Source organism: Pleurodeles waltl, chromosome 10, assembly GCF_031143425.1.
Source record: "Pleurodeles waltl isolate 20211129_DDA chromosome 10, aPleWal1.hap1.20221129, whole genome shotgun sequence".
Lineage (NCBI taxonomy): Eukaryota > Metazoa > Chordata > Amphibia > Caudata > Salamandridae > Pleurodeles > Pleurodeles waltl.
Genome location: NC_090449.1, coordinates 87,711,962 through 87,784,050, shown reverse-complemented (window position 1 = coordinate 87,784,050; position 72,089 = coordinate 87,711,962).

Here is a 72,089-nt window from a genome sequence, read left to right as displayed (position 1 = left end):
TTATAGGAGTTGGTGGTATTGATTGAGGGCTGCCTTGAAGGTGACTCTGCCTACGAGATTCTTGCTTGTTGCTTGCAGTTGCATTTTGTGGTTCTTAGTTCCATGGTGTATTAAATGGCATGTTTGGTGGATCTCTTGAGTTTGGTGGTTTTGATGGGGTGATTCTTTTGGTGCAGTTGGTGATCCAAATGTAGAAGTTCTTGCAGCCTGTCCAAGGTTGGTTGCTGTGTCAACGTGGGAGGTGTTGAGGGTGTTGGTCTACTGCTCTCTGGCACTTTGTTCCAGCTATGGTGGGAGATGCAGGGAGGCTCGGGAGGGGGGTCCTGTAATGGTAAATTGGATGATGCTGTGGTTTGTCAAGGTGATCGGACCGAACTTGAATCTGTCACTGGCCATGAAAATGGGATCCAGCTTGTGTGTAGGTCTGGTGACTAGTTGGGTAAGGCCAATGGTTTTTGATGCTTTTGAGGAGGTTGGCGGTATAGGTGGCATTGCGGTCGTCTAGGTGGAAATTGAGGTCTCCAAGGAAGATGTTGTTTTGGAATCAATGGCAAGCGCGGCCATGAAGTTCAGAATTATGTTGTAGAAACTGGGGCGTTGGTGTGGAGTTGGAAATTGAGGTGTTCCATGATCGGGTGGTGTCATCTGCAGTAGTGTGCAGTGGATGTGTTGTTTGTGGATAATGATGATTCCACTTCTGCATAGGTTGATGTGGTCCTGTGTTCTATCTTGTAGCTGTCAGGAGTTGCTGAGGCAATGTGGGGAGCAGATGTGTGGTTGAACCAGGTCTGTGTCAGGAAGATGGCATCAAAAGTGAGAGTAGTGATGGCGTCCCAAATTTCGGTGGGGTGCTTGCAGAGTGATGATGGTTGAGCAGGAGGCAGTTGAGCTGTTCTGAGGCAGTTGTGGTTGGTTTGGAGGTGGTCGCGCTTGCAGGTGCTTTGGTGTTGCAGGAGAAGAGACAGTGCCAGCAGGTAAAAGGTCCTACCATAGAGGGAAGCGAGGTATGGCAGCAGTTATTGTTGCAGAGTCTGGGGTCCAGGGCTCAGAGCTCAGTGGCAGTGTATCTTTGTGTGCAATAGAGCAAGGTTTCCTGGTGCTGGGTGAGGTCCAGGTGCAGACGGGCACAAACAGACTTACCTTTGATGTGCCTTTTCATGTGTCTGCATTGCGGCCTCCATTAAGTAGGACCTGGGAGAAGGGACGTGCGCTGGGTGGCGGATGGCAGGGCTAGCATGAGGAGGGAAGTGGGAGGGACTACGGCGGCATACAAAAAGGTGAGAAAAATTAAGCAGTATGGCAACTATAGTTATGAAATTAAAATTACACTAAACAGTGATGTGCAATAAGTAGACTAAGACAGTGGACTAAACCGTGGGCACATCAGTACAAAATTAAATAATCAGACAGTAAATGAAATAGTAGAGGACTACAACAGTGGGATAACACTACAATTTAATCAAAATAAGCAAGTTAACAGTTAAAGAAAGTAAAACAAGCAAGGTAGAAGCAGCAAGGGGCAGCTGTCACGAGGTGAAGAACTAAAGAGGTATTTTAAAGATACAAGCTTTGACCATGCTTATTATGACCACAGTGGTAGGCATTTATTAAGGAGCCCTTTAACGGTATTCCAAGCAAAAAGCAAAACAAGCTTTACCCCAGAAAGGCCCATGACTTGAACCCCTACCGATCTGCACCTCGGGTAATGTCATATTTGCCCCATAAACTTCACCTAGTCACCTCTCTGGATTTTGCATCTCCCTTAGATGAGGGATGTCACGTGTGACTCTGGATCCTCCAATCCCCCTGCCTTCTCAAAGACAGCCACCATTGCTCCTCAGCTGCCATCTCCCCTTACCTCACAACAGCAAACTGGGTGAGCAAGACACCAGCATTCCCCATGGAAACATTGATTATGAGAGATGAAAACAGACGATGAGGAGGGAAACATAGACGTTGAAGTTGGGAAACATAGACACTTGGACATTGTGGTATCAACAGTGGGACAGGTACATATTGGCAGGACACCAGAAATGGCAACAAGGGGTAGGATGCCAAGCACAATGGGGCATGGAGACATGGAAAAAGATGTTGAGCAGAAACATATTGACACAGACCCTATGACAGGGACAGCCCAGCATTGATACACTATGACAGGGATATTCCAACTTTGATACTGGGCAGTCAGCTGCTCAAGTGCACAGTAGAACAGAGAGACACTAATATGCACACTGCTACTAGGAGACATGAGCAGGCACACAAAGACTTGGACATATTGACATCAACACAGGGACATGGCACAGGGCACAGGGACACAGGGGCCTGCAGGGATATGGAAGCACTGACGACAGGGCAAAGAAACCGAGATGCAGGAACAGGGAAACATAGACAATGGACCAAGGACACCTCGACTCATGTACAGGGAGGTACTGATGCTTAACATGTGACTCAGCACTAGATGGGGATGCACAGATATAAACAATGGGCAGAGAGAGAGTAGCATGCTTACCCAGACAGGAGGACAAAAAAACAATGGGTAGATAACCTGTACACAAGTTATTTTTCAAAACAAAAGATTATGAATTTCACTTCCATATTTGTTGAAATGTTTTACAATGCCTCACACAGAGTTTATTTCCCATTACTGGATGGCTGGATCCAGTGCTGTAGAAAGCTATTTTCAAAGGAATGCTTGTGTGTCAGCATGCTTTGCTGAAGGTAAATATGCCAGCATGGAAAAGGCAGTGGCAGTGTGAGAAGTTCTGGTGTGATTTCAGTCTAAAAGTGCGCTGAAGCAGATGTGCTGGAACTTGCTCTGCTGTTCCCTCAGGGTCCCACTAAGAGAATCTAAGGATCTTAAGTGCCCCAACCATGTTCCGACTCATAACCAAATACATTAATGATTTGAATGGAGGCTGGTGAAGTGAAATGGTCCTCTGCGCTGAATCAAAATATGAATGACCTTTTCTTGATAAAATGGCTTAAGGGGTGACTGATCCAAGCAAGGTAATGGCTGAACGAGTACAATCTTTTACTAAAAGAGAAAGGTGCAATAGACTGCCTCCTCAAATTAACTTTCTATTTAATTGTAAATTCATTTAAATATCTGAATTATTCTTTCATATATTTGTTGAACAATAATTTAAAATTAAAGTCACCCACCTTCACTAACATTTGTTTATTTACTTTGTAACAAACTTTGTTATGTTATATTCTTAATTCAGTGACTTGTGCATTTTTTTAGACTAAGTTAAAATTTTTATTTATTTTTTTAATTTTAAATGTGTTGTTAAAAGTAAAAAAACAGTATATAGCATTAATTATATTTACGTTTTTCCACTTAAAAGATTTATCTCTAGTTTATTTTTCTTTTTAGAATTATTTTAACATATTTACATTGTTTCCCATAGGTTGCCAGTACTAAAGTCTGAATCAATTTGTTTATATGGGATTGTGTTGCAGTACCAGTGGTTTGTCACGTGTGGTGCTTGGCTTCATGCAAAGTTTGGTTTGAGGTCATTTAAGTTGTCTTTGTCACTATTTGGTCTGTAGCATAGTTTGAAGTATATTTTGTGAATGGCAATTTGTCTTACTCTGTGTTTTGCATTAGTCGATCCCTCTCAAAATCCCTCCTTAAACTTCCCTCAAATGCACATATTTTTTCGCAATTATTCCCTATTTTCACACCACCTCCCCTTGGCCCTTCTGCATTTTCTACAGGGATGTTGTTCCAGATCCTGGGGAATAGATGGACAAATCCTGCTGTCTTGTTTTCTACTTTTCCAAACTTCTTAGTCTGCAGTTCAATGAAGTTCTGGCTGCAGATGTCCCATAAAATGACCAGAGATGGTGAGTTTTTCTGCAAGATAAGAAAGGGAGCTGATCAAGATGACTTAAAAAATGATGCCGCTGGTTTTGAAGGTGGTGTGGGCTTACATGGGGAGCCAATGGAGTTCCATAAGGATGGGGGTGATGTGATCATATGTCTTCAAGCCATAAATAAGACATTCCACTACATGTTGGACCTTCTTATTAGGTGCAAGTGTGGAGCCTGGTAGTAGTTCTAATTTTTCTACTCTAAAATGCCCTCTGTGAATTAGACCCACGGCGAAGAAGGAGGATGTAGCAGACCAGCAGTGACTATATAAAAGATAGTTGTAGGTGAAAACTGGCAGGTGAAATAGACATGAAGATTAAAATAGGGGGGAGGGTTGGAGGTAAGGGAAAAGTGAGGCACAGAGCTAACAAAAATACATATGGATAATGGTGGGATCAAGATAAGGTGAAGAGAATAATTGGTAGAAGAATTAAGATAAAAGGATGGAAAGAGGATGAATGGGGAAATCCTTGGGAGAAGGGGGGAGAGGATAGATACATGATTAGGCAACCTGGTGAGGTGATGTCCCATTCACATGGATTTCATCCCTTAGTTGAGCAGTTCTCACTGGTCAGCCCTTAGCCTCATTCTAAAAAACTCACAGGGTGCACAACTATGAGAAATCGGCTACCCAACCTGTATCTTCCAGGAACAAATGAGAAAAACAAATTGGTAGCGCTTGCAAATGTACCGAAAGAGTTTCTGTGGCAGTGTGGAGTTCTTTACAAAAGAGCTGTGTTACATAAAATGCATCCACCAATCACAGCGTTCAACTGACTGAAAAATGAATTTATTGGGCAGAATTGTTTCTTGTTCCATAAAAAGGTGTGAAATGTTCTGTATAAAAACAAGAAACGTGAACATTGCATCTTATTACTGAGCACAAAGAATCATAGAGGAAGGAACCTGTAGAATAAACTCAGATACTATAAAAACTATTAATCCCTCGGGTGTCCTGGATGTAATGGTTACATCCTGGGCAGCACCGCTCGGGGGCCCAGGACATAACTGTTACGCTGCCCAAAACGTAGCCGTTACATCCAGATAGGGGCCCTCGGGGGAAGCGCTAGTGCTCCCCTGTGGGCCTAGCACCCCGCTCACCTGGGCAGAGATGGAAGGGGAATCACTTCCCCTTCCATTCCCCCCCCTGACCATACCCTGTTGTCTGATGACATCAGCGCGCAACCTCATCAGAGGCCTTCCCCCGAGCTTCCAGCGCAGATTGGAGGAGAAATGCAAAAGCATTTCTCCTTTGATCCCATGGAGGGGCCGAGAGAGGCATCAAAAGAAAGGAAAGGATGACTCTCAGCATCGCTATGCGATCGGGCAGCAGAAATGCCCACTAGACACCAGGTAGTTTTGGGTTTTTCTTGGAATTGAATAAGGGGAGTGGCCCTTTGGGCAAGGCCCGCTCCCCAAGGGGCAAAATATTTTTAGGCCTTTTCTGCCCTCCTTGGGTGCTGATCGGCCTATTATAATTAGGCATATCTGCCTCCTTGGGGTCAGAAACCCCTGGACACTGGGGATATATATTTTTTTATGTTTAATTTTTTTTTAATCTATAGGGAGCGACCCCTTAGGCAAAGGTCGCTCACCTGGGGGCCAAATTGTATTTAGGCCATTACTGCCCCCCTTGGGGGCAGATCGACCTATTTTTGCCAGGCCAATCTGCCCCCAAGGGGGGCAGAAACCAATAGACATAGGGATTTTAATTTGTTTGCGTCAATTTCACGTAAGGGGAGCAACCCCTTAGGCAGTGGTCGCTCCCCTGGGGGGGCCAAATTTATTTTAGGCCATTTCTGCTCCCGTTGTGGGCAGATCGCCCTATTCCTATTAGGCTGATCTGCCCCCAGGGGGGCAGAAAACACTTAGGCACCAAGAATTGGTGTGTGTGTTTTGTTTGGGGGGCAGCCCCTTGGATAAGGGTCTCTCCCATGGAGGCACATTACTGTTGGCCATATCTGCCCATCTTGGGGGCAGATCGGCCTACTTTTGGAAGCCAAATCTGCCCCAAGATGGGCAGAAAGCCCACCAGAGACCAGGGAAGTTGTTCAGCCCACCAGTGGGCAGCTGGGGCAATTACCCCCGATCCACACCCTAGAGGGTCAGAAAGTCTACTAGATGCCAGGGAATTAAAAAAAAAATAATGGTGTGGTGGCTACCAACCACCATGGGCCTGGTTATGCCCCCACCCCAACTGAAAGGGTTAACAGCCTTTCAGCTCTCCCACCACACACTAAAACATATTATCCAGTGGAAAGCAAGAGGAGATTTGATTATTTTGGGTTTTGGTTTTACATTTGGGCCATGAGAGCTTGGCTAGCTCTCAAAATCATCACACTTGGAATGGTGAGGGCTGCACTTTTTGGACTTTGCCATGTAGAAAAATCCACAAGACCTAGACACATCTGGGTGATTCCAGGGTGGTGTGCTTCACATGCACCCCGTACCATTTTCTTACCTACAATGCCCTGAAAACCTCCAACTTTGCTGGAAATCCTACATTTTCCCCACATTTTTGTGATGGACCTTCTGGAATCTGCAGGAATTCACAAACATTCCCACCAACCAGCATTGTCTCATCTATACCGATAAAAATTCTGTGGCACTTGTCAGCCTAAAAATGTTTCTTTTCAAACTGCCCTTTTGGACCCGCTTTGGTTCCCCCTCAATTCCGACAAGTTTTTGGCTCTTCCTTGTCAGAGGCACTTGGCCCACCTACACAAGTGAGGTATCATTTTTATCGGGAGACTGAGGGAAACGTTGGGTGATAGGAAATATGTCCCGGTGTGGTGATCCCACACAGAGATGTGGGAAAAATGAGATTTTTTAGCTAAATTTGAGGTTTGCTGAGGATTCTGGGTAAGAAAACCTTGGTGGATCCATGCAAGTCACACCTCCCTGAATTCCCTCGGGTGTCTAGTTTTCAGAAATGTTTCGGTTTGGTGGGTTTCCCTATATGGCTGTTGAGCCTAGGACCAAAAACACAGGTCCCCACCCCCTGCAAAAACAGATAGTTCAGTATTTGATAATTATGATATATCCACATAGTGTTTTGGGGTATTTCCTTTGGCGGGCACTAGGCCTACCCACACAAGTGAGGTACCATTTTTATCAGGGGACCTGGGGGAACGCTTGGTGGAAGGAAATTTGTGTCTCCTCTCCGATTTCAGAACTTTCTGTCACCGTAATGTGAAGAAAAAGTGTTTTTTGGCCTAATTTTGAGGTTTGTAAAAGGTTCTGGGTAACAGCACCCGATGAGGGCCCCACAAGTCACTCCATCCTGGATTCCCCTAGGTGTATAGTTTTAAAAAATGCACAGGTTTGGCAGGATTCCCTAGTTTCCGGCTGAACTAGAGGCCAAAATCCACAGCTGGGCACTTTGCAAAAAAACAGCTCTGTTTTCTTTGGGAAAATGTGATGTATCCATGTTGTCTTTTGGGGCATTTCCTGTCATGGGCGTTAGGCCTACCCGCATAAGTGAGGTACCATTTTTATCGGAAGACTTGGGGGAACGCTGGGTGGAAGGATATTTGTGGCTCCTCTCGGATTCCTGAACTTTCTGTCACCTAAATATGAGGAAAAAGTGTTTTTTGCCCAAATTTTGAGGTTTGCAAAGGATTCTGGGTAACAGAACCTGATTACAGCCCCACAAGTCACTCCACCCTGGATTCCCCTAGGTGTCTAGTTTTTAAAAAAGCACAGGTTTGGTAGGTTTCCCTAGTTGCCGGCTGAGTTAGAGGCCAAAATCCACAGCTAGGCACTTTGCAAAAAACAGCTCTTTTCTTTGGGAAAATGTGATGTGTCCATGTTGTGTTTTGGGGCACTTCCTGTCACGGGTGCTAGGCCTACCCACACAAGTGAGGTACCATTTCTATTGAGGGACTTGGGGGAACACTGGGTGTAGGGAAATTTGTGGCTCCTCTCAGATTCCAGAACTTTCTTTCACCAAAATGTGAGGACAAAGTCTTTTTTTTGGCCAAATATTGAGGTTTGCAAAGGATTCTGGGTAACAGAACCTGATCAGAGCCCCACAAGTCACTCCATCCTAGATTCCCCTAGGTATCTAGTTTTAAAAAATGCACAGGTTTGGTAGGTGTCCCTAGTTGCTGGCTGAGCTAGAGGCCAAAATCCACAGTTTGGCACTTTGCAGAACACAGCTCTGTTTTCTTTGGGAAAATGTGATGTGCCCATGTTGTGTTTTGGGTCATTTCCTGTTGCGCGCTCTAGGCCTACCCACACAAGTGAGGTACCATTTTTTATCGAGAGACTTGGGGGAACGCTGGGTGGAAAGACATTTGTGGCTCCTCTCAGATTCCCGAACTTTCAGTCACCGAAATGTGAGGTAAAAGTGTTTGTTGGCCAGATTTTGAGGTTTGCAAAGGATTCTGGGTAACAGAACCGGGTAACAGCCCCACAAGGCACCCCATCCTAGATTCCCCTGGGTGTCTAGTTTTCAGAAATGCACAGGTTTGGTAGGTTTTCCTAGGTGCCGGCTGAGCTAGAGGCCAAACTCAACAGCTAGGCACTTTCCAAAAACATGTCAGTTTTCTTTGGGAAAATGTGAAGTGTCCATGTTGCTTTTCCTGCAGTGGGCATTAGGACTAACCATGCAAGTGCGGTACTATTTGTATCGGGAGACTTGGGGGAACACAGAATAGCAGAACAAGTGTTATTGCCCCTTGTGTTTCTCTACATTTTTTCCTTCGAAATGTAAAACAGTGTGTAAAAAATACATCTATTTGAGATATGCCCTGTAATTCACATGCTAGTAAGGGGATCCCAGAATTCAGAGATGTGCAAATAACCACAGCTTCTAAACACTTTATCTTGTGCCCATTTCTTGAGACCTATTTTTCACTCTATATATTTCACCAAATGAATTGCTGTATACCAGGTATAGAATGAAAACCCATTGCAAGGTGCAGCTCATTTATTGGCTCTGGGTACCTAGTGTTCCTAATAAACCTACAAGCCCTATAAATCCTCACAACCACAAGAGTCCAGCAGACGTAATGGTATATTGCTTTAAAAAATCTGACATCGCAGTAAAAAGTTACAGATTAAAACGTGAAGAAAATTTGCTGTTTTTTTCAACTCAATTTCATTTTTTTTTATTTCAGCTGTTATTTTCTGTAGGAAAACCTTTTAGGATCTACACAAATGACCCCTTGCTGAATTCAAAATTATATCTACTTGTCAGAAATGTTTAGCGTTCTGGGATCCAGCATTGGTTTCACACCCATTTCTGTCACTAACTGGAAGGAGGCTAAAAGCACAAAAATAGTCAAAATGGGATATGTCCAGTAAAATGCCAAACTTGTGTTAAAAAAAATTGATTTTCTGATTCAAGTCTGCCTGTTCCTGAAAGGTGGGAAGCTGGTGATTTTAGCAACACAAACCCTTTGTTGATGCCATTTTCAGGGAAAAAACCACAAGCCTTCTTTTGCAGCCCTTTTTTCCCATTTAGTTTTTTTAATGAAATTGTTGCTGTATTTTAGCTAATTTCTTGGTCTCTTTTAGGGGAACCCACAAACTCTGCAACCCTCTAGAATCCCTAAAATGTTGGGAAAACAAGGACACAAATTTGGCGTGGGTAGCTTATGTGGACAAAAAGTTATGAGGGCCTAAGCGCGAACTGCCCCATATAGCCCAAAAATGGCCTGGCACCTGAGAGAGGAAAGGCCTGGCAGGGAAGGGGTTAAATCATTCAGTATTAGGTCCATTACAAAAATACCAAGATGAAAGGGGTAGACTATCCTGACTTATATGTTCTGCAGGTACTTTATTCCATGAAGATGGAGCACAACTTGGAATTTGAAAAACAAGGGTTGGCAACCCCAAAATGCTAGATTGTGAGTTCAGTGGAAGTGCTTCTTTAGTGATTGACATATTTGTTTGCTATGTTGAGCAGATTGTTGAGTGGCTGAATGCGAAATGGACTAAAGGTTGATGACTGAATGCAAATGTGATTCAGTGCATATAAGAATGGGTAGTTGGTACATGGATATTATGTTGATTTTTATAGTGTAATAATCACCCAAGAGGGTATCCAAGCACTTGGGCAGGTGTGTAGTTGTGTGGTCCCCAAGGTGCTTATATGAATGGCCAGGTCTTAAGCTTTTTGCAGAACTCAAGACGTGAGGAGGAGCTCTGATGTGTTATGGAAGGTTGTTCCATGTCTTGGTTGCAATGTAGGAGAATGAGCAGTTCTGGATGGATGGATGAGTGACCATATTACCAGATGACTGATTGAAAAGAAGAATGCATGGATGCGGTAATGGTAACACAATTGTGCATGCATACATGGCAGCACTCATGTTTGTGTCTAAAGGCTAATCAATCCCTAAGCTGCTTTGACCTCCCTTGGGCACTCACTAGTAATCAATGTGCAGAGTGACTTACCCATTCAACCATACATTCATCCAATCACATTCCTCTGCGATTGGTGACACACCTGTTCATTCAATTCCTCATAAATACATATGTGTTTATCAATTGCCCATCATTTGTAAGCTTTGCTAATGTGTGTTTTTGTTAATGTACATGACGTAAAAAGGACTTGTGAAGAAACAAATACAAGCAAGCCTTTACTGCTCCGAGAGAAGACATTGTTCACAAAAAATGAACTGCTTTACTGCATACCAAACGTAACCTCTGCAGCATAGTCCCAATGTGCGAATGGTTATTGGTGTGTGATCAAAACCAACATCTCCACCACAATGATACTAACCTGCACATGATCTGTGGTTTTGTCTAATATTATATTTTTTCTCCCTTCTTTATTCCCTTTTCCCATGGTAGTCTCCCTGCAATTTTTCTTTTCCTCCCTCATTCCATTCAGTGTGCCTACTCCTCTGTTAACAATCCATTTCACTTTGCATTTACCAGATAGCCTCGCCATTAACCTCCACCTGGACTGTGGCATTCCGTCATATTTCCGATTCTGTTCTGTATCCAGGGGCGACTCCTCCACTATGTTTATTATGTTTTTCCTGCAAAAGGGGGGGGGCCACGGGTGTGACAGGGACTGTGCGCATGTATGTTTGGCCGGCTGTCTCGGGCCAGCCAAACATACATGAGCAGTAGGCTCTGTCCAACCCGGCAACGCAGTGCCGGATTGTGAAGAGCAGGCAGAGGCTCCCACTCTGCCTTGGAGTATCCAGCCAGGGTGCTCCATCCAATCATACTGCTGCCCTTGTGCTGCCAGCCTCATGAAAGCAGCTGTAGGATTGGAGGCAGGGCAGGCTGGGAGCATGAGCCGATCCCTGCAGATAAGGAGCGGTTCGGAGGTGACGCAGCAAAACAGGTAAAAAAAAATAAAAAAAATATTTTTTGGGGGGTCGCACTCCCCCACACCCCACGCCCGCGCCACGATGCGCACACTTTCTCCCTCCCGAGAGCCGCGACTGTCTGTGTCACCAGTGTATTATTGGTCACCCTCCTGCCCATATCTTTCTTCTCTTGTTTGTGCTTACACAACCATATAACAATGTTTTATGCCCACCAGCAGTGCTTCCACTTCTTCTCCTCGCCCTCTGTGTGCAGCATAGAAACAGTGAAAAGACGTACTTCCCCGTGAGCAGTGAAAATGTGCAGTGGGGAGTGTGGCTGAAGATCAGGGGCAACCACGCAGTATTGTTAGGTCTTCTGTCTCTACTTCCTCCCTCACCTTGTCCATTCTCGATCAGAAAAAACAGTGGATTTTCACAATGTACTTTTTGATTACTGCAGCATTCAGGTTTCAAACAACAGAAATTGCATTTACTTTTTAAACTGGACCTGTACTCCAAATGAGGTTATTTGTTTTACTCCTAACTTATTTCGTTTAGCTTGCAGTTTGTGTGCTAAAAACTAAAGCACTCAAACCTGAAATAAGTACTGAAGAAATACTCAGTTGATCTCTTGGATCATCTTAGTCTGAATATTGGTTAATATTTCGTGAAATACAATATAAGCACTGCCACTGGAATCATTATGGAACTGCCACATGCACCACATATACCATCAACTGCTGCATAATCTGCAGATTTTAACCAAAAATGTGTTTCTAACTCAAATGGATCAAAAGTTACTGCAAACATGGTGACATGTTCCTGCGCACCAGAAGGCCCTTCAGAAAGGTTGACTGATCATCTTTCAAGTTGCTTATGGCTGTATTTGGCTGTTCATTTAGTACTAATAACGTTGAAATCCTTTCTCCAGACAGTCAGGATGTGTAAAAATGACAAAATAATGAAAGTGCATCACTAAGCCACATAATTTGCCTTTCTTGGTGCATACTTTAGTCAATCCTGATGCATAATTGGGTCCTCCTTGATGCAGAAATCGATTGCCCCTGAATATATGGAGGGTGGGAGCGGGAGAAATATTGGGCCAGATGTATGAAGAAAGCCTTTTGCGATTCGGAAATAGCGATTTTTAAGAAATCACTATTTCTGAATCGCAAAATGCAATGTATCATATTTGTGATTCGGTGATAGCGATTTCTTAAAAATCGCAATTGCTATTACCGAATCGCAAATTGCGATAAAGCCCCCATTTGCATCTATGGGCCTGTCGGCCAATATTTGCGAATATTTTGCATGTCCCAAATTGTGAATTCCTAACTGGAATTCGCAAATTTGGGAAATGCAAAGTCCAGGGTGCTGGGGGCCAGAACATTTTTTAACAACATATAAGGTGCACACATTAAAATTTGCACATGGTTACCACCAAGTTCAACTTGGTGGTAATAGCGATTCCTTAATGCCCAAATCGCATTAAGGAATTGCTTCATACATGCGCATTAGAAATCGCAAATAAGGATTCTTTATTTGCGATTTCTTGTTTAGAGAGTCGCAATTTGCCACTCTCTAAACAGGGTCGCAATTTTAAGGAATCGCTATTTTAGCGATTCCTTAAAATTGCATTCAGAAGGCCTTTGATACATTCTGAAAGGGCTTTTTGCATTCGCAAACGGGCATTCGCACCGTTTGCGAATGGAAAAAGCTTTGATACATCTGGCCCATTATCTCTTGGCTTTATCGTCACATTGCTGTGAACATCTTCTAACATCTTATAAAGTCAGGCGGAGTACTAGGTAATTTACAAAGCAGTGAAACCTGACAGTGAACTACCAGCCCTTTTTGCATTTTCTGATTTGTAAAGTATTTCAGAAAGAGTTAGAATACATTATGAAAAACGTGATATCATCCTGCCTACTGCATGCTACTCATAAAACCATATCTATATATGTGTATGTAGATAGATAGATAGATAGATAGATAGATAGATAGATAGATAGATAGATATTCATACTTTAATGATAGTCCTACTGAACCTTGACAATAGTCAGTATTCATGATATGATATTTAGTAGAACGATATCATTTATCTCGCCATTGTGCCATTCAGCCTCAGAAACACAATATTCTTTTGGGGTTATTTTCTAGATTTCCTTTACTGGAAGGGTTTTCATACTTTACAACAAACGCATTGTTGTCCATGACTTGCCTGAATAATAGGATATTTAAAATGTGTCAACTTTCTTATCCATTACTGATCTTATGTTGATAAGGCTGTTTTTTTTATTTCAGTATATTTTCTGTGACGTTATATTTTCATCAGAGTCTTGGATGTAATAGAAAAAAAAACAGAATAGTATATAGTGGGACATTTTCAACATTCAATATGTTTCTTTTTTGAGATTCGGGGTTTCCGAATGGTACGTGGCACGTGCTTTGATGAAATGCCTTATTTTATTTATAGTTGCTGGAGTCAACATATCATCTTACACCTCTAATATTACAGTCCTGCACCCAAATGATTTCCTCTATTTATGACCAATGGAAAATGGAGGAGTAAATTTCACTTACAGCCATTCTCCAACCCAAGGCGTTCCATTTGTTGCCACTTTCACTGAAAGGTAGGGAATACATCGAGGCATGTGCCAACTCTAGATTAGTAAAGACATCCCCAGGAGAGCCGGATTTGTTAGGACAAACAGTTCTTGTAATGTCAAATATTTGCTCTGCTTCTCTGTGTTGATACATTGTCTTGAAAAATAGGAGCGCAAATAAACCTTTGGAAAAACTCCCAAATGAGTAGCAGCCTGAAGGGCACCAGGCAAAACTCTCTGGCGATTCGGCCATTCACAGCAGCAACATATTGCAGTGGTTGGCAAGGCAACTGGAATGAGGCACAGACGTTCAAACGTGCCAAACTACATCATTTTTTTAGAAATTGACATACTTTGAAGAAGACAAAAATCGCTATGGAATGAAAAGTGTTTACAAACTGCCAGTTTTACACATAAAGGCATCATAGCGCTTGAAATGGAATTAGCTTGGCGTCGAGGCCAGAGGCAACTGTACCAATCACATAATAAAACCCTGTTCGATGCCTTCCAGGTGGGATGGTGACACCCTCATACCTGAACATCTCCCTTAAATGGTAACCATGTTTCTCCTAGATCCGTTCTAGAACGCCACACTTTCAGAGGCCGCTAGAATGCACTCTGTGACATAGAAGAGCTGTGACTACCACTCTATGCACTTTTCAAAGGGGGTCAAGAGACCAACCCTAGCTGTAACGAGTCACATGCTATTGAGTACATATCGCCATAACAGATGTGTTACCCTGTCTCTGTGTAACAGGGATGTTTTTCTTTTCTTATTCCCTACTTAACCCTACTACATTGCTTCCTTCTCCTTTTCTTTTTGCTTCATCAAAATTTCTAATATCACTTTAAGCTTATTTCCATTTACAAAAAGTGTCAGCTATTCAAGCGCAATCTTCACTTGCACTAGAAGTCTAGTTTGATTGTAAAAACTAAAATAACTGACAGATAAATTGTAGATGTATCCAGTGTTGATGAATGTTGAAACCGATAAGAAAAATGATTAAAAAACGTTAAAAGGTAAAAATGTCTGAGTTATGAGCCATAAGGTTTGAAGTTTCGACCATCCATGCAATTTCTCTGCCAAGGAATTGTTATTTTTTTAAAGAAAATTACATCAGCTTGATGTAAATAGGGACGGTACTCCGGCTTGTAATGAAGATAGAACAACTTTATTGATAGACGCGACCTAGCATCCAGCCTCTCCGGAGAAACAGGTTAACTGTCATCTCCGGAATGCTCGGACAGCTCGCGCTAGAGAACGCGCTCAGAATGCAGACACAACATATCCTTTTCCCTTCATATAAATAATGTAACCAAGAAAATAACTGGTATAAAACTAAAGCTAAAACGGAGAAAAACTAAAACTATTACTTTGAAACACAATCCTTCAAATAATAAAACATTTGTGAAACATAATCATTCCAAAATATAGTCTTTAAAATAACTAGGACACTTGCGATTCCTAATCAATTGTCCACGAACCACTCCCTTTGTTTGAGAATTCTCTCTGTCTTGCGTTACACTGGTACTTTGTGATTTGCTCTCTCCAGCCTCAGAAGCAGTACCGTGATTCACACCAGAAGTAGTTCCATCTTCATCGGTAATTCCTTCTTCATCGCTCCTTCCAGCCTCAGAAGCAGTACCGTGACTCACATCAGAAGTGGTTCCTTCTTCAATGCTCATTCCAGCATCAGAAACAATTCTATGATCACTCCAGAAGAGGGAGCAAGAACATTCATCTTCAACTTGACCAGAAACACACTTTCCCCCTTTCTGATACAATGCCACATTTCTCACATTCCACTTCTCTCCTCCTTCAATCTCAACTTGAAATTTTCCCACCTTCTTCACACGAAAAGGACCTCTAAATTTCGAAACACCGCCCTTACCCTACCTGACTTGACTTTGACCCAATCCCCCACCATTAGTCTGTGTTTATGCTCACAAGGCACACCTGTTTTGTCACTACCCCCAGATGCAACCCACTCTTGAAGCCAAGAAGGAATCAATTTCGACCCCATCGGTCTCCCTCTCATCACTCGAAACGGAGTCACACCGGTGGCACTATGAATTGTGGAGCGATATGCTCGTACAACATCAATCATCATTTTCTGCACACTACAATGGTTAGCTAAAGCTAACTGTATAGTTCCCTTGATCAATCTATTTACTCTCTCAACAATTCCATTACCCTGTGGATAGTATAAGGACGTCCTAGTGTGTCGCACTCCACAATTCTTTAAAAACAAGCACATCTCATTTGAAGTCAATTGAGTACCATTGTCCATGATAAGGACCCTGGGTATGCCTTCCTTCATGAAAATATCCTCTAAAACTTTTACAGTTGTGGACGTAGTGACATCACGAACAAACCTAACCACCAACCACCTTGAGTGTACATCCACAACTACAACTGCAAAACGCATCAGAAAAGGAACTTCCCATAACGGACCAATGAAGTCTAAACAAATAGTATGCCAAGGTTTCCCCGGATCTTCAATATGTCCTTCCACCCTTCCAACACCTACCTTCAACCTCTTCTCACTGTCTCTGCATAGTCTACACTGTTCCACCCAACCCTTAACTTGTCCATCCAAACCTGGCCACCAAAAATTCTCTTTCAATCTTCTGCTAGTCATCCCCTGACTTAAATGACCCTCATGAGCTAAGGAAAATAATTTAAACCTCAACCCAACCGGTGGAATAAAACGTTCACCCTGCATCAATACGTTGTCCCCACAACACGACAACTCATCCAACACATCCAAAAAAGGCCTGACAGACAGCGGAAGGGTACTCTCCCTTTGAATCCCTAGAGAGACTAGTCTAAAAACACATTTAAGACAATCATCAACCGCCATCTCATCCTTCCATTCATCCAGTGTAAATGTACCTAAACCCCATTCAACCACATCACAGATAGAAGCCACAGCATCATCAGTATCACAAGACTTTTCCGACTGAGGATCCACCTTCTCCCAGTCAAGGGACAACTTGGACAAGCAGTCAGCCTGAACATTTTTCCAACCCTGAACATACTCAACACGATACAGATACTCCTGCAGCCTTGCAGATAGTCTGGCCAACCTCGCTGACCCCTTCCCCGCACCACCAGCAGATAATATCCTTAACAAGGGTTTGTGATCACTCCTCAAAGTAAACTCCAACCCCCACAAATACGTTCTGAAATATTCTGTGCCCCAGACAGCCGCTAAAGCCTCACGTTCTATAACAGAATATTTTCGCTCCGTTTGTGTCAGTGTACGAGAAGCAAACGCAACTGTCTTCTCTTGTTTTCCATGTACTTGTGATAATACAGCGCCCAACCCGGTGCCACTGGCATCCACAGTCAAAATAGAGCGTAAATTAATATCAAAAGCTGTCAAAATATCTGCAACACAAATCTCATCCTTAATTCGATTAAAACAACTCACTTGTTCATCAGACCAGCAAAACTTACTTCCCTTCCTCAACAACTTCCTTAAGTTCTCAGTCTTGCTTGCAAACTTATTCACGAACTTGGAGCAGTACTCCACCAGTCCTAAAAAAGACCTCAACTGATCTTTGTCAGCTGGTGCAGGTGCGAACTTGATGGCCTCTAAAAGACTCTTCTTCGGTTTAATACTGCCTTTAGCAATAGAATACCCAAGGTAGTCAATTTCCTCAACCAAAAAAATACACTTTTCCTTATTCAAACTTAGACCCGATTCTCCAATGATCTTGAGTACTTTTCTGAGAGTGACATTGTGCTCATCAATTGTTTCACCCATCACAAGTATATCATCTTGAAAAAATAATACATCCTTGAGACTACCAAACATCTGACCCATCAATCGCTGAAACACACTCGCTGCAGAAGCCAGACCAAAAGGCATACGAGTAAATTGGAAAGTACCTTCTGGAGTGACAAATGCAGTAATATGTTTAGAATCAGGATGAAGTTTAATCTGATGGTAAGCACTCCTCAAATCTAATTTGGAGAAAAACCTACCATTTTTAACAGCAGATAGCAACTCATTTATGTTGGGCAAAGGGTAGGTATCAACCACTATGTTCTGATTCACTGACCTCAAGTCTACACACAATCTGACCTTCCCATCTGATTTCCGTGTAATAACAACCGGAGAAATCCATGGGGAGACTTCAATGGGTTCAATGGTTCCCTCAATCAACATGTTATTAATCACTTCCTTGACTTCCTCCCTTACTACAAATGGTATCTTGCGAACTTTATGCTGAACAGGATGAGCATCTTTTCTCAACACTATCCTATGCACATAACCTTTTAAACATCCCAACTCTTTTTTAAATACTCCTCCTGCCCCCTCCAAAATGTCTTCCAAATGTATGTTTCCCACCAACAAAACTTGATTAGGCGCCCTAGGACTGATGACAATATTGAGGTCATATTGATGCATCCAACCTAATATAGGTGGACCCTCAACAGACACATATACTTTCCCAAGAACTTTCCTCGCGCCAAAATGAATTTCCTTCAACATATAACCCAACAAATGAATTCCCCCCCCCTGGTATCCACCCGGGCATATATCTTTCGGTAACAACTATTCCTTTGTCCAAAAACACCTAAAAAGGCTCTCTGGGATTATAGTGTAAAACGAACCAGAGTCCACCATGAGATTTAGTTGAGCTTCCCTTATTAAGAAAGAAGCTGTAGGCCTAGAATATCGACGATTACTCCCTCTCACGCTCAAGACAGCATCTTTTCCCACAACAAGTACTCTGTCCTCACAAGGAGATTCACAGCATTCCTCAACTAAATTTATGCTTGATCTAGATTCTTTAGCACTACTACTACGGTTATTTTCTCTGCACACAGGAATAATGTCCCCTACGGCCACACTGACGACACTCCTTATTGACAGCAAAACATTTCTTAGAGTCTCCCAAGTGCGAAGTACTACCACACCTAAAGCACTCCCTCCCCTTACTGCCAACAAACATGTTTTTTTTTTTTATAACTCCAGTTTCAGGCTGCAAAATCGTAGGATCATTTGATAAAGCCATAACTTCCACAGTTTTCTCCTTCCTTTCCAATTCCTTAATACAGCGTTTTGATTCATCCATCACTTTTGCCAAGTCAATCGCTTCCTGTAGCGTGGGATTCTTTGCCGCCCATAACCTCTCCTGAATCTTTTTATCACGGCACTGTACAATGAGTTGATCCCGTATTAGTTCATCTGTCATAGTGCCAAACTTGCACTTAACCGACAATTCCCTCAACCGCGACACCAAATCATCAATAGACTCATGATGATCTTGAGGTTGGGTATAAAATTTGTACCTGGCTAGAACCAAATTAGGGGGTTATTCTAACTTTGGAGGAGTGTTAATCCGTCCCAAAAGTGACGGTAAAGTGACGGATATACCACCAGCCGTATTACGAGTTCCATAGGATATAATGGACTCGTAATACGTCTGGTGGTAAATCCGTCACTTTACCCCGGTAAGAGCAGGAACAGGGCTAACCTAGGTCGCGTTAAACCACCTTCTCCCACCTTCATCGCCAAAATGATGTAAATAGGGACGGTACTCCGGCTTGTAATGAAGATAGAACAACTTTATTGATAGACGCGACCTAGCATCCAGCCTCTCCGGAGAAACAGGTTAACTGTCATCTCTGGAATGCTCGGACACCTCGCGCTAGAGAACGCGCTCAGAATGCAGACACAACACAGCTAATGCCATATCATATTAATAATGCGTGTGCTCTGTGTTTATAGCAAGAGATATATATATTATTGCTAATGTCAAATAAACCCCACTCATACTGCCATAAGCTGATCGGAGCTGCAAAATGTTCTAATAAGTACGAAGCATCGCCCCTATAGAGAACAGTGCTTTGAAGCAGAACACACCAGTGACAAAAATCAATAACCACTGAGACACAGAAGCAGCGAAAATAAACTTCAGGGCTTAGGTGTGCCTGCATTCACCTGTGAAGAAGCAAGGGTGTTTAGTCGGAGATTGATTACTGAAGAGTATGAAAGCTTCTGGGTGATTGTAAGTGAATGAAGGGTTATGTTTCACGTGTCTAAGGCGCTGGAATCTGAGTTCAGTTCACTTACAGCGCTCAATTCCTGACTAGCAAGATGAGTAACCGCGCCTTCGCAGTGCCCAGATTCTGGGATGGTACATTTCACTTGATTTGCAAAGCTCAATTACATTTATAGAGCTTGCTCTGTCGATTTCCTGCATCCTTCGGTCACGTTACAGACATGCTGAACGATTCAATCTAAATTTAAGCTCGGGTTGAGCTGATGGGGTAGTTTTTTCTTTGTGCCATAAATGCCACGGTGATCATTTTAAAGGTAATTTTAGCCCTAAAAATAAACCTACTGATTGTAATGGGTGTGCACGTGCTGTTCAGTGGCTGTCATTGCAGGAGCTATTCGTGGTGAGGACTGAAGACAGTAACTAATATATTCATCAACCTGACACTCAGTTCTTTAAATTTTCCATGCCGATTTTTTTCGCCACGGTACAGAACTCTTAATAGGAACTTCTGTTTTCAACCATTTTGTTGAAAGGAAATTTCAATTTGCACAATAAAAAAGGCATAACTCATCATATTTGAATTCTGTATGTACCAACAACCCTATGAGCCTTTGAAACAATTCACCCACACGTTCAGAATACGATCACTCACAATCTCCAACCATACCCTGAATGCGTCAAGTTCTCCCTTTCATTGCACTTTTTATGCATCACTTTCCCCCTCTCATTGAGCTATTAACTGCTACCTGGCGCTGTATCTGATCCCTTTAAATAGCTACACTGCTCTCGAACCCAAATGATCATTCCAAGGATTCATGCACCTGTTGCCAAATTTCCACTTTGCTTAACCCAACAAAAGTTTGGAACAAAGTGGGTCATTAACAAACTCTATGAGTATGGTGAAATTAACAATCTCCCTAAAAGTAACAGCATGGAATTGATGCCCACAAACAAATCAAATCAGCTAATTCAGGTATTTATTAGGAGCTCTTTAGCTTCTTGAATGAGGAGCAACTGGTCCTGTTGGCACACCTTGCCCTTGAGCATTTGACAGTCAGTTGGTGCATACGCCTATGTCAGCTCAGACACTGGGTGATGGCATCAGGCACTGGCATAGATTGAAATTTCTTCTTGCCACCTAGGTTCAGAATGTAAGATGGGGTGCATTTCAGGACATCATATAAAGAATCACCCCTGGATCATCCCTTACACCTAATAGATGCAGACCGTAGCAACAAAATACCTTAGCTTGACACCATCAATTTGGTTATTCGCATCTGTTACATGGCACTGACTTCAGTTTCCTGCTTCACAAATGAACCCAATATGTTTTACATTCTATACCTTTCCATGCTTTCATTCACTATTAAAATGCTAGGCTCATCACTTTGTATAATCAGCAGGCCAGAAGAAGAAATACCATTAAATGCAGCAACATGATTGCGAGGACAGGGTGGAAGCCAATGCTGTCAAAGTACCCTTCGTCGCACTTCAAGAAAATTCTTCAGTTGATGAGCACCTCTCTTTGTCCACTCATGGTATTGAAAAGGACCAAGAAAGGAGATTTTGAAAGCAGTGCTTCTGGATTCGGGTGTTAGAGGGTCCAGAAGCTTTGGGTAAGGCTGGCATGATACCAAGTATAAGGGCCAAGTTTTGAGTTTGTTTGCAAATGTGGCAGAGTACTCTGTCTGCTAAACTCATGGTCCACCTGCTCTATTTTGAGTCTGGCAAACCACCATGATTCTGTCAAGGAGACCAGATCCTCGGGGTTTGCGCATGTTCACAACATGTCCATCTCTTGGCAGCTCCAAACTCCACTAGTTATGTAGCACATAGTTAAAGAATGGCCAAGTGGGGGAATGGGTTTTGGGTTGGGAACAGCGGGGAAGGAGACCTGTGGAAGCAAGAGTTAAACAACACAATTGCAAGATTAATCACAATGACTTTCAATAAGTTTTGGTTTCAAATAAACACTTATGTTGAAAACATGAATGGCCTAAGGCCTCAATATAACTAGGCCTCAAGAATCTAGGTACCTGGAAAACAAGAAAGGTTATGCAAGGTTTTCTCATGAACATTCCAGAATTAGCATATTATATTTTGAACAATAAACTCTCTCAAAATACTTCATAGAACAATCTCTGCATTGTAGCAACAATCAAAGAGCACATGTTTTTTTCTCTGCGTCAATGAACTGTACAAATACCATGAATAACACTTCTACGTCACTCTGCGATTAAGAGTTTCAAGACCCAAATGATCAGGGAATATTATGCTCTTTAATCATAACTTCTCATCTAAGTTTCAATTTCTAGGAACGATCGCGCACTCCGCCGATCTGTATTTCAACAGTTAAACACCAGGAAAGAATCTCGCATTCTGATGCTGATTCGAACATCTAGATTTACATGCAATGAAATGATTGTGCACAACGCCAATCTATGATTCAAGAGTTAAATGCAGGGAAAGCATCGCGCACACTGTTGCCGATTCAGAATCCACAAAACAAATGTCATGATATGATCGCGCACAATGCCGATCTGAAGGCCAACAGGTAAATGCCTGGAAGGAATCACGCACACTGTTGCCGATTCGGATTTCACAATGTAAATGCCATGAAATTATCGCGCGCACCGCCGATCTGAATGCCAAGAAGTAAATGCCTGGAAGGAATCGTGCACACTGTTGCCGATTTGGATTTCACAATGTAAATGCCATGAAATGATCGCGCGCACCGCCGATCTGAATGCCAAGAAGTAAATGCCTGGAAGGAATCGTGCACACTGTTGCCGATTCGGATTTCACAATGTAAATGCCATGAAATGATCGCGCGCACTGCCGATCTGAAGGCCAAGAGGTAAATGCCTGGAAGGAATCACGCACACTGTTGCCGATTCAGATTTCACAATGTAAATGCCATGAAATTATCGCGCGCACCGCCGATCTGAATGCCAAGAAGTAAATGCCTGGAAGGAATCGTGCACACTGTTGCCGATTCGGATTTCACAATGTAAATGCCATGAAATGATCGCGCGCACTGCCGATCTGAAGGCCAAGAAGTAAATGCCTGGAATGAATCTCACAAACTGTTGCCGATTCGGAATTCATGATTCAAAGGCCATGAAATGATCGCCAAACTGCCGATCCGAATGCCAAGAAAGAAATGCCTGAAAAGAATCGCGCACACTGTTGCCGATTCGGAATTCACAATGCAAATGCCATGAAATGATCGCGCACACTGCCGATCTGGATGTCAAGAAATAAATGCCTGGAATGAATTGCGCACACTGTTGCCGATTCGGAATTCACGATACAAATTCCATGAACTGATAGCGCACACTGCCAATCTGAATGGCAAGAAGTAAATGCCTGGAAAGAATCGTGCACACTTTTGCCGATTCGGAATTCACAATCTAAATGCCTTAAAATCACGCGCACTGCTGGTCTGAATGCCCAGAAGTAAATGCCTGGAATGAATCGTGCATACAGTTGCCGATTCGGAATTCACAATTCAAATGTCATGAAATGATTGCGCACACTGCCGATCTGAATGCCAAGAAATAGATGCCATAAAAAACAATCCCACACGCAATTTCAAGTTTAGGCCCAAAACTCGAGTGTCACTGTAAAATGGAGTCGGGGGCCTAACCCGACCTCCGCCTTACCGCCCTGCTTGAAGATCACCAAATAAGCAAGTGCAGGCCTGGAAATGGCTGGATAGGCCTCCGGAACAGGAGCTCTGGAAAATGCTGCAGCTCTGCACCGGGACCTCTGAATAGTGAGCACGTGGAGCTGGGCTGGCTCCCTTATATAGAGCCAAGACCCACCCACGAGCCACATCCAACAATGCTGCAAGAAAGGCTTCTAGAAAGTCTTAGAATAAAGGACCACACCCTGTAGTCCTGCAAACAAGCCATGAATTAAAAACAGCATTAATGACTTTTCAAGGTGAAAGCTCTGCAATGCAAAAGGTTAACATACTGCATAGAAACACAATGCATGAAATATGCCTCTGCATAAGGACTGGGTTTTTGCATTTACGTCGCCCATAGAGCGCACACTGTCCTGATGTTGACAGATTCTGACGGTTGTGCCCCCACTGGTGGAAATCCTACATCAAGATAGCCAACTGAGTTGCAGTCATTTGCGTAGGTGCAGCAGACCATCTACTCTATTCATCCTCTCTATTTCAGTTTGGGACTGACAGGAAAACCATGGAAGTCCCGAACTGAAAAAAAATAACAATGCACCCCAAAAAGATTGATCCAGAATGTGGTTGGTTTAAGTATAGAAGAATATTTTGCATGTGAGTTATCCAAGGTTCCCCTGTATTGTATTGTATTGTAATTGTTTTTATATAGCGCTTACTACCCCTGACGAGGCGTCAAAGCGCTTTTCGGTGAGTAGCACGCTACTCTGGAACCCAACAAGAATTAGTGATGGATTAGTATCGGGAAATAATGAGTACAGTTTTAGTATTATTATGAGTTAATTTGAGCCGCGGATATGAGAGTTTGTTAGTTAGATTGACTGGAGTAATGGAGGGGTGGAGGAGGAAAGAAATCCAGAAGTGTTAATTGGGAGTATATCCTTAATTTACTCAACCCAAAGGCTTGGAATGAGTAAAGGGGGGTGGAGGAGGGAAGAGTATGTAGAAGGGTTAGGGAGAGCATAATAGCAGGGTGAGATAAATGTGGGAGAATTTGGTAGGGTTGTGTGGGAGGTCACAGTAGTAGAGTGCGGTTTGGTGAGTTAGATGTGGAAGCGGAGGGAAGAGCTTAGGCAGAGTTATTTAGGAGATGAAAGTAGAAAGGATTTGGGATGAGTCAGAGTGAGAATGGAGGATAGTTTGATAGAGACATGACATATGATGATGGGTAGATAAGTGTGATAAGATGAGAGCAGGAATTCATAGATACCTAGTATAACAACCCACCCAGGAGCCATGCAATGACCCACAAACATGCCAAGCACAGAAACAACATATACACATACATACATACATATATATACGGAAAATGTCACTTACCCAGTGTACATCTGCTTGTGGCCTGAGATGCTGCAGACCCACATGCTGCGCACCATCCCGCCATCCAGTGCCGGGCTCAGAGTGCCACAAGCTGCCCCCCCTCAAAGAAGTTCCCCCGAGCCACGAGACCGAGGGACCCCTCCCCCTGGCCCCAACACGCATGGGCGCCGACCCCATCCCAGACTGCCTTCCCCGCAGCTTATTCCTACTGTGAGCCTATGAGTGGGTGTTCATCTAGGGACAATAATATAAAGTTGTGTATGTGTACTTATTAACAATAGAATCTTGTGTATATATTCTACTGAAAGCCTTGTGTAACTACCAGATCCAAAATCCACTCCTCTTGTATTACAACAGTGCCACCACGGTGACATCATCTGGGGATTCACTTGTTTCCTGAGTCTTCTCCACCTTGCTTGGACTTCAGAGACCCAAGTGAAGGGATGGAATGGCAGATCATGCTTTGGAGTCCACTCGCCCTCAAAAAGTTTCATTTGTTCTTTGCCAACCAAGGCAAGGGATTGTGGTTGGCACTCTGGTGCCACTAGTCGCTGCCTCACTTTTTAGTCACATGTCTGGGAAGGTCTGCGGCTAACAGAAGAATACAATTCATAAAGACAGCAGTTCTTAAACATGCACTGTCAGCAGTGTGTAGACTCTCCATGCTCACCCTTAGTGGGGGAATCATGGCTTTGAGTGTGATGCAATGTGTCGAAGGTTGTGGCGGAGGGAGGCAGACAACCAGCTATTATTGCTTTACATTTTGGTGAGAGAGGGGCGAGATGGTCAGATGGTGTTATGTAGTTGTGAAGGCTGCTCAATCAACGCTTTAACCACGTGTCCAGTCTAGGACCACTCTATCCAGAACCGAGGAAACCAGATATAATTTCAAGCAAAACTGATGCCATTAGGTTTTGATTGACCACCGATGACTTGCATGGTCAAAGTTATTGTTGCAGACTGTGGATTGACAAGTCTGCCAGTATTAATGAGCACTTGAGCTGCTCACAAATTCGTTCTGGCTGAGACTAGGTTGTATTAGTGGGGAATATTTCATTATTTCAGTGATATTTCCACGCTTGGTGGGGTTACTCATAACTGGAAAAAGAAGTAAGGTACGGGTAAATGACAATACCTGCATTTCAATATGCCACGCCCAGCAATGTTTTGACTTCATGAATAGGACAATGTTTATTAGTGTTTAATGGAGATATATTCCATTATATCCACACCCTTCTATGCTTTCTGAAAAAAAATGTGCAACCCAGACGTATGAGCTTGGAAGCGTCCCAGAGGGTAACACACTTTTATTTTGTCTTTATTAATATCATTTATGTATTAATGCTAATTTATGTTGTAGTTATATACATTGTGAACAAGCTTCACATGGTTGACAGATCTTTATAGCAGGACGGTTACAAGACATAGGGGGTTATTCTAACTTTGGAGGAGGTGTTAATCCGTCCCAAAAGTGACGGAAAAGTGACGGATTTACCACCAGCCGTATTACGAGTCCATTATATCCTATGGAACTCGTAATACGGCTGGTGGTATATCCGTCACTTTACCGTCACTTTTGGGACGGATTAACACTCCTCCAAAGTTAGAATAACCCCCATACCCTCTTAGGGTTCATTACATAGCATGTTATTTCCCATAAACTGCAGAAGGAAATTATAATCTAGCATCAGAGGTGGTTTGTGAGATAAATCCTTGAACAAAGAGTAGGTCAAAAACTGTATGGTGGGGGCATCAAGATGTATACGTTCTTGTTTAGAATGTGGCGGACGGAAACACCGTCACAAACGTGATGGATATCCTATCTGCCATATTACAAGTATCATAGGCTAAAATGCACTTGTAATATGGCGGGCATGGCATCCGCCTTGTGTGTGAGGAGAATTCCGTCCAGCAAACTCTAAATAAGGCGGTAGGCTGCCCACACACTGGCAGAAAACTGCTCCATGATGGAGCTGCCACCAGGTCTGTCCAGGCTCACCTCCCTTTCACAGCGAAAGAAATGAAGCTATTCAGTTTCTCAGCTGGTATCCAACGGAGTTGTGTCCCCTACCATAGCATTTCCAAGATAACTCATTAGCAAATATTTCATATGTAGTAGCAGGATCGCCATCAATATTTATGGTTAAATACCAGTCTGAAACTAGAAGTATGCACTGCCGGCTTTAAAAGGAACCCGAGCCACAAGCAACTCATAGCAAATCTGGATCTGCACCCCAAAAACACTTTCCAAATTGTTTGATTAACAAACCGAATCACTCTTAATATAAAAAGTAAAAACATCAAAACACCGAAATAGCATTAGAAGAAAAAAACTCTGCTACAGATATTTAAAAAAAAATACAAAGCTTACAACAGTGCCCATACTAAACTGCATATATGGCACTTATTATTGAAATTGGAAAACCAGGAACCTCTTTACTCTGTATTCTCTATTACTAAGCATTATCAAGCGCAGGATAAACTATTTAAGAGCATGAATGCACAAAATCACTCACCACTCTCATGCTTTGGAAGCCAATGTAAGTAATAATAATGTCAAAACAATCTTAACATGGAAAGCAAAGGAATCAAACTAAATGCATCAGATGTGGTAATTAACAATGTACTTTCTATGCAGAATGAAAGTAAAGAAAGCCATTAGATGTTAAATAGTAGTCAATCCAGATTATAAATACAATTTCAGAAAATCTAAGTATGGGGAAAATATGCATCAAAACCAACCTTCCTGTATACTTAACCGAGACTTAACCGGTGATGGGTGCATTTGATCAGCTCAATAATGCTGAGCATTTTGCCACACGAATGAACATGCTGGAATCAGGCAGCATCGTAATACTTATTGACTTTCCTATACATTTTTGTCATTTATTCTCGTCGGTTCACAATGGATAACAAACTTGATTAGCATCATAAATAGTAAATGACATATCATTTGCTGATGCCATAGCCCAATTATCGCCTCAGTTCTCATTTAGATAATATCCAGCCTGATATCAATAAGTTTTTAAAAAGTTCTTACATAGATTGCCAGCAAGGAAATGAAAGTCACTGGTAACAACTCGTCACATGCACATATTCTAGATGTCGTGCTAAGGTGTGTCCATGTCACTTAGGGGCATATTTAAGAGCCCCTAGCCCCACTGGGGTGTCACTTTACATGATGCTCCACTGGAGCTAACCTCTGCTCCATATTTACAAAGAAGTGTAAAACCACTATTTGTGGCTTTACGCCTCCTTGTAAATATGGGCCCCTCTGACACAGATTCTGCATCAGAGGGGCGTGCAATGGGTGTTGTGGTGGGCATGCCACAGAAACACCCATTGCATTTTGATGCTGTCTCAGATTTACAAGATTTTGTAAACCTGAGGCAGCGCTGAAATCTAACACCACTCCAAGGGTGGTGTTAGCAAGGCACAATGAGTAGGAATACTTTTATTCCTCCTCATTTTTCGCTTTTTCTGTGCGTGCATAGGAAGAGAAAAATGCCACAAATGGTTGTGTCCCTTCCTGCACATAAACAATCATTTGAAAATGACACTTTGGCACTTCTGTATGTGCTGCATTCTGCAGGTACGCATCAGGGGCTGGATGTGAAGGTAGCCGATTTGGTCAACCTACATACCTCAGCTCCATCAATTGGACATGTTGTTACATCGAGCTCCAATGTCAGGGATACTAGCGGTCAACTGACAACAGGTCCCAGGGAAAAAGGGTCATCAACTTCTCAGCCTTTTTGTGCGGCTTCAGGTGGTTCTGAGGATGGAGGTAGAGCCATCCACTGGGATCCGTCCTGACATTCGTCGATATCAGAAATCTTCGTAGTTCTTTGCAACATTCTTGCCCAGTTCCGGCAGGAAGGTCTGATAGAAATATAAGGCAGGGGAGTCTCAGTCATTTAAATGTTCCCCTGGAGTGCTGCTGGTATGTTGACCTACTTTCTAATATTCCATGTTTGCCACCATTTGTGGAGGAATCCACAGCCCAACTCAAGATCAAGGTGTGCCATTGGTTATTTCATAACTCAGATTATCATGTAGCTGAATCCAATGATATTTTATTTGTTAGAAGAATTGGCTGGGCTGGCCCTCACGTGAAACTGTCAAAGGTGATTGTGTGGCCGTTAACTGTCACTATCCGCAGTGAGCTCGTGTTTGTTCTTCTCTTCACTTAATTTCCAACCGCTTGAAGGTATTAACCTAGTCCCATTGTTTTTTTTTTACAAACATTTGCAGCCCAGAGGGGCTTTAGACTTGGCATACCCTCTAGTCAGGGGCAGGAATGACGTCGGTGCCGGTCTAAGCCTAGGTCCCTGATTGCGATCAGCAACAGGTTTTCTGTATTATCAAGTATGGAGGATAATGACTGACTCTGCTATGCTGAGTGTAATTCTCACTGGTTGAATCCCTAGAATTGGAACCACAGGCCATGTCAGCACTATTCCCAAGTTTACCCCTTCAGTTTATCTGGAGAAACAAACAAGAACCTTAAATATTATGTGCATGCACCCAACCCTCGCTTATCTGAACATGAACAATTGATGAATTACAATTGAATTGTAGAGAAGGAGATAATAATCCTACTGACCCTATTTTTAGTGGCACCTTATCTGGTCCTTTGACTACAACCTCCTCTGCTCTTAATTTTGTATGTTGGAATATTGCAGGATATCAATCAAAGCATGCTGATGATGAGTGATTTAAATTCATTTCTAATTTTGATGTAGTCATGCTACAGGAAACATGGTCTTTGGGGGACATTATATTGGATGAATTTGTCAGTTTCTCCATCCCTGCTATGGCTGTTGCTAGGTAGAGGGCAAAGGGGGGAAAGGTTGGTAACTCTAGTTCATATTGCCAAAGTTTCCATGTCTGCCCAGGAAGTCTGCAGGCACCAGGGTATTTTAATTGTCTGGACAGTCCTCTCTGATAAATGTAATTTCTTTGTAGTTTACATTTACAACCCGGTTTGTGATTTGGGCTGTCAGATTGAAGTTTTGTTCACCGCCCTAGACATTTAAAAAAATATAATTGTTTTCTGTTCAGTGATTTTAAAGCTATATTTAGGGGTGATTTTATTGCTAAACTGATCTTCCATCCAACCCTTCTTGATCCATTTTTGCTGAGAGATTGGCATTATAACCAAGGAAGTGAGGACGGTAGGGAGGTAGCTGCACGAAGCAGTCACCAGTTTTGGTCTGATCAATGTAATTGAAATAATAGGTGATCTTTCCACCCAGAAACCCATTTTCATTGGTTGGGCACAAGGGTCAGTGATTGACTATATTTTTGTCACCCGGGACTTTAGTAACTTAATTGTGTCAATGGGGTGAGGGAGAATGAGCATAGTGACCACAACCCCATTGTGATGGCCCTGGGCACTCCTGCCTATTTTCTTCCAAGAGTACAATGTGGGCCTAAGGGACTAGCCACTAAAGATCAGGGACTTAGGGTCAGCTGGCGTAGGGCTCATAACTCATCCCTTCTGTCTTCTTTAGTAAAATCTAATTACAGCTTACTCAGGATAGCCTATTGTTGGTGAATTTTTCTGCTCATGAAACCCTCTCTTGCTCTGAAAAATTAAAATTTTCAATTAGAAATTAGATTTTTAATTGTGGGAAATCTGGTAGTAATCCCCACCCTAGGTGGTTTGATGGTGCCTGTAGGGCTGCATGTAAGAACTTGCACTTGATACTCATGAAAAAACCTGAAGATACACATATGGTAGCTGCTTGTAGATGTGATTACAATCGGGCCATTAAAGAAAGAAAGCAGGATATTAAGAGGGAAACTTGGGCAAAGTTGGTACAGGCCTGCGAATTGAAGGATGCCTCTGGTTTTTGGAATATTGTGAATAATGGGACCCTTTTGGTGCACTCTCAGAAGGCTTAGGAACTAATATCCCACCTGAATGTTGGTTTAACCACTTTAGTAGTGTCTACTCATATACAGGTGACCCTCCGCCTGCCTCGGGATATCAGATTCAGCTTAGAAGAGGTGAAGTTGGCTATAGAGGAAAGCCAAGCTAGGAAAATACCAGGCCCGGATGGGGTGCCGATGTACTTTTATAAAGAGATTCTCCCTTCCCTGGGCTCCTATTATTACCAACATCCTAAAAACTGGTGCATTGGATGGTATTCCTGATTCATCGAAATTGTCTTGTATTGTCCCCATATTTAAACAAGCATTTGCAATGCAATCGGTCTTGCATTTGTTGAGTTAGCGCTATTAGCATTGTAAACTCCTAACCGGACTTTTCTTGCCACACAAATTACAAGAAAAAAAACACAGCGCGACTGCGCAATGTAAAATGCAGCGCGATCGCGCTGGGTGGAAAATAAAAAGATAAAGTAGTCCGGAAACCATGCTGAAAACATCAAGCCTTGAATGGTTTCAGAAGTTTACCGGTGCTGTGTAGGTGGGCTAAACACCAGAAAAGACAAGATGTATGCATGCCTTTCACAAATGAAAGCAAGCGGATTTTAAAAGGCAAGCCCACGAACAAGTGAAAGTGACTGATGTGACATGGGCGTGGTTAGAAGCCCAGAGAGAGATTACATCATTGGACGGAGCGCTTTGCGCTCGACCATAAAAAGGAAACAAAAGTGAATAGAGCTGTTACAGACCTATATATATGCTGGATTCCGTGGTAAAGATTTTGGGGTGTGAAAGTTTGCACAGAATCGAAATGTGGGCTACAGATAACAGCATACTCAACTCTGCGCATTATGGGTTTCGTGAGGGTCGGGGAACCCTTGAGCAATGTTTAAATCTAAATTTAATCATTGGTAAGTATACGATCACTAAACAGGGAACCCTATATTTAGCTTTTATGGACCTCAGTTGCACCTTCAATAATCTGATTCGTAGTAAGCTCTGGAGAATACTGGCGGAAAGGGGTCTGCCTAATCCGATTAGAGATTTCTCAAGGGTCCTTCATGAGGGGGTCAATGCATCTGTCAGATATGGCATTGAGGGTGAATGTACCAACTCCTTTCCCCTTCATAGGAGTGTGAGACAGATGTGTCTTCTGGCCCCAATATTATTTCTCCTATACGTAGATGGTTTACAGTCTGCCTTATCTTCCCAACATATTGACTTCCCATCAATTTATGGCAAGCACGTGCTGTGTTTTCTATATGCTCCTTTGTTATAGTGGCTATCTGTTTTGGGGGCCAAACATACAGAATTTAACGGAGAGGTAATCTTGGACTGCCTGTCCTGTGATCAGGGTTGTAAAATACCCTGACTTTGCATGTAAAAAATACTGCAAATGGGATGGGCAGGCCAGATCTGATTTTAGCTCCACTTACATAGCCTAAAGAAGTTGCCAGCTCGGTTAAGAAAGAATGTATTAAATTAGCAAACAAGGACAGAGAGATAAGAGAACTTGTTGAGCCCGCTGTGGGATTTTACTTAATCTATAAGACCTACCTGGGCATTGAACTCTACCTCTCTCAAGTCTAAAATGTCTGGGAAAGGACACTCTTGACCAGGTTTCGGGGGGGGGGGGGTTTCTATCAGGTGCAGTCTTTGTTTTCCTTTAGGCAAGTTTAGCCCTATTAGCATTATGACTTGCCCCTGTGATGATTCTTCTGCACAAACCTCAATGCATTTTACTCTTTTTTTGTAAGTATTAAGCACCTTTTAGGCGAAGGCATTTATTGCCACTTTAAAAAAATTCTGAACTTCGCCAATGCAGAACCACATTTTATTATGTATGTATGACCAATGAGCCTGTTGTGAGGTCTGCTGTCAGCACCTTTTTAAAAAAAAACGCACCAACATGGTGCACCACTATAAGTAAGATGTTTTCTTAATATTGCATGCTATATTTTGTCACTTTATGTCCACCTGATTGACTATTTATTGTTTATGGTATGTTTGTGTTTTAATGATTCCTTTTTATATTCTACATTATGTATGTTCTTTTATGATTATACATTTTATAATGAAATAAAGATTGGTTGATTCTGATTCTGATTTCAGAAGTCCCCAAATGCCTTCTGGACTAATGTTATGGGTAGGAATATCTCCTGTATTTCTAGCTGTTCTTTGCAACACACCACACCAGATCACTTAACGTGTTCCTTGCAGCTGGATTTGGTCCACAGCCCCAGCAATTCAAAGCAATTTGTCTTTTAGCCAAGAGGAATACGAGCTTAAAGAGTTTTCTAACCCCACAGAGACATCTCTTACATAGCTAACTAAAGTCTCTTTCAGAGATTGTTCGGTATTTTTACAAGTTATATACAGTATATATCAGTGAAAAACATTTGCAAGTATGTGACCGACCATTACAGGGCATCTGCAGGCGAAGTGCAGGAACCCTACATCCAGGGTTTTCTTTCTATTGTACTGTGAGTCTTCTCGCATACCACAGCTATCTGGAGTGTTGTGTATTCTTTGTAAGAATTTAAAGTGAGTTAACCAGTCTAAAGTTCAGGGAGAGAGCACCTAATTGAGCCTTCCATTCATTCTTTCAGTTTAAACCTGCACACCATTTATCCTTAACATATGGGGGATCCTGTGTCAGTAGATGATCCTCCTAGGGCAAAGGAGTGTCGCCCCACCTGCTGCGAGACAGCAGGTAAACACAGACTAATAAAATGTTCATTACTATTTTATTATTCTCTGTTCTGCCCGCCCACACTGTTATAGTGTGTGTGTGATGATGTTTACTGTAGATAGCATGACGATTGCTGCCATTGCGCATGTCAGATTGGTCGCCTGCATTGCGACGGCCAACCTGACACGTGCACTTCAGACCCTGCAATCTCAGCACTGTGATACAGCCAGGGTTTTCAGGCACGGGCCCCTCCCCTCAAAATGAGTGCTGGGTTGGCCTGCTCTAACCAATCCTGGAGCTGTGCTCATGCTAAAAACATTAGAGCAGCTCCAGGATTGATTGTTGGCACTTTGAAGGGAGTCAACCACCTTTCTTCAGACCCTGCAATCTCAGCACTTTGATACAGCCAGGGATTTCAGGCACGGGCCCCTCCCCTCAAAATGAGTGCTGTGTTGGCCTGCTCTAACCAATCCTGGAGCTGTGCTCATGCTAAAAACATTAGAGCAGCTCCAGGATTGGTTGTTGGCAATTTGAAGGGAGTCAACCACCTCCCTTCCCTTTCCTGCTCTTCATCACTCTGGGAGAGGAGAGACACCAAGCAGCAGAAACATCTCAGTGCGTTTTTCGGCATCATGCTGTGCCCCACCAATTTTTAATATAACCAGCCACCCCTGTCCCGTATGTCTCTTCTTGCCTAGTTACACATAGTCAGGAGATTATGTATGTGGGTCAAGGGGGCTGTAGTACAAGGGTCAGGGTTCTGAATTGAAAAGGTTACAGGGGAACTCTCTAAACATTGCAACAAGTGGCTCTGAGACACATAGGGCCAGATGTAGCAACCATTTTGTATGGTGCAAACTGCGAAAATCGCAGTTTGCGCAATGCAAAATGCTCATCGGTACCGACTCGCAAAATGTGAATGCGACTCGCAAATAGGAAGGGGTGTCCCCTTCCTATTTGCGACTCGCACCGCGATGCCAAATTGCTTTGTGACCGCGAACGCGGTCGCAAAGCAATTCGCAGTTATCACCAGTGTCACACTGGTGGTAACTCATTCGCAAAAGGGAAGAGGTCCCATGGGACCCCTTCCCCTTTGTGAATGTTGCCAAAAAGGTTTTTTCAGAACAGGCAGTGGTCCAATGGAAAAAATGAAACCAAATGGTTTTGTTATTTTTTTTATTTTGCAACTCGTTTTCCTTTAAGGAAAACGGGCTGCAAAATAAAAAATAAAAAACTGCTTTATTTAAAAAGCAGTCACTGACATGGAGTTCTGCTGTCTTCAGCAGGCCAGCATCCCTGTGAGTGCAGGGAATCGCTATAGGGTCGCAAAATGCGTCCCACCTCATTAATATTAATGAGGTGGGTCTTTGCGACCCCATAGCGATTCGCAGACGGTGTCTGAGACACCGTTCTGCATCAGGATTTGCGATTCGGAAATTGCGAGTCGCACCGACTCGCAATTTCTGAATCGCAAATTCTGATATTGCTACATCTGGCCCATAGTTCAGCAATGTTTAATTTACTTCAATTCAGTGCTGTCTCCCTTTACCCACAAGTGTGCATCACGTGTGCAAATGCAGTCAAGGCAGTGGAATGTTGGGGTTATCTATTCTTTATAAGATTAAACAAAATGTATGATGTGGCAAAATATCATATCGCTTACAGAGGCTTTTTATGAACAAATCTAGAGGTCTAAAATGTACTTTGTCTGTTTGAGTCTCTCTCCACATAAATCTACAAAAATAAAAGGTAATGACTCGCTGTTTCACCACTTACCTGTGTTTTAAAGTCCTATCACCAAATTTGCAGTGCAAGCAGACTTGTTTGCTTTCGATTTTTGCATGAGAGAGGGCAACAAAGAGGCAATTGATTGCTTTGCGGCACCTACCTTGTGGCCCTACAAATACCCATTGTAATCCAACTTGCTCTCTCTCCACCAATACAATCCTAATTACTACTCTTCATAATTGCAGGGGCTGCAGGCTTTTCCTGATTTTTTTTTTAACTCATCTTATTATAAATAACACTCTTAATAACATTACTACACTTTGATAACAATTGCAGTTTACCACATCAGCACATTATTTTAGCTTTTATTTCTTTAATATATATTTTTACATGTACAGAAGGTGAGTAAACTTGAGCAGAAAGGGACAAGCAAATGAAAAGCATGCAAAATAAAGGAGAGCTTAAGGGGAGCTCGAAAAGAAGAGCTTTGAATGCCTTGAAATTGTTAACAGTAGAATAACATATGCCAATGGGCAACGTCCTTGACAACCAGTACTTAATTTTAGCTGGTGGTGTACGGTGCTCGCACCAGCACTTCATTCTCAACACAAGCTGTTATGACAGTCTGCCACATGGTGACACTGTTTGTGATAAGCATAACAGCATGTTTAATAATTCAATAGACTTTTATATACCTTAAAATGAATAATACCTTATGCCCATGCCAATCTTATGGCTTTGGGGGCTTGGAATAGGCTGAATTGTTAAACTTGTAAGTGTGTTGGTACTGCCATGGGCAGCGCTGGCAAGGACAATGGGTGGTGTGAGCTGCAATGACCTTCTGAGAAGGACCCTGGAACTTTTTTACAAATTAAACACTGTTGAGAATAAAGTACAACTGAGTCTGTCTAACCAATAACCTCCCACAGTAAGCATCCACTGCTCAACCTCTGTACTGCAAGAGAGGCTAAACCCAATCAAGAGCCCTTTGCACATTGTCATAATATTCAAACGTCATGGAGTGACAGAGACAAAGGACAAAGATAATCGGAGTACTACCAGTACACCATGAGTACCTCAGAACATGGAGAAAGGGCTTGTCATTGTCAGAAGAACAACTAAAGAGGCAAGAAGAAAGAATGGGACGCAGGTAGAAAACATAGCAACAAGTATTCCACCTTTAATCCCGGACACTAATTAAATCAAAGCAATAGGCTATAAAAAGAACTGGTTGTTTTCAGAGGTAGTTGCTAAAGAAGCAAATAAGCTCCGGAATGGAGGAAAAATCAATTAAGGAGCACAAAGAAATCTGTCAATCACTCTTACAAAGAAACCTTGTTAGCAAATTGCATTATGGTTGAGTTTTTGAAGCAATTGGTTTCTCGGAATGGCTCCACATAATTTGCCCATTTGATGCTTTGTTTAGTGAATACATTTGTATTGAAAGTTGGTGACACTCTCACTCAGTGTTTCCAATGCAGGCAGAAATGCTGTACCTCGTTTGGAGTAAACAGTGCTTCATTGCTGCCTTTCCTACCATGACATTTAGCCTCCCATATTCCTCTTCCCCACTCTAGTTCTTGCCTGGCCCTTGGAGGAGCTGCCTGGCACAGAGGGTGAGGGGCCAGATTTACAAACATTTCCTCTGGGTTTGTGTTGGAAATGGCCCTTCCTGCAGGGTTATCCCCAGCCTTTTTTGCCTTTCTCCTTCTTTTTTTTTGACACTCTTTTTGTTGGCTTTAGGACTCTGGGCACTTTACCATTTCTAGTCAGTGCTAAAGTGCATGCACTCTCTCCCCTACAACTTGGTATAATTGGCTTACACCTGTTTGGCTTATTTAATTTACCTGTAAATCCCATGTAAAGTGGTATAACATATACCAAGGGCCTGTAAATTAAATGCTGCTAGTGGGCCTGCAGCACAGATTGCCCCACCTGTAGAAGTAGCCTTTCAAACCTGTCTCAGGCCTTCCACTGCAAGGCTCTGTGCGCAGCTTTCTGCCACACTGACTTGGCAAGTCAAAAATACTTGCCAAGGTCTGAAACTCACATTTTACTACACCTCAGTCAGCCCTAAGGTAGACCCTAGATAGCCTTATGGGCAGGGTGTTGTTAATGTAAAAGGTAGGACATATGCCTTTATATACAACATGTCCAAGTAGTGACAAACATCCTATTTAGTTTCCGACTACTGTGAGTGCTCCTCCCACAGGATTGCATTGGAAATGCCGTGACCTATGTCTAAGTGGTATCTTATGATCTATGATCTATAGCGTGGGCATTTTTAGTATGTTTGGAATAGTAGTGAGAAATCCTGCTTATTGGTGTAGGTGGATTTTATATTCCCATTATAGAAATGCCACTTTTAGAAAGTGTGCATTTCTGTGTGCTTAGAACTGTAGTGCTTTTTCAGGCTGACTCCAATCTGCGCGGAGTGACAGTTCCACTTAGTGCATACTTTCCAGACAGCCATCACATAGGAGGGGCTGGGTGTGATGGAAGAGGCATCTGCATACTGATAGTCTTCCTGGGCTCAGGAGATGGAGCACCGTTCACACTTGACATGTGATTAGTCTGTGTCCTGCCCTCACTCAATGGACTGATTACCCCCTACTGATGTCTGGAGACGGGGCTGGGTTGAAAGGGTGTTGTGCTTCACTTGAAAGGAATATTTAGAATTTTCCTCCTGAACATAGGCATTTTTGAGTATAAGTAGAGTGACTCTGCCCCCTGATTGAGAGTACACTTTTGGAACTGGGAGTGAACCTCTGTAAGAAGGACTGCACAAAGGTCTCATTTGAACTGCTTTTCTGTTTCTTGCTATGCTGCCTGGTGTCTGCGGGGTGGCACAAAGGACTCATTAGGATTGCTTTTTTACTTGTTGCCCTGCTGCCAGTACTCCCTGACTTGGCACTACTGGAAGGAGCTGTTTTGCCAGGAAGAACTACTATTAGGGCTGGCCCACTTATAGTGCTGACCTGGGGTTGGCTGGGTAATAGGACAGACAGTCCCACCACCCCAAGGACCCTGATGTGCTGGCCTGCTGCTGCTCTTATGTTCCTGTGTGCCACTGTGATCTCCCAGGGGCCAGCATCTGATTTCTGAGGATCCTGTGCTGCCGCTTGCCTTGCAACCTTAGAGCTTGGGAGTGCGATATCCTGAGCTGGAGCATCTTGCTGCCAGCGTATGTGATGTATTGGGAGCCGGGGTGCAGCGTGTGCCTTTTCTTCTTTCTTGAGCCCAGGGTGTGGGGAGCTGTTCTTTTGCCAGCGCAGATGTAGCACACACCAGGTAGGGCCCCCGGGGCACAAGCAGGCTTCTCCTTTGGAGGACGTTCACAGCAGGGCCGGGAGCTCAAAGCTGGGAACTCCAACCTTGCTGCCCAGAAGGAGAAGTGAGCTGGATTCCCCCTGTGGCACTGAGGGCGAGAGGGCTTCTGCCAGGAGGAGACTGCTCCCAGGAGGCGCCTTGCTGGAGGTGAGTCGAGCCGGAGGAGGATTTGGGACACCAGGTACTGTGTCCCAGCCTGCACAGAGAGATGACAAGGCTGGTAAACTTTAGCCACAGCCTTGGGGCAGTTAATGGTTGTTCTGTGGCCTGGGAAAGTCCAGCAGGGGACCCCACTTTCTCCCTGCTGGAGTTAAGCTTACATGCTTTGGTAACACGGGCACAACCTGGGCACTACTGGTCAGCCCCCAAGGCAGGTATTATTCTTCAATTCCAGCAGTTGTACGCCTGCAGCTGCGAAATCGAGCACCTCAGAGACCGGAACACAGCCCCCATGTTGGCTGCATCCTTGGACCCTGTATTTCCTGCAATTGGAGCACCGATGTCTTGATGCCCTACATTTGGGTCTGATGACTCTATTGGGACATATGAGGGAATTCGTGATTTCGTTCCTCACTGATTTCATTGTTCATCTTCATGCTGTCCATGCAGCAGTGGTAAACGATGATTAGTCAACTACTGTGCTTCATGCCTCAGTGTGATAATGTATATGGTGTTTTGATGACCTGCATTTTCAGGATAGCAAGTGTTGGGATAGGATGTGCATTACTCACAAGCAATGTCATGTTGTTCTATGATTTATTCCCAGTACCTGGAATGTATGAGGTGTTTTGTTCATGACCTACAACATAAGAACAATATTTTTATATAATTATTTGTGAAGTCTCTTTTGTGGTGAATTTAATGGTTTTTATTGCGTAACTGGAGTGTGTGTGTTGTGCAAACGCTTTACAGATGACCTCAAGGGATATGTCTGACTGCTCTGTGCCAAACTACCGGGGTGGGCACAGGTTATCTTTAGTGTGTAACTTACTCCTCCTGACTAGATTTGTTGGTTCTGCCTGGCTGAGGTGCATACCCTAGCCAACCACAAACCCTATTACTAACTGTTTGCTTCACAAAAAGGACTCTCTTTCCAGAGAAAAACTTTGCTCTGTGTTACTGAAGGGGCTGATACAGAGGCAGTTGGTAATCTCCATCTGATGAATCTTTGAGTGCCCTGTAACGCAAGGGAATTAGCAACAACATTAAAATTTTCAGTCGTGTAGCAAATTTGGCCACACAAAGTGGACCTGGTATCAATACTGACGTTTGGGAAATTTATCACAAATTAGTAATCTCTCTAATATATGCGCATATCACATTCAGATGGTAAAGGTGCAGGATCAGAACCAGCAAGCTGAAATGCTGGAACTGTCAGGAATCCCCAAGGTGCCTCCTGCATTATCTGTCAGCATACGCAGGGATTAGGGTTAAATCATATCTCTGTTCTTGGTTAAACCTTCATGATTCTAAGTAAACATAATGTGCAGTGTTACACAATTGGTTTTATCAATGCTTGTTTTACCAATCCTTGTTTGCTAATGTAAGCAGGTGTAGACATTTGCTTCTTATGTGGTGTGGTGCAGACATGTGCTTCTAATTGGGTGTGGTGACTCATCTACATGTGGAAACTTAAACTGCTTTCCTGATTGGCTATAAATAGCAGAGTGAAGCATGCCTCCCTGCTTGGCTTTGTTTTGCTTCCTGATCTCAGCATCTGATTTGGCAGTCCAGCCCCTGCTGTCATCCTCGTATTCAGGACTTTTGAGGCAATTATTTTCGTCGTTCCTGTACCAGCTGACACCAGGCATTCCTCCAGCACTCAGGAAAAGACTGCAGCTAAGTGACGAGTATTCTCCATGGAGTTTGTTCTTTGAGCGCCACGCTTTCCTAGATCAGCTGGTGTATTTCAGACCTCGTATTTTGGAAGAGTGCTTATCCTGAAGATACAAATGCTTTTCTGAACATTCTACATTATTATTGTAGTTACTTGCCTAAATGTGCTTCTGGAAATCTGCTTGAGCTCAAGGACTACAAAAAGTGACAGTGCAATTTTAAAAGAGCATTTACGTGACTTTTCTTATATACTTTTCTAATAGCATAATTCTTGGATTTAAATTGTGTCATTCATGCCTGTGTTTCAGGTTTGAGTAATTTGCTTTTGAAGGGTTTTTCACACACACAGTGAAACCAAATCAAACTGTGCCACCATATCTGTTTAAACCCAGAGTGGACATTTGTATTTCTTGGATTGTTTTTGTTCCTTTTAGTTTAACCCTATGCATGCAGGAAAGTTATACGCAATATAATTTATGCCCTTGTTTGTGTTTCTTGTGCATGATAAGTGCAACCACAGTTCTAATTGTAGTGTGCAACAGTGAATCTCTGTGAGGCTACCCCTAGTGTCACAGTACTTATTGTTATGGTACGACCTGCCCCCCCTGAAGATATAGGGGGTCATTCTGACCCTGGCGGTAAAAACCGCCAGGGCCAACGACCGCGGGAGCACCGCCAACAGGCTGGCGGTGCTCCCATGGGCATTCTGACCGCGGCGGTACAGCCGCGGTCAGAAACGGAAAACCAGCGGTGTACCGCCGGTTTTCCGCTGCCCTGGGGAATCCTCCATGGCGGCGCAGCAAGGGATTCCGACCCCCATTACCGCCATCCTGTTCCTGGCGGTCGTGACCGCCAGGAACAGGATGGCGATAAGGGGTGTCGTGGGGCCCCTGGGGGCCCCTACAGTGCCCATGCCACTGGCATGGGCACTGCAGGGGCCCCCGTAACAGGGCCCCACTAAGATTTTCAGTGTCTGCCTTGCAGACACTGAAAATCGCGACGGGTGCAACTGCACCCGTCGCACCATTCCCACTCCGCCGGCTCCATTCGGAGCCGGCTTCCTCGTGGGAAGGGGTTTCCCGCTGGGCTGGCGGGCGGCCTTCTGGCGGTCACCCGCCAGCCCAGCGGGAAAGCCAGAATACCCGCGGCGGTCTTTTGACCGCGCAGCGGTATTCTGGCGGTCCCAGCCAGGCCGGCGGCATCTGCCGCCGGCCGGGGTCAGAATGACCCCCATAGAGTGCCTGGCTGGACCGGCAAGACGTGGCAGTGTTTTGTCTCTTTCTCTTCCACTCTCCCTTTCATTTTGGAACACCTGCCAGGGTTTCTGTGTCCACCAGGATGTGCTGAGAGGTGTTCCAGGAGTTTGGGGGCATACCATCGCCCCTGCAGACATCCTGCTTTTCAGGTGAGTGGCCCCATCTCGACAGGAATAAATTCAATCTCCTCATCATAGTTCTATAGAAATTACAGTCACAGCAAATACAGAAACTAAGAAGTAGGAATTGATCTTCCTCAAATAAATTTGACTTTCTACTTCTTAGCAAGAACAGAATGAAATACATCTAGTTAGGTCTCAGCAAAACAAAATAGGATATCAAGGGTTTAGAGACAGAGTAACATAGGTGTCAGCATCGCAAAGACTCCAGTAGAAGTCTTCAGAAATAAAAAATCCAATTTCGGCATGAAACTAGACACTGTAAGGGCGAAGTGTCTGAGATGTCTGCACCTCTCGAAGTCTAAAGGAATTGGCCACCACTCTATCAATGCAAACACTAACTTAAAGTGAAACGTTTCGGGAGTGTGTGTATCATTTGAAACACAATTATTTATCTTCCTCAAGCAGTGCTCTTGCAACATGAAGTGATTCTCCCATCCCATGGAACACTAACGAGCAGGTTAAGTTTGAGCCTCTTCCTTCTAGATAGGAAATGATTATGGCGCTTTTTCTGCTTATTAAATCATCCAGCCCATGCCAAGATCTTCTTTCTCAGGCCTTTTCATCTTTGATACATAGCACTCATTTCAATAACTAAGAAATTAAGAATGTTCACCTGCAAAAGAAAAACATGAAAAGCGAAGTAAACACATTAAATAAAGGCATACTCATGCTAACTTAGCAAGGCTTGGTTAATATGCCCTTTTAAACACTCAATCATACATGCAAAACATGAACAATAAATTCATGGCTACATATGCAATGTGCTTTTCAATACGTGCAGCAATTCAAAATAGCGTAAATATGAATGAGAACTACAATTTTCTTGTCAAAACTAAACATTAGAACTCAGACGTATAAATGAAACTCTCGTTTGTACAGTGAATGCACCTTCAAAAATCCATTTTGATGCTTCACTTTACATTAATAAGGTTAAACCACACAGAGTATGTAATGTCAATTACATTGTCTTGTTAGTTCTGTAACGTGTGGAGGTGCAGCCAAAATTACGCTGCTCCATTACTATGCATCAGAGGGGCGTTATATGGGTGGGAAATGGATGTTCCCTTGCTACCACCCATGCTTTTTGACACAAAACCCTATCTACTAATAAATTTACACAATGATTTTCAGCAAAAAATAACACCACTTGGAAGCAGGTGTTAAAAAAACAAATACTTGTATTTCTCCTTTCTTTCCGACCTTGCATCCTTGCTGCACTGCCCAGTATGCATACCAAGAAGGAAAAGTGTTACAGTTTGTCTAGGCATAGTATTTTCTACTGGAAGGTGGCCTCCAGTACAAAACCTATGCTAGACTCATGCAGACACCCTTTGACACAAAGATGTGTGTGGGTGCTCAGCAGGCTAATTTTGCACCGGTGCTAGGGTTAGGGGAGGAGAGTGCCATATCTATGTAGACATGGTGCTTTCCACCTCTCTCCCTCTCATGCAGCACTGCAACATTTTGTGCTGTGTTGTGTTGTGTCACAAATCTGGCCCGAGATCTGGGTAAAAAGTTTGCTAAAGCTGGCCACTTTTTTAATCGAAAGAAGAATGGCTCGGTTTCTAAGCCATTAACTTCTAGTCTGTGGGGGTCATTCTGACCCTGGCGGTCCGAGACCGCCAGGGCAAAAAAGACCAAAGCACCGCCAACAGGCTGGCGGTGCTTTTTTTTGTATTCTGACCGCGGCGGTATAGCCACGGTCGCACCGCCGGGGCCGGCGTTTTACTGCCGTTTATGCCCCGGCGGTGATAATCCGCCAGGGCAGCGCTGCAAGCAGCGCTGCCCTGGGGATTATGACCCCCTTACCGCCAGCCTGTTTCTGGTGGTTTTCACCGCCAGGAAGAGGCTGGCGGTAAGGGGTGTCCAGGGGCCCCTGGGGGCCCCTGCACTGCCCATGCCACTGGCATGGGCAGTGCAGGGGTCCCCTAACAGGGCCCCGACCAGCTTTTCACTGTCTGCATAGCAGACAGTGAAAAGCGCGACGGGTGCAACTGCACCCGTCGCACGTCCGCAACACCGCCGGCTCCATTAGGAGCCGGCTCCTGTGTTGCGGCCTCATTCCCGCCGGCCCAGTGGGAATGTCGGAATGGGGGCCGCTGGAGTGCGGCTGCATTGGCGGCGGTAGCCGCCCGCCAAGGTCGGAATGACCCCCTGTATGTTTGGCGGGCTCTTTGCAAGAAAATGATGTTTTAGCTGAGACAACCAAGACTGTATGAGCAGAGGGCTTACAAATAGCTAGTAACTGGTGCAGACTCGAAGTCACTTTATAATCCAGTATTTTCAGGTGGGGCAAAGAATAATTGTCTTGTCCCTGTTGGGAAATTTCCATTTCACTGTTTTCTGAATATACAGAGTACTTTGTTTCCAAAGCTCGTATTAAACTCTCACACTCAAACACTTGGGTCTGATATTCCAATGTTTCTGTGGTCATCTCTATGGAAACATCATTTTAAGAATGTGACTGGCGTTGTGTATGATAAAAGGTGCTGCATGTGTGGTATTGTTTTATGTGCGCATTTGCACATACACACACCCACATTATTACCCCAAGCAAAAGAATCTGCATTTGGGGAGAGGCTAGGCATTTATTCAGATGCACTTGTCATCACATTCACAGAGGAATGTGTTGAGAGGTGGAGCAGGAACACTTTCTGTCCCCTTGCGTCCAAAGGGAAGGTGCAGTGAATCTGGCATTGGGTCCTTGTATTGGAGGACCTTGTATGACAACGCTGGAAAGACTAATTGTCACAAATTTTGTAGGACAGTTATAATATTCAGGTCAGATTTGTGCTTTTTGCAATCCCTGGGCAGACGTAACTATTTTCTGTGCACAGTAAAAGTCAGAATGTATTGTCTCACCTGCCCAGTACAAGAATTCCATGGATGCATATCTGTTCATTCTATACATATATAGGGGCACATTTATGGAAACGTGGGGCATCATTCATGATGCACCACTTTACTGGCACTTCGTTGCACTCCCCTAATGATACCATGTGTGCTCCCTATTTACACTACAGTGCACCATTGCGGTCGTGTCCAAATTAACATCATAATCTATGGCGCTAATGTGGTGCTTTGCTTGATTAGCAACATAAATTATCGAGCTAATGCAGCAGAGCACAAGAAGGTCCATTGGTTTCAATGGGACCTTCATCTTAACACCTTCCTTAGGCAGGCTTTAATAAAGATGCTAAAAATGGTGCAGTGAAATCTAGTAAATTTCACTGCACCATTTTTCTGAGCCTCCCTACGTGGGAATGCCCCCCTTGCATACATTATGCCTGGCGCAGGCATAATGTGGGGCAAGGGTATATAAAGTGGCATACTGCTTGCAGTGCCCCACTTTATAAATATGGCACATGGGAAATGCCCCTTACCGACTGTCAGTGGAGGTCTGGACTTTGATGGTGACTTGAAAAGGGGAACATAGACAGTCCACATGTTGCCTTGTCCAACCCTATAGTTCAGCAGAAATGGATTCCATGTTGCAGCCTGAAGATGTAGCTGCCCTCATTTAATTTTTACTTTGAAAGCTTCACAATAGAAAAAGTATGCAAAAAAGTCTCTGTAGGCGGGCGTCGTTCGCCTCGCCTACCAGAGCACGACACGGGCGGATGTCGAATACCTCCTCCAGCTCCCGTTCGCGTCGTCAAGGAGACGCGTGGGGGCGGAGACGGAACTCGGCACCGGACTTCCGGGTTGCCGAGTGGCCTAAAAAGGAAGACGCCGCGATTGAGGGAGGAGGGGAAAAAAGGAAGGAGCAGGAGAGACGCCACGGATCCCCATCTCGAGAGGAGAAGCCGAGACAAGGTCCCGACCGAGAGGAGACGAGCGCGACCGGAAAGACAAGCCGTGCTGCACCGGAATCCCATCCAGACTCTGCACGTCAGAGAGAAAACGAGACCGCCTGCCACGGCGCAGGAGGGTCGTGGCTGCACAAGGTACGTGCCCTCTTCAAGGGCAACCACCTTAAAAAGGGACAAAGGGAGGCGGAGGGGGGAGAAGCAGAAGGGGAAGGACAGGGGGAGGTTAAGAAGGGCTGTCCAGGGAACAGGGACTGGGGAACTATCAGGGCACCCTCCCACCAGATCCCTAACCTAACAGAACCCAGCACAGCCTACTCCCATAAGATCCCAACTCCCCACTAAAACACCACGTGCATTGTTAATGTTTTCTTTATTCACTTCGTATCCCCTCACACATCCCTGTACTAACCAATAAATCGAGAATCCAGAAATTACCGTCCCACATACCTAGTGTGTCCTTTTTTCTTCCGAGAGAAAATCGCGATACCCGGAGGAGGACACCCAAAACTCTCCACCTAAGAAGAAGAAAAGAAAACCGTTAAAAGACCCCTAGAAACCCAGCGCCCACAAGGAAAAGGAAATAAAGGAAGAAAAGAAGACTTACCATTATATTTTATTTATATTTTGTTCCACCCCTCCAATAACTCTAATAAATCACGTATAAACCCTGTCAAGGGTTTTGAAATCTGCGTCCGTGTCCTCTGTAGCCCTAATCCCACCCCCACAGTGGTGTCAGAAGTGAGATTTCGATTGTATACGGGGCATACAGAGTTAATATCAGTATGGAGGACAAACCCAGTCTTGAGGACATGATCAAACAACTTGCGGAGGGTCAACGCCACCTCCAATTAGTGTGGGAGGCGCAACAAAGGGAGGCCAAGGAGGACAGAGAGGCTCTACAATCCGCCCTGAAGAGCCAGGCCACTATAATGGCCAATAATCAACTGGTCCATGAGACTGCTCTCCAAAAACTGACCGACACAATCGCTGCCAGCAAGGTACATCCAAACGTGCCAAGTTCGGTATTACAAAAATACCAGGAGAGAGAAGATCACGATTCTTTCTTCACAAACTTTGAAAGAGTAGCTTCCTCAGCTCAATGGCCTGAAAATAGGTGGGGCCAATACATTGCTCCCCTCTTGACAGGCACACTTCAGTCCGCTTACCAGGCTGCCAATCCGGGTGGCACCACCCCATATGCGGAGATAAAGAAAAGCATCCTAGAGCGTGTGGGACATGATACTGAGTATTATAGGGCCAAATTTCGCAAGGTTAAATGGGGACCCAACGAAGATCCACGTACATATTATTACCGGGTGAAGGACCTGGGACTAAAATGGCTGGGACCCATAGGGACTGACCGTGAGGACGTTATCAAAGTCATTATCTTAGAACAGTACCTTGATTCCCTGCCTCTCAGCACCCGAAACTGGATAAGGCAGCACCCTAAAATAGACACCGAGACAGCCGTTGACCTGGCATGCGCTTACCACAGGTCTGCAGACGGGAAACATCAACAACCCCGACCCCTCGGTAAAATGCCTATAGCTACTCCCCATTTCGCACCTAGACGAACAGCTGAAGAACCAGGACCCTCCCGGAGTACCGAGAGAAATCCCATGCAACAGCCTCAATGTTTCAGCTGTGGGGAGTGGGGCCATATCGCCCGTGGATGTCCAAAAAAACATGAGGGTGTAGAACCGATGGAGATAGGAGTTACACGAGGGAGAGTCCTGTGCCTGGGGAAAAGTGATGTATCCTTCAAACAACCCCTTCGGGTAAATGGACTTCCGGTCCTGGCTTTGATTGACTCCGGATATAGTCAGTCGGTAATCCGTCGTAGTATAATCATTCACGTCCAACCTAATGACGAGCATTGGGTAACGATATGTTGCATTCACGGGGACCGTGCCCAGTACCCTCTTTCGGTGGTAGAAGTAGTATGGGACACACACCTTGACCTCCTCTCCATGGGAATCATGGATAACTTAATAGAGGATTGCGTCATTGGGACTGATTACCAGAGGTTTAACGAGATCCTGGATCAAACAAGGAAACATAATACTGTAGATGATTGGTGGGCCACTGCTCTTTTCTGTGATGACCCTATATATAGCCCCCCTGAAAGGAAAAAGTTCATATGAAAAGAAAAGAGAGCAGAGAAACAGAGATTTTCATCTAAAAAGGGTCGGAGGGAAGATGAGAGAGTAGTGGCCAATCTAGAAAGCGCCCCCTTATCTTTCAGAATGAGTCAACGCGAAGATCCTACTCTAGAGAATGCCTGGAAGAATGCCAAAAACGCCTCTACCGGAGAGGTAGGTCCCTACTTCTTAGTACACAAGGACTTGTTATATAGAGTAACCACAAACGTAGAGGGTGAGAAGAGACAGCTCATAGTTCCTGAACCATACCGAACGCAGGTACTCTTCCTAGCCCATAACCAACCGGTGGGAGGTCATTGTGGCCGGGAGAAAACCGAGGAGTACTTACTGAGACGGTTTTACTGGCCCGGGGTATATGCACATATCCGACGGTATTGTGCACAGTGCCCAAAATGTCAATTAGTAGAACCGGGAGCTACTAGAAGAGCCCCGTTACGGCCATTACCTATTATCGATACCCCATTCAAACGAGTTGGTATGGATCTAGTTGGACCTCTTCTACCCTCAGGTAAAGGACACACCCATATTCTCGTCCTGGTCGATTATGCGAGTAGGTATCCAGAGGCGATTCCTCTTACCAGTATCACCACCAAAGCGGTTGCACAAGCCATTATCACATTTTTTTCCCGAGTTGGCTTCCCTGAAGAAATCCTTACTGACCAGGGGACACCGTTCGTATCTGGACTTATGAAACAGATAATTAAATCCCTAGGCATTCACCAGATAAAGACATCAGTATATCACCCACAAACTGATGGTTTTGTGGAGCGATATAATCGCACTATCCAAACCCTCTTGAGGAGAATAGTGAGCGAGACAGGAAAAGACTGGGATCAGAAACTTCCCCTAGTATTGTATGCAATACGGACACATGAACAATCCTCTACCGGTCATAGCCCGTTTGAACTTGTATTTGGGAGGCAACCCCGCAATTTACTAGATATGGCGGCAGAATTGTGGGAGGAGGAGAACAATGAGGAGAGACCCATCCTAGACTATATTCACAAATTAAAGACCCATCTCCAGACAGTTTGGGAAGATGTCAGACACCATTTAGAGAAAGCCCAGGAAGACCAGAAAGGCTATTATGATCAAGGTACCAAACTGCGGGTACTACAACCCAACGGTAAGGTATTGATCCTACGACCCACATCTGAACATAAGCTAATAGCCAAATGGCAAGGACCGTATCGGGTAGTAAAAGCCGTCACCCCGGTTACGTATTTGATTGAACTATGTAACCACCCGAGGCGAACCCAAATTTATCACATCAATCTCCTAAAGAAATGGGAGGACCTGGGAAACGACAACGACACACCTGCGAGGGGGTACCTGATCACACAGACAAATCCACTAGGGTTGGAACTATACCCCACGTCCCAACCAGACCCACAAAAACTCCCCAGTATCAATGAGTCCCTTTCGGAGATGGAGAAACAGCAGATAATGGGGCTAATCCAAAGTTATACCGGTTTCTTCTCCGAGATTCCGGGAAGAACTTCTTTGGTTCAACATCATATTCGAACACCTGAGGGCCAAATTGTGCGCCGACGTCCCTATCGAATTCCCGAAGCTAGAAAAATCCTTATAGAGGGAGAGATAACAAAGATGTTATCCCTGGGAGTCATTGAAACATCCACAAGTCCATGGTGTTCTCCTGTAGTCTTAGTGCCAAAACCGGACGGTTCGGTCCGCTTCTGTATCGATTTCCGGAAACTCAATGAGGTGTCTCTCTTCGATACTTATCCCATTCCCCGGGTAGATGAAGTCTTAGAAAAAATCGGGAAAGCCCGTTTTATGTCCACGATTGATCTGACAAAGGGGTACTGGCAGATTCCCCTAGCCCCATCAGACAGAGAGAAGACAGCCTTCGTTACCTCTTTGGGGTTATATCAATTTACCGTCCTCCCATTTGGCCTTCATGGCGCCCCGGCAACATTCCAACGCCTAATGGATCGACTTTTGAGACCCTTCCATGACTTTACGGCCGCCTATCTCGACGACATTGGCATTTTTAGCTCTACTTGGCCAGAACACCTACTCCATCTAGAGAAAGTGTTCTCAGCACTGGCAGCCGCAGGCCTTACCGCCAATCCAAAAAAATGTGCCTAGGACAGACCCAGATTGCTTATCTCGGTTATGTCATCGGTAAGGGAATGTTGAGTCCACAAAAAGATAAGGTAGACACCATTAGACAGATACCCCTCCCCAAAACTAAGAAGGAGCTCTGTTCATTTTTGGGGTTGGTAGGGTACTACCGACGGTTCATACCACAGTATTCAACCATTACGGCCCCCCTTACTGACCTGTTACGGAAGCAATACTCAAACACCCTCCCTCCTTTTTCTCCCTCGCAACTCCAAGGGTTTCACTGTCTCAAAGAAGCCCTTTCTACAGAACCTGTGTTAAGATGTCCTGATTTTTCCAGACCTTTTCATCTTTTTGCTGACGCCTCCAATGTCGGGTTAGGCGCCGTGTTAGCACAGCCGGACGATCAGGGACATGAGCACCCCATTGTATATATCAGTAGGAAGTTGTTACCTAGGGAAACGAACTATCCTACTATCGAGAAGGAATGCCTTGCCATAAAATGGGCGATAGAATGTTTACAATACTATCTCCTGGGTCGTCCTTTCATCCTTTACACCGATCATGCACCCTTAACCTGGTTGGCATCCCATAAGGATACCAATTCCCGAGTGTTGCGCTGGTTCCTTGAATTGCAACCCTTTACCTTTCAGGTCCGTCACATTCCCGGGTCACGACAATGTCCCGCCGACTTTCTCTCCCGCTGCCCGGACTCCACGGTCCTCTACCAGTCCCGTTCATGGGAAGGGGTGAGTAGGCGGGCGTCGTTCGCCTCGCCTACCAGAGCACGACACGGGCGGATGTCGAATACCTCCTCCAGCTCCCGTTCGCGTCGTCAAGGAGACGCGTGGGGGCGGAGACGGAACTCGGCACCGGACTTCCGGGTTGCCGAGTGGCCTAAAAAGGAAGCCGCCGCGATTGAGGGAGGAGAGGAAAAAAGGAAGGAGCAGGAGAGACGCCACGGATCCCCATCTCGAGAGGAGAAGCCGAGACAAGATCCCGACCGAGAGGAGACGAGCGCGACCGGAAAGACAAGCCGTGCTGCACCGGAATCCCATCCAGACTCTGCACGTCAGAGAGAAAACGAGACCGCCTACCACGACCCAGGAGGGTCGTGGCTGCACAAGGTACGTGCGCTCTTCAAGGGCAACCACCTTAAAAAGGGACAAAGGGAGGCGGAGGGGGGAGAAGCAGAAGGGGAAGGACATGGGGAGGTTAAGAAGGGCTGTCCAGGGAACAGGGACTGGGGAACTATCAGGGCACCCTCCCACCAGATCCCTAACCTAACAGAACCCAGCACAGCCTACTCCCATAAGATCCCAACTCCCCACTAAAACACCACGTGCATTGTTAATGTTTTCTTTATTCACTTCGTATCCCCTCACACCTCCCTGTACTAACCAATAAATCGAGAAACCAGAAATTACCGTCCCACTTACCTAGTGTGTCCTTTTTTCTTCCGAGAGAAAATCGCGATACCCGGAGGAGGACACCCAAAACTCACCACCTAAGAAGAAGAAATGAAAAACGTTAAAAGACCCCTAGAAACCCAGCGCCCACAAGGAAAAGGAAATAAAGGAAGAAAAGAAGACTTACCATTATATTTTATTTATATTTTGTTCCACCCCTCCAATAACTCTAATAAATCACGTATAAACCCTGTCAAGGGTTTTGAAATCTGCGTCCGTGTCCTCTGTAGCCCTAATCCCACCCCCACAGTCTCCACATACCAATAGATAAAACAATAAAAACTATGGGGGTCATTACAATCCTGGCGGACGGCGTTAAAGCTGCTGTAATACCGCAAACAGGCCGGCGGACAAAAAAAGGGAATTACGACCCTGGCGGAAACCGCCAACTAAGACAACCACTTTAACACACCGCCCGCCACAGCGGTACAGACAAACAGCGCGGCGGACACCGCCCACAGACAGGCGGAAGACAATGTACTGCCCACACTATCACAACACACCAATCCGCCACCTTTTCCGGGGCGGATTCACCGTGGATAAAAACAAGGCGGAAACAGCTTTTGCTATGGGAAAACGCTCACCTCAACACATCCCACGAGGAACGAGGACACCATGGAGCCGGAACTACAAATACTCCCAGCCCTTGCATTCCTGCTCATCTACGACCAACAGCGACGTAGGCGCAGAACATACCGGTGAGTACTGCACCTACGACACGGGGAGGCAAGAGTTAGGGGGACACCCACCAAACACCCTGCGCCATCCTGGGAAATGCAAAGCCACAGTCTCTCAAGTCTTTTCAGTCGGTGGGTTGCCCACTGTGCCATCCTGGGGAATGCAAAGCCACAGTCTCACAAGTCTCTACAGTGGGTGGTTTGCCCACTGCATTATCCTGGGGAGTGCAAAGCCACATCTTCGCAAGTAGATGCAGTTCTCTACTGGTACTTGGTGGGACTGGTGCCCAGACTGGATGAGTCTCCCCGTGAAAGTACATGTCCTGTCACAGTCACAGCTGCACATGGGAGAACGATGCCTGATGTGCAGGACTATTCATACCCACACGGTCTTTGGCCTGTTCAGCGGTCTTCACCATGGCAGTCTTTGCCCTGTTCAGCGGTGCTTTGACATGGCGATCTTGGCCTTGTTCAGCGCTCTTCACCATGGCGGTCTTTGGCCTGTTCAGCGGTGCTTTGACATGGCGGTCTTGGCCTTGTTCAGCGGTCTTCACCATGGCGGTCTTTGCCCTGTTCAGCGGTGCTTTGCCATGGCGGTCTTGGCCTTGTTCAGCGGTCTTCACCATGACGGTCTTTGCCCTGTTCAGCGGTGCTTTGCCATGGCGGTCTTGGGCCTTGTTCAGTGGTCTTCACCATGGCAGTCTTTGGTCTGTTCAGCGGTGCTTTGCCATGGCGGTCTTGGCCTTGTTCAGCGGTCTTCACCATGGCGGTCTTTGCCCTGTTCAGCGGTGCTTTGCCATGGCAGTCTTGGTCTTGTTCAGCGGTCTTCACCATGGCGGTCTTTGCCCTGTTCAGCGGTGCTTTGACATGGCGGTTCTGGTACGGATATTGGTGTGTGGCATCACGAACTCCATACTGGACGTTGGTGTGTGGCATGACGAACTCCATACTGGACATTGGTGTGTGGCATGACGAACTCCACACTGGACGTTGGTGTGTGGCATGACGGACTCCACACTGGACATTGGTGTGTGGCATGACGGACTCCACACTGGACGTTGGTGTGTGGCATGACGAACTCCACACTGGACATTGGTGTGTGGCATGACGAACTCCATACTGGACGTTGGTGTGTGGCATGATGGACTCCACACTGGACATTGGTGTGTGGCATGACGAACTCCACACTGGACTTTGGTGTGTGGCATGACGAACTCCATACTGAACGTTGGTGTGTGGCATGATGAACTCCACACTGGACATTGGTGTGTGTCATGACGAACTCCACACTGGACATTGGTGTGTGGCATGACGAACTCCATACTGGACGTTGGTGTGTGGCTTGATGTTCCATCATTGCCCAGCGGGGCTGTGGGATTCTGGACCCTCCTGGACACTGACTCCGGCGGTGGTCTCCTGACCAGTGACGATACTTGGGCCCTCCTGGGCTGTGACTCCGGCGGTGGCGGTGGTCTCCTGACCAGTAACGATACTTGGGCCCTCCTGGGCTGTGACTCTGGTGGTGGTCTCCTGACCAGTAACGATACTTGGGCCCTCCTGGGCTGTGACTCTGGCGGTGGTCTCCTGACCAGTAACTATACTTGGGCCCTCCTGGGCTGTGACTCCGGCGGTGGTCTCCTGACCAGTGACGATACTTGGGCCCTCCTGGGCTGTGACTCCGGCGGTGGTCTCCTGACCAGTGACGATACCTGGGCCCTCCTGGGCTGTGACTCCGGCGGTGGTCTCCTGACCAGTGACGATACCTGGGCCCTCCTGGGCTGTGACTCCGGCGGTGGTCTCCTGACCAGTGACGATACTTGGGCCCTCCTGGGCTGTGACTCCGGCGGTGGTCTCCTGACCAGTGACGATACTTGGGCCCTCCTGGGCTGTGACTCCGGCGGTGGTCTCCTGACCAGTGACGATACTTGGGCCCTCCTGGGCTGTGACTCCGGCGGAGGTCTCCTGACCAGTGACGATACTTGGGCCCTCCTGGGCTGTGACTCCGGCGGAGGTCTCCTGACCAGTGACGATACTTGGGCCCTCCTGGGCTGTGACTCCGGCGGTGGTCTCCTGACCAGTGACGATACTTGGGCCCTCCTGGGCTGTGACTTCGGCGGTGGTCTCCTGACCAGTAACGATACTTGGGCCCTCCTGGGCTGTGACACCGGCGGTGGTCTCCTGACCAGTAACGATACTTGGGCCCTCCTGGGCTATGACTCTGGCGGTGGTCTCCTGACCAGTAACGATACTTGGGCCCTCCTGGGCTATGACTCTGGCGGTGGTTTCTGGACCAGTAACGACGGTGCTGGCGGTTGTGTCTGGACCGCCGTAAATGATGGCGCACTTCTCCGCCGTGACACTCACAACAGGTTGGGGAGACTTCCTCGGGACCTTCCTCACCTTCTTTGGAGTTACAGATGACTCACCAATTGCCTTCGATGTCATTTCACTTTTTGTCCCACCAGGAGTCTTGACACGGTCCCGTCGTCCACTCTCCAATTTCAGAGCCTTTACAGGGGGTGGGCTGACAGTGCCTTGTCTCCGGGTCCTACTGCCTGCCCTGGTGGACGGGGCACTCCAAAAACCTGGTACACGCACCACTGGTACTGGAGGCTTTTTGGCTGAGGCGCTACGATGGGACTGATGAACTGGAGGGGGGGGGTGGGGGCAAAAAGGTAAATTTGACAGAGGGACAGTTTCTGACGGACACTGGGATGGGTAGCTGGAGGGGGTCTGGGAGTGGAGGAAGAGGAGGTGGTTGTAGGAGGTGTCACTTTAGCTGTTTTGGGTGCAGGTGCAGGTACTGGAGGCTGTCGTGAGGTGGATGGATGTTGGCTGCCGGCGTTTGTGTACTTTGGAGGGGCCATCAGTGCTGAGGCCAGAGATTGCAGGGTTCGCTGAAGGACAGCCTGACCAGAATGAATGCCTTCCAGGAATGCATTACCGTGTTGCAACTCTCGTTCTACACCCTGGATGGCATTCAGCATAGTAGACTGCCCAGCAGTGAGTGACCTGAGGAGGTCAATGGCCTCCTCACTGAGGGCAGCAGGGGTGACAGGGACAGGGCCTGAGGTGCCTGGGGCGAAGGTGATGCCCACCCTCCTGGGTGAGCGGGCACGGGGCGAACGCTGAGGGGCTGCTGGGAGGGCGGTGCTGATAGGGGAGGTGGCGGCTGTACCTGTAGAAGTGGGGCGCACAGAAGGTGCCGCCAACACAGGGGAGCTCCCATCCGCGGACGAGTCCGTGTCGCTGTTTGGTGATCCTGTGGCCGACGTGAAGCTCCCCTCGCCCTCCGTCCCACTGGTGAATTCCGAGTCTGTGGTGTGGCCCTCCATGGCCATGTGGGATGCAGCTCCCTTGTGCTCCGGTGCCACTGTACCTCCGCCTGTTGATGCTGATGTACAGAAGGACAGGGAGAGCAGGAAAAGGGGGGAGACAGAAGCAAGAGAGTTTTAGTGCATAGCATACCGCTACCGTTGGTGGACAAGACAAACGCAGCAGCCCCCTGCATTACGCCGTGCTCCTGCCCTCTGCACATGCAATTTCTGGGATATGGCCTACATGGCAATGGTAGAAATCTGCCCACATGGATGGCAAAGGGGCAACTATACATCAATTAGGCTTATTTTAGAGCTGGTGTAGAGTGCCACATGGCCTACATAACGTAGGGGCCTTGCCTACCTAACTCGCCCTGGCCTAGGGACACCCACAGCCCACCACCCCCACCCAGACAGCTCCACTGCACGCAAAGTCCATAGGATGAGGTTTTACTCAGCCCCTTGTGTCTGCTGTGATGTCCTTAAGCACCCATCCAACTCCGGGTAGGCCACCGCCAGGATCCGGAACATCAGGGGTGTCATGGTGCGACGGGCACCCCTCCCACGTTGGGAGGACATCCCCAGCTGAGCCTCCGCCGTCTTCTTGCTGCAGCGGCGAATGTCCTCCCATCTCTTCCGGCAGTGGGTGCCCCATCTCTGGTGGGCCCCCAGGGTCCGGACATCCTTGGCGATGGCACGCCAAATGTCCCTCTTCTGGTGGGCGCTGACCTACATGACATGCACAAGGGAAGAGGAACAGTCAATACCTACTGCATCATCGTTGTAGTTGGCCCCCTCCCAACTCTATCCCTGTGGCCCATTCATCCCCATGCATGACTGTTCTATGTACTCTGCCCCCTTCCCTCATCCACCCAGCCCTCTCCAACCAGGCCTAGCCCATCCAACGTGCTCCTTGTGTACTAACCTGTTGGTCTGGAGGACCGTAGAGTAGCGTGTACTGGGGGAGGACCCCATCCACAAGTTTCTCCAAATCCTGTGCAGTGAAGGCAGGGGCCCTTTCCCCAGACGCAGCAGCCATCGTTGCTTCCAGACCGAGGTCACAGCAGCACTAGCAGTGTAGGTCCTCTCCTGTCGAAGGTCAGGTATCTAGTGATTGAACAGATAGAAAATGGAGGTGACGTCTGCGGCGGTGACGTCCGCGGCGGTGCGCATCATCACCGCCAGCGTACCTGTTCATTGGCTCCTGGGACCCATAGGGTCCAATGTTAACCAATGCAGCATTGCGCCGCGCTCTACGACCGCCTACCGCGACGGTGTCCAACGCCAGCGCAGTTACCCCACAATCCCATTGTCCCAGTTTAGAGGTCAGGCAGCCGCCATTTCAGGGTCCCACATGGCTTCAATTACTACTGCGTCACACATACCGAGGCCTACACTCAAAACATTTCCCGGATGGGTTAATTGTCTGTTGTAGTCTTGTGTGTAACTGTGGGTACATACCTGGAGGAATGGTGACAGTTTCTTCGCTGTTGTCCTTCTTAGGCTCCGTCAGTTGGGACATATTGGAAGATGGCGGAATCCGCCGGTGTACCGACCGCTGGTGGACCTATTGACAATGGAAGAGTGACATGTCATCGTGACCTACCGGTTTGACCGTGCCACAATCCAGGAACTACGGGGGTCATTCTGACCTCAGCGGTAAAAGGCGCTTACCGCCGGTCAGAAGACCGCCATAACACCGCCGCGGGTGCGGGAAACCGCCACAGTCATTCTGACCCGCAACAGGCAAACCGCCAAAAACCCGACATCCAAAAAAGTCCGCCACACCAACAGCCAGCGAAAAACTGGCGATGACCAAACCTCCACCGTCACGCCAACAGAAATATGCCCATTCCATTCCGACCCACGAATCCACGCGGCGGTCTTTCAACCACGGTATTCCATTGGCGGTACACACCGCTGCGGTCAAAATACACACACAGCTCCAAAACACTGCCACATTGGACATTTTGTAATACACACACCTGATACACATTCAAACACCACTCCCACACACCCAACACAATATAAACCACACACCCACATCACCCACAAACCCCTACGACCACCATTTATTGACTAAGGCCAGAGAGAGACACCACCAGCTAGTACAGAGCATTCACAGGCACATAACACCATCACTCACACAACATCCACGCACAAAACACCACACACCACCACACTCACCACACTCATCACCACAAACACCACCCCACACCTCATCCACACCACCCCATGGCACCCCAAAGACACCCCAGGTTTTCAGACGCTGAACTCAGGGTCATGGTGGAGGAAATAGTTCGGGTAGAGCCCCAGCTCTTCGGGACACAGGTGCAGAACACCACCATTGCCAGGAAGATGGAGCTATGGCAAAGAATAGTGGACAGGGTCAACGCTGTGGGTCAGCATCCACAAAATCGGGACGACATCAGGAAGCAGTGGAACGACCTATGGGGGAAGGTGCGTTCCATGGTATCCAGACACAACATCGCGGTGCAGAAGACTGGCGGCGGACCCCCACCTCAACCCCCAGAATTTACAACATGGGAGGAACAGGTCTTGGCGATCCTGCATCCTGAGCGCCTCGCCGGAGTAGGCGGAGGAATGGACTCTGGTAAGTCTAATCTCAACTACTTCATCCCCCCCCACCCACCGGCATGCCAAATCATACCCCCACCCTCCCCCCACCCCCATCACACATCCTCCTTGCTAATGTCTCACCATCACAACCCACCCATCCCAACACCAAGCCCTGCATGCGCCCACAAACCATGGACACCCATCACCTAAGCATGCCCACTGCACATACCCATCCCCCCCCAAACCACCGTCACAACAGCCCCCACAAGGGAATGCCAGCACTGGGGTACACGGGCACCCACCCATTGCACGCTATGGCACACACAGAAGCAATAACCATACTCTTATACCCCTGCAGAACCCGAACGCCGCGACACCGCCCAGGAGGGCCAGAAATGTGCATTCCACCCCCAGAAGAGGCCCACAGTGATGACAGCAGCTGTCTCCCTGGACCCAGATGACCAGCCCGGCCCATCGGGGACCTCGGGACAGTCGGTTCCCCTCAGACAGCCACAGGCCACAGCAGACCTACCCCCCTCAGGGAACACCAGCACAGCACCCACCCAGCGGGCCCATGCCTCTGTCTCAAGGACACGTCAAGCAGCGGTGTGTCCACCACTACAGGGCACCCAGGTTAACCCACCACCCCAACAACAACAGGGACCTGGGGGCAGTGGTAGTGGGCACACGGTCCAGGGGACAGAGGCCCAGGGAAACAGGGGAACTGGGAGGGCTACTGTGTGACAGGGGGGGGGGGCAGGCCCAGGGAACCCACTCTCCACGAGGCCCTATCCTCCATCATGGGAGCATACCACCATTCCCAGGAGACGATGGCGACGGTCCTGGCCAGGTTCCAGGAGATCCAGGTACTTCAGGAGGAACAGTTTATGGGGTTCAGGGAAGAACTCAGAAACATCAGTTCCGCAATGGGCACCATCGTTGTGGCTCTCAATCAGATTGTCAGCACATTGCGGGACCATGTGGCACCACAAAGGGCCCCTGTCACTAGCATGGACCAAGAACAGGCTACCACCTCCGCCGCCGCTAGTGGACAGGAGGCCCCGACACAAGAACAACAGACCACCAGAACCCCACCCCCTGCAGAAGGAGAACCACCCCGCAAGCGGGGCCTGAGATCTAGGAAGAAGACAGAGTAGGATGCCAAGACCCCCGTCAGGAAAGGATACCCCCTGATTGTCATCCCACTGTCCCACATTGTCACCCTGTCCAACCTTAAACTGCCCTGCTCCACCTTCCACAGGCATATGGACAATGCACCTGTGAGACTGAAAATCTGGACTCTGCCATGGACATTCCTCCACCATCACCCATCACCGAATTGCAACCATTACCCAAAATTGAGCACTTTAATAAACACACGTATTGCACAAAAATAATCTGGAGTCTGCCTGTATTTTTGAACAAATGTATTACACAGAACCGTGCCAAAATGTCCAGTTACATTGTGATGACAACATACCACTGTCACACAGCTGTAGTCCATGGGGAAACAAAGCAGAGGTCATGGATTGGGGCCCACATCTCTGAAATTGAAAGGGAAAGTCACAACTCAGTTAACATACACTGGGGGGAAACTCAGACAGTAGAGAGGCAGGAGACTTTAAGTAAATGTAAAAAGCCGGTGTTGATTCTTACCTGTATGTCATTGAAAATACTGCTGTATTACTGTGTCCCTGTTGTCTGTGTCGTCCTCTTCATCTTCCTCCTCTTCACTCTCCGCAGGCTCCACAGCTGCCACAACACCACCATCTGGACCATCCTCCTGCAGGAAAGGCACCTGGCGTTGCAAAGCCAGGTTGTGAAGCATACAGCAGGCCACGATGATATGGCACACCTTCTTTGGTGAGTACATTGGGGATCCACCTGTCATATGGAGGCACCTAAACCTGGCCTTCAGGAGGCCGAAGGTCCGCTCGATCACCCTCCTAGTACGCCCATGGGCCTCATTGTACCGTTCCTCTGCCCTTGTCCTGGGATTCTTCACTGGGGTCAGTAGCCTTGACAGGTTGGGGTAACCAGAGTCACCAATTAGCCACACACGGTGTATCTGAAGTAGTTCCATCATGTAAGGGATGCTGCTATTTCGCATGATGTACGCGTCATGCACTGACCCAGGGAACTTGGCATTTACATGGGAGATGTACTGGTCAGCCAAACAGACCACCTGGACATTCATGGAATTATAACTTTTTCTGTTCCTGTACACCTGTTCCCTCGTGCTAGGGGGGACCAAAGCAACATGTGTCCCATCAATTGCACCAATGATGTTGGGAATATGTCCAAGCGCATAGAAATCACCCTTCACTGTAGCCAAATCGCCCACCTCAGGGAAAACAATGTAGCTCCGCATGTATTTCAGTCGGGCAGACAACACTCTGGACAACACCTTGGAAAACATAGGCTGAGACATCCCTGATGAAATGGCCACTGTTGTTTGAAATGACCCACTTGCCAAAAAATGGAGTACTGACAGAACCTGCACTAGAGGGGGGATCCCTGTGGGTTGGCGGATGGGTGACATCAGGTCTGGCTCCAGCTGGGCACACAGTTCCTGTATAGTGGCTCTGTCAAGCCTGTATGTCAGTATGACATGTCTTTCTTCCATTGTCGACAGGTCCACCAGCGGTCTGTACACGGGAAGATTCCGCCACCTCCTCGCAAGTCCCAGAGGACGGTGCCTAGGAAGGACAACATGGAGCACAGAGTCAATCAACCCACAGGTACGTTCCCACAGCTTGCACAGTACACGATTCTCAATGCATTGAATGGCTTATATGAGTGTTGATGCAAGGCCTAGGTATGTGTGACGCAGTAAAAAATTAAGATATGGGGGCCCTTGAAATGACGGCTGCCTGACCTGTGAAGTGCGACAGTGGGATGTGAGGTCAATGCGCTGGCGTGGCACACCGTGGCGGTAGGCGGTCGAAGACCGCGGCGCAAAGCCGCATTGGTTAACATTGAACCCTATGGGTTTTAGGAGCCAATGACGATGTGCGCCGGCGGTCGCGGTACGCACCGCCGCGGTACGCACCGCTGCGGCGTGACCGCCATATTCTATCTGCTTAATCACTCGATACCTGATCATCCACAGGAGAGGACCTATACTGCAAGTGCTGCTGTGACCTCGGTCTGGAAGAGACAATGGCTGCTGCGACTGGGGAAAGGGCCCCTGCCTTCACTTCTGAAGAATTGGAGAAACTCGTGGATGGGGTCCTCCCCCAGTATGCGCTACTCTACTGTCCTCCAGACCAACAGGTAAGTACACTGGGACCATGCTTTGTGGCCAATGCCTGGGTTGAGTGGGGTGAATGAAAGATGGTGGGGAGGGGAGCGAATGAGGCATGCATCAAACGACAGATGAGAGCATGTGCCACATGGCAAGGGTGGGGATGGGGGGCCACTCACATCGAGCATGCAGAAGGTGATGTTTTTTTTTCTCCACCTGTACATGTCACATAGGTAAGCGCCCATCAGAAAATCGACATTTGGCGTGCCATCGCCAAGGACGTCCGGACCCTGGGGGTCCACAACAGACGGGGCACCCACTGCCGGAAGAGGTGGGAGGACATCCGCCGAGGGAGCAGGAAGACCGCAGAGGCTCTGCTGGGGATGGCCTCCCAACGTAGGAGGGGTGCCAGTCGTACTTTGACCCCCCTGATGTCCCGGATCCTGGCGGTGGCCTACCCCGATTTGGATGGGCACGTGAGGACATCACAGCAGACACAAGGGGGTGAGTACAAGCACATTCTGCTGATTTTGCGCACATTGGAGGTGTCTGGGTGGGGGAGGAGGGCTGTGGGTATCCCTAGGCCAGGGCGATTTCTGTAGGCTAGGCCCCTCCGTTAGGCATGGCCCTGTGCCCCGCCCCTCACCTCTGTAGGTTGCCTAGTACAGCTATTCATGGCCCAGTGTCACCTATGTGTGGAGTTGTCGTCCATAGGCTTGTAGGCCATGTCCCACGGTGTCGCTAATGCATGCACTCAACATGTCTTTGTTTCTCCACCCCCCCCCCCTTTTTTGGTGGTCTTCCTGTTCATGTGTGCATTAGCATCATCAGGCGGAGGAGAAGTGGCATCGGAGCACGAGGGAGCTGCATCTCACATGGCCATGGAGGGCCATGCAACTGACTCGGATTTCACCAGTGAGACGGAGGGCGAGGGGAGCTCCACAGCGGGGGCACGTGGTGACACCAGCGACACAGACACGTCCTCGGAAGGGAGTTCCCTTGTGGTGGCGGCAACATCCGTGCCCACCGCAACAACAGGTACAGCCGCCACCCAGCGCACCAGCTCCGCCCTCTCAGCAGCCCCTCAGCGTTCGCCCCGTGCCCACTCACCCAGGAAGGTGGGCATCTCCTTCGCCCCAGGCACCTCAGGCCCTGCCCCAGTTACCCCTGCTGCCCTCAGTGAGGAGGTCATTGACCTCCTGAGGACGCTCATTGTTGGGCAGTCTACCCTTTTGAATGCCATCCAGGGTGTAGAAAGGGAGGTGCACCGGAGTAATGCATACCTGGAGGGCATTCATTCGGGTCAGGCTGCCCATCAGCGATCGTTCAACGCTCTGGCCTCAACACTGATGGCAGCCATTGTCCCTGTCTCCTGCCTCCCTCCTCCAACTTCCTCAACCCAGTCCCACTCCCCTGTACCTCTGCCTATCCCAGACACACCTACAGACCAGCCTGCACACACCTCAACACCCAAGGGAAGCTCATCCAGACATAAGCACCACACATCACACAAGCATTCACCCAAGCAACATCCACATGCAGACATGCCAACAGCCACTGCCTCCTCTGTGTCCCCCTCCTCCTCGTCTCCCTCCTCCCTCCCTGTGACGTCTCCACTCACACTTGCATGCACAACTTCTTCAGCCACTACGTCCATCACCAGCACACCCACCAGAACACTCCGCAAACGTGCAGTCACCACCCCCACTACCATTTACACGTCCCCTGTGTCCTCTCCCAGTGTGTCTGTCACCCCCTCTTCCAAACCACACAAACGCAGGCAGCCACCCACCCAACAGCCATCCACCTCACGACAGCCTCCAGCACAAGCACCTGGACCCAAAGACACCAGACTTCACTCTCCTACAACCACATCCTCTTCCTCCACTCCCATACCCACTACAACTATCCGTCCCTGTCTTTCTAAATTGATTTTCCTTTCCAACCTTGACCTCTTTCCAACAACTGACCCACCCCCTCCATCTCATAAGACTCCAATCAGCACCTCAGCCACCACAAAACCTGGACCTACAAAGACAATAGTCCAAGGATTTTGGAGTCCACCACCTTCAAGGCCAGCTACTTCGGCTAGGAGTAAAGAGACGGCCAGCCCACCCCCTGAAAAAAAAGCCAAGAAAGCCAGTGCCCGGCGCAAGAGGCCAAAGACAGCAGGCTCCAAAAGCACTACCCTGGCACCGTCAGGGAGTGGGGTGCCACCTGGCACACCGCCAAAGGGAGGAAAGAGCCACAGACGAGCAGGAAAGGGTGGCAAGGGCAGCACGCCCGACAAGTCCGGCAGCAGGCGAGCTGCCCAGGAGGGCCCCACCAGCCCCATTCCAGGTGTGCAGGAGGACACCCACGGGCCCGGGACGGCAGCACAGGAGGGCCCCGCAAGCGAGAAGACAGATGTGCACGAAGGGCCCGGCAGCCACATGTCAGGTGGCGAGTGAAATCCATGTCATGGCCGGATCTGGTGACCTGGACACACATGTCAAGCACCGCTGAACAGGGCCCTTCAAGTCAAGAACCGCTGAACAGGGCCCTTCAAGTCAAGCACCGCTGAACAGGGCCCTTCAAGTCAAGCACCGCTGAACAGGGCCCTTCAAGTCAAGCACCGCTGAACAGGACCCTTCAAGTCAAGCACCGCTGAACAGGGCCCTTCAAGTCAAGAACCGCTGAACAGGGCCCTTCAAGTCAAGCACCGCTGAACAGGGCCCTTCAAGTCAAGCACCGCTGAACAGGGCCCTTCAAGTCAAGCACCGCTGAACAGGGCCCTTCAAGTCAAGCACCGCTGAACAGGGCGCTTCAAGTCAAGAACCGCTGAACAGGGCCCTTCAAGTCAAGCACCGCTGAACAGGGCCCTTCAAGTCAAGCACCGCTGAACAGGGCCCTTCAAGTCAAGAACCGCTGAACAGGGCCCTTCAAGTCAAGCACCGCTGAACAGGGCCCTTCAAGTCAAGAACCGCTGAACAGGGCACCGCCGTCTCAAGAACCGCTGAACAGGGCCCTTCAAGTCAAGCACCGCTGAACAGGGCCCTTCAAGTCAAGCACTGCTCCGCTGGGCACCGCCGTCTCTGCACCGCTCCGCTGGGCCCTTCAACTCAAGCACCGCTCCGCTGGGCACCGCCGTCTCTGCACTGCTCCGCTGGGCCCTTCATCTCAAGCACCGCTCCGCTGGGCACTGCTCCGCTGGGCCCTTCAACTCAAGCACCTCTCCGCTGGGCACCGCCGTCTCTGCACCGCTCCGCTGGGCCCTTCAACTCAAGCACCGCTCAGCTGGGCACCGCCGTCTCTGCACCGCTCCGCTGGGCCCTTCAACTCAAGCACCGCTCCGCTGGGCACCGCCGTCTCTGCACCGCTCCGCTGGGCACCGCCGTCTCAAGCACCACTGGACCATTGGCAGAAGGGGCAGGCCCGCATCTGTGTCGGGCAGGGCTGCACGAAGCACTCTGGGCACCATGCCTCCTCCAGAACCAGTGGAGTCTGTAATCCACTTGTGAGACTGTGGCTTTGCACTCCCCAGGATTGAACAGTGGCCATGGAGGCCGCTCGTGGATCTGGCGTCGTGGACTCATCTGGCTGAGGTGCCCCCCCTTCCCTTCCCCCTGAGGTGCCTGTAGTTTTGCTATCTGATGCCCCTGCAGTGTTCTCTCCATTGGAGTCGGGTATCCTGTGTGGGCTTTGCCCATGTGTTTAGGCTCATTGGCCCACGAACAATGGCTGATACCCAATTTGGACAGGACAATTTACATATGTATATATAGTTATAGATGTTTGATATATTTTTTTACTTAGCCGTACAATATACTTCAAATTTCATGATCATTTTTTTTGTCTTTGCATTCTTCCGGGGGGTTTGGGGGTGTCACTCTGAGTTGTTGCTCTGCATTGATGTGTATGTAGTTGTGGGTGAGGGTGAGGGTGGGTGTGTCGCGTATTTGTGTCCCCGTAATTTTTTGCCTCCCCTGTGTCGTAGGTGCAGTACTCACCGTTGTCTTCTGCGCCGGCGTTCGTGCTCCTGGTAGAGGAGCAGGAAGACAATAGCTGGTAGGATGTGTAGTTCGGGTTCCATGCTGTCCAGATTCCTCGTGGAGTGTGTAGAGGTGAGCGTTTTCCGTTCGTAATGTCTGTTTCCGCTGTGTTTTTATCGGCGGGGCATTCGCCCCAGAAAAGGTGGCGGATTGGTGGGTTGTGATAGGGTGGGCGGTACATTGTCTCCCGCCTGTCTGTTGGCGGTGACCGCCGCGCTGTTTGTTTGTCCCGCCGTGGCGGTCGGAGTGTTAAAGTGGCGGTCTCTGTTGGCGGTTTCCGCCAGGGTCAGAATTCCATTTTTTTTACCGCCTGCGGGTTGGCCGCCGCTTTAACACCGACCGCCAGGGTTGGAATGACCCCCTATGTACCCAGTTGGAGCCAGACCTGATGTCACCAATCCGCCACCCGACTGGAATCCCCCCCTCTATTGCTGGTGCTGTCAGTACTCCATTTCCTTGCAAGTGGGTCATTTCAGACAACAGTGGCCATGGCATCAGGGATGTCCCAGCCTATGTTTTCCAACGTGTTGTCCAGAGTGTTGTCTGCCCTGCTGAAACACATAAGGAGATACATCATTTTCCCTGAGGTGGCGGATTTGCCTACAGTTAAAGGTGACTTCTATGCCCTTCGACATATCCCGAACGTCATAGGTGCCATTGATGGGACCCATGTAGCTCTGCCCCCCCCCGCAGGAATGAACAGGTGTACAGGAACAGGAAGAATTATCATTCGATGAATGTCCAGATGGTCTGTTTGGCAGACCAGTACATCTCCCAGGTTAATGCTATGTTCCCTGGCTCAGTGCATGATGCCTACATCCTGCGGAATAGCAGCATCCCTGATATGATGGGTGAACTCCAGAGGCACCGTGTATGGCTATTGGGGGACTCTGGTTACCCCAACCTGTCCTGGCTACTGACCCCAGTGAGGAATCCCAGGACCAGGGCAGAGGAACGCTACAATGAGGCCCATGGGCGGACTAGGAGGGTGATCGAATGCACCTTTGGCCTCCTGAAGGCCAGGTTCAGGTGCCTCCATATGACAGGTGGGTCCCTATTCTACTCACCGAAGAAGGTGTGCGACATCATCATCATCGCCTGCTCCATGCTCCATAACTTGGCATTGCGACGCCAGGTGCCTTTTCTGCAGGAGGATGATCCAGATGAGGGTGTTGTTGCAGCGGGTGAGCCTGTGGAGCCTGTAGACAGTGATGAGGTTGAAGCTGATGAAGAAGAAAACGACAACAGGGAGTCAGTCAGACACAGGTGAGTACAATTTCATGTATCACATAATATTAACTTTCACACGTCTACCTCTATCCTCTACCTACATTTCACTCACTATTTGTTAACTGAGTTGTCCCCTTCCATTTCAGTTTCAGTAATGTGGTAACCTACGTGTCAACAGCTTGCACCCTTGAAAGGCTTGTGATGTGTGACATTGGTATGTTGGCCTTCCAATGGGTAACCTTTTTTAACACTGTAATTGACAATACAAAGTTCACAATCATTGACTGACTCCAATATTATTGAGGTTTCAAGGGTGTTTATTGAAGTGCATAAAAATGTAGGGGGGTTGTGAAATGGGGATAGGTCATGGTAGAAGAATGTCCATGGCAGAGTCCAGTCTATTAGTCTCACTGGTACATTGCACATCTGGGCATTGAAAGTGGAGCTGGGGCTGTTCCAATGTGGACAGGGTAACAAAGTGGGACAGTGGGGGGACAATCAGGGTAGTCTTATTTCCTGGCAGGGGTCTTGCCATCTTGCTCTGTTCTGTTCCTGGATCTCAGGGACCGCTTTCGTGGTGGTTCTCCATCTGCAGGGGGTGGGGTGCTGGTGTGTTGGTCCTGTGGCGGGGCGTCCTGTCCACTAGCGCCGGCAGAGGTGGTGGGCAGTTCATCGTCCATGCTACTGTCAGGGGCCCCTTGGAGTGCCACGGTGTCCCTCAAGGTCTTTTGAATGTCCGTCAGCACCCCTACGATGGTGCCCAGGGCGGAGCCTATGGTCCTGAGCTCCTCCCTGAACCCCAAATATTGTTCCTCCTGCAGACGCAGGGTCTCCTGCAACTTGTCCAGGACCGTGGTCATCGTCTCCTGGGAGTGGTGGTATGCTCCCATGATGGAGGAGAGGGCCTCGTTGAGAGTTGGTTCCCTTGGCCTGTCCGCCCCCTGTCGCACAGCAGCCCTTCCAGTTCCTCTGTGTTCCTGTGCCTCCGTCCCCTGGACCGTGTGCCCACTACCACTGCTCCCAGGTCCCTGTTGTTGTTCGGGTGGTGGGTTAGCATGGGTGCCCTGTAGTGGTGGACACACCGCTGATTGACCTGTCCGGGTAGGGAGGTATGGGCCCGCTGGGTGGGTGCTGTGCTGGTGTTACCAGAGGGTGGAATTTCGGTGTTGGGCTGTGGCTGGGCAAGTGGAACCGACTGTCCTGAGGCCCACGATGGTCCGGGCTGGTCATCAAGATCCAGTAGGGCAGAGCTGCTGTCGTCACTGTGGGCCTCTTCTGGGGGTGGAGTGGTGTTGTCTGGACCCGATGGTGTGGTGACGTTCCTTCGGGTTCCTGCGGGGGTATAAGTACATGATTTTTGCATGTGTGTGTTTCATGGTGTGCAATGTTTGGGTGTGCGTGTACCCCAGTGCAAGCATTCCTGTGTGGGAGCTTGTGTGCTGATGGTTGGGGGGTGTTGTGGGTCTGTGCAGTGGGCATGCTTTAGTGATGGGTATCCATGCTTAGTTAGGACATGCAGGTTTTGGGGTTGGGATGGGTGGTGGGTGTCATGGGTAGATAGGTGAGGATTTGGAGTGATAGGGGAGGGTGTGAGAGTGGGTGTGTGTGATAGCATGCAGGTAGGGTGGGGGATCTGATAGTTGAAATTTGACTTACCAGTGTCCGTCCCTCCAACGACTCCTGGGAGGCCCTCAGGATGCAAGATAGACAAGACTTGCTCCTCCCATGTTGTTAGTTGTGGGGGAGGAGGTGGGGGTCCGCCGCCAGTCCGCTGTACCGCAATGTTGTGCCTGGATACCGTGGAACGCACCTTCCCCCGTAGGTCGTTCCACCTCTTCCTCTTGGGTGCTGTCCCACAGCGTTGACCCTGTCGACTATTCTTTGCCATAGCTCCATCTTCCTGGCTATGGATGTGTACTGTACCTGTGATCCAAATAGCTGTGGCTCTACCCTGATGATTTCCTCCACCATGACCCTGAGCTCCTCCTCAGAGAAGCGGGGGTGTCTTTGGTGTGACATGGGGTGGTGTGTGTGATGTGTGAGGTGGTGTATGTGTTGATGAGTGTGGTGAGTGTAGTGGTGTGTGGTGTTTTGTGCGTGCTTGTTGTGTGGGTGATGGTGTAGTGGGCCTCTGTGTGATGGTATTCTCTATTCTGTGCTGTCTCTCTGTGGCCTTCGTCTCTAATGTTTGGTCGTAGGGGTTTGTGTGTGATGTGGGTGTGTGTTTTATATTGTATTGTGTGTGTGGGAGTGTTGTTTGTATGTGTATCAGGTGTGTGTATTTTGAATTGTCCAATGTGGCGGTGTTTTGGAGATGTGTGTGTATTTTGAGCGCGGCGGTGTGTACCGCCAATGGAATACCGCGGTTGAAAGACCGCCACGTGGATTCGTGGGTCGTAATAGCATGGGCGTGTTTCTGTTGCCGTGGAGGTGGGTGATGTGTTTCCGCCAGTTTATTGCTGACCTTTGGTGTGGCGGTATTGTGTGGGTGTCTGAATTTCGGCGGATTCCGTGCTGTGGGTCATAATAGCTGTGGCAGTCTCCCGCCACCGCCGCGGTGTATTACCGGTCTTCTGCACGGCGATAAGCGGCTTTTACCGCCAAAGTTGTAATGACCACCTAAGGGGGTTATTACAACTTTGGAGGAGGTGTTAATCCGTCCCAAAAGTGACGGTAAAGTGACGGATATACCACCAGCCGTATTACGAGTTCCATAGTATATAATGGACTTGTAATACGGCTCGTGGTATATCCGTCTCTTTACCGTCACTTTTGGGACGGATTAACACCTCCTCCAAAGTTGTAATAACCCCCTAAATGCCATTGTCCGTCCCGACTGCACACTTGAGAGCAGGGCCGGCTGGTGCCCTTAAATGAGGTGTGGCATAAATAGCGAAGTGAGTGAGCCCTACCTCCTACGACTGCTTTTTAGTTGGCTCTTGCCTCAATAACAGTTTTGAAAATATAAGGAAAAGGGTGCAATTATCAGTGAACATGAAAATGTATCTTCCCCCAAGTAAACCGAGACAATGATGGCAAAAATACGCATTTTAAGCACAATTTCCCCAGAAATTGAGTAAAAGAACAACAGTTGTTAAGAGTAGATTTACATCTTTGAATACAATTTAAGAAGGTCTAAAAGTTCTAAAAAAATATGCCTCTACATTGCACCTACTTTAATGTTTTCATTGCAAATAATTTATAACTAAAGATCTACTTGGACTGTGGCTGATAGAAAGATCTGAGATTACAGGAATCCAGCAATCACAGGGCCTAGGAAGAAAGCCGACAGCTGAGACCCATGGCTTGCCCCTAGCAACCCCTGACATTGCCTTTGCGACCGCTGACCTTAGAGATGGCAAATTCCGTGTCAAGAGCATAGGACTATCACACGTTTCCAGCGTCTGACTGCAACTTCGTTTTCTGCTCATTTTTATTATACTAATAGTGAATAATAGTCTAATATTCACTGTTAGCAGGGGCGGCTCCTCCATTAGGCCAGAGAAGTATTGTGCCCTGCCAGCAGTGGCAGCTGCAACACCTTTACAAGAAAGCGATAATAAATTGTGTTTATTATCATCTTCTGGTAAAGGGGCAGGGCCATGGGGTGACGAGCAGTGAGGGGGAGTGCACAGCCCTCCCTGTCAGTGCACATGTATGTTTTGCTGGCCGTCTCAGGCCAGGCAAACACATATGCGCAGTAGGCTCTCTCCAGCCCAGCAACACAGTTTCCAGTTTCCAGTTTCTGAAATGGATCTTCACTGGCATTTATGGTAATAAAAATAAAATGGATTTAAATGTACATCATGTGCATGCCTGTGGGTGGATGAGGGGGATTTTTTCTGAGAGAGAGTGCGAATTTGTGAGCATTTATGTTTGTATGTGGGATCGTGTGTGTGTTTGTGTATGTGTGTGAGTAAATATAAGTGCAGATCTGGCTTTCGCGCTGGTGGTGCCCAGTGCAAGTCTTTTTGTTGGTGCCCCTCCCACCACGACCTCCTTTTCCAATTAATTCTCTCACTACCACTCTCCAGTACTGCACCTCAGCTCTCTATAGCCTTTTTCTGGCACACATTTGTTTTCTTTATAGTGCTACTCAAAGTTCACTCACACTCCGTTTTGTGATCTGTACTACTTTATGATGAGCTAAAACTGCCAATCTATCACCAGTAGCAATATGAATCACAAGAGTTATCTTGACATTTTTATTGGTGCCTGAAAACTGCTGGACACAAGTTCAGGTGCTTTTAAACCAAAAGCTATTTTTAAACACAGCGCCCCCCACCAAAGGCAGCACCAGACGTGGCTACACCACTCGCACATCCCTGTATAAGTGAATAAGGGTGAGTGAGAGAATGCAAATGAGTGAGTCAAGGTAAAAGTGTGTCTAAGAGACTGAGAAGTAAAGGAGTTCAAATGAGGGCTAATGAGTGAGCGAGACTGAGTGTGACTAAATGAGTGTAACTGAATGTAAGTGAGCATATGAGAGAATGTGTTCTGCTTGCAAGTCTGATGTTGGACCTGGCATGCTTCTTGGCTAATAGAAGCACCATTAGCAAAATAGTGCCATTGGCACACTAGAGGCAATATTTTTATATGGGATACCAAGGGAAAAATGCTAGCGCTGACCACATTATAGGTCACTTTTGGCATGGAGCACCCACAGAAAAATGTCAGGGCTGGCATACTGTAGAAAATGTTTGGCATAGTTGACACCCATGGCAAATTGCTGACGCTAGCACACTGGAAGCAACTCTTGGCATATGGGAGGACAATGTGGCATATTTCAGGGTGGCATCCATGGCAAAAGGCAGTCCTAGACATACTATACATAACTTTTTGCATATGTGCACCACATAGTACATGGACAGCAGTATTAGTGAAATTCTGGCACTGGCATTTTGTATGTAATGCTTCAGCAAAAGGGGCACGCATAGCAAAATGCTGGTCCTAGCAATGGAAGTAATTTTTGACATATGTGGCACACATAGAACATTATAAAAACATAATTGGGCCAATTCATTGGGACTATCAGACTTCAATAGCTTAGAACACCAGAAAAGGACCTCAAATGCACTATTCAAGCTCATTATTTTTCAAACTTTTCCCAGGAGAGAGAACCCCCCCCGCCCTCCAGTATCCATTAGCTGCCATCAGAATAATTGTGCTTGCTTAATTCAATTTATTTAACTGTTAACCTTAACATATTATATACACCTTTACACAGATTATATCCAAAATAGACATTTGTTTGTGTTATATTAATCATGCAATTAGTATAGAACTTTGCCACTGTTAATTATTGTGATGTCATCTGGATTAAGTCACGTGACATCACTGCCTAGGAAGATTCAAAGTCAAAAATCATATGATGTCACTTCCTGTGACATCATTAAGGTCAAAGAGTATATGATGTCACTTCCGCTACCCTTAGCTTTTTGGTGAATTTACGTCTATGACCAAATCTACCCAAATCGGACAGAAATATGTAACTGGGCAAGGCCTCAAGGTGGTTTCCGGTTATGGCCACCGGCACTCATTTTCGGAGAACAGCACTTATTTTTCCTCTTCAGACATTTCCAGAGAGTAAGAGAGGAAAAAAGGCACAAAGGAAAAAGAGGGAGCTAGAGGCCCTTGGGACAGCCCTGTGGTGTGGGTCCCAAAGCCTGCTGCTCCAGGTGCCACTCCAGAACTCAGGTTCTGTGTGGATTACTGAGGACTCAATGCGGTCACTAAGACTGACTCACAGC